This window comes from Cupressus sempervirens, chromosome 7 (assembly GCF_028749045.1).
Source record: "Cupressus sempervirens isolate cs-2001-9-10 chromosome 7, ASM2874904v1, whole genome shotgun sequence".
Lineage (NCBI taxonomy): Eukaryota > Viridiplantae > Streptophyta > Pinopsida > Cupressales > Cupressaceae > Cupressus > Cupressus sempervirens.
The window spans coordinates 94,649,122-94,721,210 of record NC_143124.1 but is presented as its reverse complement, the minus strand read 5'-3'; the positions used below and the strand labels follow the sequence as shown (position 1 = coordinate 94,721,210).

The following is a 72,089-nucleotide window of genomic DNA, read 5'->3' as shown; positions in this document are numbered from 1 at the left end:
CTGCGCACAACCCTTTGCTCTACCTCTGCCAGTGGTGTGGTTGCTGTGCTGTCGGGTTCTCCTCCCAGGCACCACCACTGCTAGCACTCTATTGACTGTCACTGCTCTAGTGGTGACATCACCATTTGTTAGGCTTATGTCAACATTCAGCAGTCACTAACATCATTTTTAGGTGCTACGTCACACTTTTTTGACTACTAATGTCATCACTGTTGGCCTCGTGCTGACATCATTTTTTGGCTAGGTGATGTCATCTTTTTGGTTGCTAACATCAGCAAACTGGAAACTAGAATTTTTTGCTAGTGACATCCAATTGATGGTGGTATGGTAGTCAAATTTTTTCCATTGACTGTATTTTTCTAGCAAGGTTGTCTTTTGGAGTAGCAGTTAGTTTTTTGGCCATAACTTGAGCATATAGAGGTATTTTTCTGATCCAAAAGAAGCCTCAGAAAGATGACTCAGAGATGGAGATAATGATGCTAGTTTCATTAGATTCTAAGTTCATTTGAGCTCCCATTTTTGGCATCAAAGTAGAGGCTTTTGTTTCCTCCTTCTTTGCATCCGTAATCTAGTTTCTTTTTTAGTTTTTCTTGCTTTCCATAGTTATTTTTTGTGGTATTTGAGGAATATCATTATCTATTGTGGGGGGCATTTTCTTTTCTATAAGTTAATTTAGAATAAGACCCTTCTACTTTTGTCTTCTTCTCTCTCAATGCCGGATCCATCTATGACTCGTCTCATGCCACACAACTCACACTTGGAAGGCACAAATGACTAGGCTTCTCATGTCAAGAGGCTTATGGTCATGTCTGGATGAGAATAAACCTATTCTTACATGCCCTTTTGAGGTTCTTCAGCATAAGAATAAAATGGATGAGGCCATGGGATTGATTGCACTAAACATTTCAGATAGTCTCCTATTTCACTTGGATGGTTTGACCACTCCACGAGCCTATTGGCTCAAATTTTAGACTTTGTTTGGCATAGTGAATGAGTTCTAGGCACTTCAGCTTGATGCAGAGTTGACTTCTTTGTAACCAACCAATTTTTCCACCATTGAAGATTTCTTGATGAAGTTCAAATCTCTATGTGCAATTTTACAAGGATGTGGGAAAACTAAAATAGATGACGAGTACATTTTTTTTGATACTCTCAAAGTTGCGAGGATAGTATCAAATTTTTTCTTATACTTTCTACTCCACCATGGATGCCCTTGATGACAGACATAAGATGCCTACATTTGAGACATTTTGTGATTGATTGACATGGGAACAGGCAAAGATCCAATAGGTGGATGCCTCTAGCCCTTCTAGCCAAGCATTGGTTGCTCAAAATTCTAAGGGGAAATCAAACACGAAAGGAAAATCGAAGAAAGATACATCAAAATCTAATCCTATGCCTCTAGCTGCTCCTCCAACAAATCCTTCAAAGGGTAATGATTCTTCAAAGTCTACAGAGTCTACCTCTAAGACCAGGAAGAAATCTAGTGACACCTACAATTTTTTTGGCAAGGATGCACATCCTGTTTCTAGGTGTTCGAAGTGTTTGGAGGCTTTAGAGGAAGCCATGAAGGAACATCATATTTCAGCCCCTCAATCTTCATCCCCCCTTCTAGGGAAAGGTCATGCTCTTTTGGCTCAAGCTATGACTTTAAGGCCTACATGGATTTTTGATTTTGGTGCCTCTCACCATATGAAAAACACTCCTAAGTTGCTTACTTCACCTGCTCCTTGTGCTACCGTACAAATTGCTATTGGGAACTCATCACAACTTTTGGTTTTGGGTTCTGGTTCTATTGCACTTGTTGGGGTCTCTTTTTAGGATGTTCTTTGTGTCCCTAACATTTCAATGAACCTATTGTCTATCTATCATATTTGCCACTCTAGCTCTAGTAAGATAGTTGAGTTCTTAGCACATGATGTGGTTATCTAGGACTTACATAATTATGAGATGTTTGTGGCTACTAGGAGTGTTGAATCTGCATCTCACCTCTACAGATTTGATGGATTTGAGTCTTCTGATGACACAAGTTAATGTCTTGTTGCAAATGTAGATTTAGTAAGTAGACTTTGGCATGAACATTTTGGGTATGTCAATTATAGATGTCTTTAGCAGATGAGCACATAGGCACTTGTTCTTGGGCTTCCCTAGATTTCCTATCCAAATGGTGTTTGTCAAGGTTGTGTACTTGGCAAGCAACATAGGGGTTCTTTTCCACATGGACGAGCCACTCTTGCTTTGGTGACTTTAGAGTTGATTCATAGTGACCTCCTATCATTTCCCACTCCTTCCAAATATGTTCTTACATTCATTGATGACTTCTCTAGATGCACATGGGTGTACTTTCTCAAGTACAAGTTTGATGTCTTTGATTCATTTTGAGTCTTTAAGACATTTGTAGAGAAGCAATCTGGTCTTTCTATTTGGTGGATATGCATGGACAATGGGGGGAGTATGTGAACCAAGCTTTCAGAGATTTTTGTTTTGATCATAGTCTTTAGCATCAGTTTTCAGTGCCCTACACTCCTCAGCAGAATTGTTTGGTTGAGAGAAAGAATAGAACTCTTCAGGAGATGGCTAATTATATGATTTAGTCTGGGTCCATGGATTCGTGTCTTTGGGAAGAGGCAATCAATTGTGCCAACTATATTTAGAATCGAATGCCTTACAAGGCAGTTTGACATATGACTCCTGAGGAGGCTTGGTCTCATGTCAAGCCTGATGTATCATCATTCCAAGTTTTTGGGAGTGCAGCATGGGCATTTGTACCTGATGCTCAGAGGAAAGCAATGGAATAGAAGAGTCGACCATGCATTTTTGTTGGCTACTGCAAAGATGTTAAGGCTTACAGGTTGTTTGATCCTGATTCTAGAGAGGTCCTATTTCGATGAGATGTCCAATTTGATGAGAGCCCTCCTATAGTTCATACCTCACCTCTAGCTCCCACTACTCCCTCCTCTTTTCTAGTTTGTTTCACGAATGATGATCATGGTGATTCCCATTTACCTCCACCATAGGATCCTCCCCAGATGCCTAAATGGGTTTGAGCTATAGTTGAGGCTACAAGATCTCTAGCTGGTGACACTTCCACTTCTCATTGCACCCATTCTCATACTGTGGGTTCCAATCTTCTCAATCAAGCTATTAGTGATGATCCTCATACATTTTTAGAAGTGACAGACATTCTAAATGGGGCAGTGCAATGGAGGAGGAATATTCTTCTTTGATGAAGAATCACACATGGGCTCTTTGTCCTCTTCCTAAGGGGAGAAAGCTAGTGCGATGCAAATGGATCTATCATACTAAGTATGCTACTAAAGGTTTGATTGATAAGCATAAGGCTCATCTTATTGTGAAGCATTTTTCACATGTTGATGGTATTGACTACACTAAGACATTTTCCCCTGTCACCAAGATGAATTCTATTCACCTTGTCTTATCCCTCACAACTTCACATGGATGGCCTATTTATCAGATGGATGTGAAGAGTGCCTTCCTGAATGATGATATCACTGAAGAGATTTATATGGAGTAGCCTCCAAGATTTGTGTAAGATTCCTCCTTGGTTTGTATACTTTGACACTCATTGTATGGTCTCAAGCAAGCCCTTAGGGCTTGGTATGAGAAGATGGACTCTTTTGTGCTTTCTATAGGCTTCACTCGCTACCATTCTAATCCCATAGTGTACATTCAACATCTTGGAGATTAGATTTTGATTCTTTTTCTATATGTTGATGATCTTATTCTCATGGAAAGCTCATAATCTATGCTTTAGGATGTTAAGCATGCATTGATGGACCAGTTTGAGATGACTGATCTTGGTTTGCTACACTATTTTCTTGGTCTCTAGATTGTTCAGTCCTCTACTAGGATTTTTGTGTATCAAAAAAAGTATGCGCTTGACATGCTTCGTCACTTTGACATGCTTGATTGCAAGCCTACTCCCACAACTTTTCAGTCCGGTGTCACTCTGTCTACCTCCTGCTCTTCACCTTCTATGGATGCTACTTTGTATTGGTAGTTGGTTGGGAGCTTATTGTACCTGAGACACACTCATCCTGATCTTTCCTTTGCAGTTGGCCTTGTCTCTCTATTTTCTTAGGACCCTCATGAGAGTTACTGGTAAGTTGCTAGGCATATTTTGAGACACATTCAGGGCACACTTATGTATGGTGTTCATTACACCATGGGGACTCCGCACATTATTGGCTACACTAGCTCAAATTGGGCTGGTGATGTCGATGATCATAAGTCTACTTCTAGCTTTGTGTTTTGTCTTGGCTCTGGTCCTATTACATGGTCATGCAAGAAGCAACATGCTCAAGCATTTTCATCTATAGAGGCTAACTATTGGGCCATAGTACTTGCTAGTTAAGAGGCTTTATGGCTTTGGCAGTTGATGATTGAGTTTGGTTTTCCTCTTGATCATCCCACTATTTTGTGGTGCAATAATCAAAGTGCCATCCACATTTCTCACAGCCTAGTGGAGCATTAGCATACCAAGCACATTGAGTTGCATATGAACTTCATCTGTTAGTTGATCCAAGATGGTGTTATTGCATTAAAGTACATTCCCATGAATGCATAGGTTGTTGACATCTTCACTAAACCTTTTTCATCACCACACTATCTTTAGGTGTGATCTATGCTTGGGGTTACGGAAGTTGTCCTTGGGGGGATAGGTTGAGGCCTTCCTTCCTTCACTTCATGTTTTTTTTTCAGCATGCTTTTTTCCTCTTTTTGGGGGAGGGTTTTTCCCATGAAATTTTCCTTCTTTTTCCATTTCCAGAGGTTGCATTTCTTTACATTGTACATGGGTACTTAACATGGCCTTGTTGCCAGGACCCATTTTGCATTTTCTCTTAGTTTTGTGAGCTTAAGGCATTTCCCTAAGGTGCACTTAAGGGGGGTGTCAAAGTAAATAATTATTTATTAATTATTTATTCTATTACTTAAGTTTACTTAGGTTAATGCATTAGTTAATAGTTGTAGTTGATGAGTTGTTGACAACACAGGACTTTGTTCCCTTCTAGTGTATTCCACTTTTTTTGTGGAAGTGTGCTTAGTTGTCAACCTTATCTTCTAGTGCTTTCCAGTTTGTTCTACAAGCTTCCTTGAGGCCTTTATATTCGATCTCTCTCTCTCTCTCTCATTGTAAATTCATCCATTCACATAGTAATTTCATTTTCCTATTTTGAAATATTTTCTCTTGCATTGTTCGCTTCAAGCTCTTGCTCCTTCAATTTCTCCTCATCAAGCTATTTGCATGTAGGTGATCTTGGTGCACTGTGGAGTTGGATTTCATCAAATCCTATAGATCATATATTTGAGAAAAATTGTTTTTTGGATAGAAATACTCAAATTCAGTCATTCTAATAAGTCAGCCATAAAGGTGACACAACTTTGTACTTTTACCCAATAATAGAAATGATATGGAGCTCCACAACTTGAACCCTCTATCTAAGATTTCATTGTGCCAATACCACACCAAATACCTTTTTAGATCTAAATACTAGATCTCAAAATTCATAACATGCTAATCCCTTTGATCACTTACACACATTTACCAACTTTGCATATCATTTGCACAATTTACACATTTACATCTCTTGCATTCAATACACACTTCACCATAAGACAAATAACCTTCCTTTATACCACATCTCAAAATAATTCTTTGAGTTGGCCTTGAGGCTTTACAAATTATAATAGGACCTCATTAATTTTATATTACAATTCATTACATCTTTTACAATCACAAAATACTGCCAGCTTACAGTAAATATAACCTCTCACACATGCGATCTTTGACCTTACACACTTGCTGACATCATCATCAAACTATCTACTATCATTGTCTAACCTCACTCATCATGATTATAGCCCTATTAAGAGACACAATCCAAATATTTGAACCACTTCTTAGGTACTCTATCTACACAATGTCCTCTGTAACTCTTGAATAACTCTCCCATGCCTTCAACTCTCTACACATGCACTTGTTTGCATCATCAGGATATAATGTAGAATATATCCTCAAGTATTCTTGATCTCATCCTCAATACGTAGTCTATACACCCTTATTTTCTATCTACTTCTATGCTAGTCTTTATAGAAATAGTACTATGTTAACATCAATGACAAACACAATCATAAATGCAACATGTCTATCATGCTAACAACCTCCCAATCTATTCTTGTAGTGCTTAGGATACTCTCCCAAAGGAGTACCATAAAAATTCATGCTAACATTGTGGGTGTTGGCTGGCTAGTCTCTCTCCACTCTATCTATCTCATATATAGTGAGGGATTCTCTATATGAGCTCATACTATCTAGGATCATAGAGGTATGGCCTCTATAGGGAATGATGGATCCTCATCTGATATCTCTCCTGGCAATGGAACCTTTCCTTGCCCTCTACATCTATGGCCTCTCCACCTAGTGCTAGGTCCTCTCCTTTCCCTCTCTCTCCTCCTCTTCCTCCTCTCCATGCTAATTTGTGGACTAGGGACTTGGATATCTTTTAGGATAATCATATGGGAACATGGGTCACAAATCTTGCGTGCTCACATATCACAAATAGCCCCTTGGCACTCCTACATTGTCTATTATAGGAGGGATCATGATACCATACAAGTTCTCTATATATGTTAGCTCAATATCATCAATCATAGGCCATGATATAGTCCCAAGCCTCTATATGTATTTCTCTCCATTACTATACTAGGGTATATGTGTGGGAGACCTTGATGTAGATCAAACTACCTCATCACTCTATTATAGTAGTAGGGAATTGCACTAGCCTTTTAGATTTGGATAATTAGTTATGTACTTATTCATCCACATTTTCTATAAAGTTTCAAATATGCCACATTCAACATGGATTATCGATAAATGTACTATGTATTTGATAATTGACTATTACTAAAATAGCGCAGAATTTAGCCTATGAAAGGATAGAACTACAAGATTTTGAATCCTAGCTTGATATAATTTCTCTAGTGAAAAGTTCACTTGAAAATTTTTCTTGAAAAGTTTCTCGATAATTAATCCTTTGCAAAAGAAAACAAAATATTTTTTGTGCTCACTCATGGTAATGGCTATCTAGCCGGTTATTTAGATAGCTTACCAAGGAGGAATTGCTAATACTTAATTTTATTTTTGAAAAGCTTCCCCTAAGTAAATTATTTGGCTACATAGAAGGAAAGTTGTGCTCAACTGAGATGCTTCCTTTTGCAAAGTTGTGCCCACAATCCTAAATCTTCCAACTCTTGGCTTTTGCACTCTCCATTAGATATGCATGTTTCTTTAATTTCCTATTAAAATTATATCACTTCTCTTTTTCTCATAACTCTTCATTTCTCTAAAATTAAGATGCTCTTCTTCCCATATTCTTGCTTTGTTCAGTTGGAAATGGCTTCCTCTTCTACACCCTAGAAAAAGTCATCTCAACCAAAGAATGCCTTACTTTCCATCTACCTCATCAGAGACATGGGATGTATATATAAATCATTATGGACCTAATGTGAAACAAACCTTAGCCACTACCATCTACCATACACTTCATTCAATGGGATTCAAAGTTTTTCTTGATGAGAAAGCCTTTGAACCTAGTGATTCTATTCCAGCAAAAATACAATGCACCATGTGAAGTGCTGCCCTGATAATTGCCATTTTTTCTCTTGGCTATGCTAAAGTAAAAGCTAAAAAAATACACAAAAATAAAACTTATTCCATTGCCTTACTAACTTGCTGAAATACATTACATAAGCCTCTATTTGTAGAGTTCTGAGAAGCGTATAGAATTCTACCACACTTATTACATAGCATATAAAATATTATAGTACATTCATTATGGATGTCTAAGTTATATAGCTAGAATGGTTGGGATAGCTCATTGTCTGCTACCAACAATGGTGGGAGGTGAGCAATTATTGCACATTGTGGGCTGTGGATGGTGGGTGGTTAGAAAAAATTAATACCACCAACATTACCCCTTAATTTCTACCATATACATTTTTTATATTAGTAATACCCAATTTTTCTCATAGATATTCAAAGTTACTCTTTGGAAATGCCTTAGTGAAAATATCTGCCAGTTGATCTTCAAATTTGTAGAATTCAAGATAGATTTCTCCATTGTTGTCCAATTCTCTGATGAAGTGGTACCTTGTATCAATATGTTTGCTCCTCTTATGAAATACATGATTCTAAGATAATGCTATTGCCGATTTGTTATCACAAAGGATTGGTGTTCGTTCCTCCTGATGGTGGTGAAGATCGAGCAAAATTTGACACATCCATACTGTTTAACATGCCGTGGAAGTGGTAGCTACATATTCTACTTCAGCTGATGAAATTATCAATATAGGTTGGTTCTTTGATGCCCATGACATGACTCTTGATCCAAGGAGAAAGATATATTTGAAAGTACTCTTCCTATCATCAATGCTACCTGCAAAATCACTATCAGTATAACCAATCAAACCAAAATTGTTAACTTTGAAATATAGGATTCCATATCCCATTATTCCTACAATATATCTCAATATCCTTTTTCCAACTTGCTAGTGAGAATTTTGTGGTGACTCCATGAACCTTGAGATCAAAATGACACCATACATGATGTCTGGCCTTGTATCTATCATATACATTAAACTTCCAACAAGTTTTTTACACATAGTTGGATCAACATTTGAGCACTTCTCTTCCCTGCTAAGTTTTGTTCCTGTTGCAACTGGAGTTGATGCTGGATTACAATTCATCATTTTAAATCTCTTCAAAACATCCTTTATATACTTGGATTGATAAATGAAGATACCTTTGTCACATTGAATAACTTCAATACCTAAGAAATATCTCATCAACTCCAAATCTATCATTTCAAATTCTTTCATCATTTCAATCTTGAACATGTTTATTGATAGATTTCTAGTGAATATCAAGTCATCAACATACAAACATACAATCAAAATCTGACCTTCTTTATTAGTCTTGACATACAACTTGGGCTCATTGTTACTTCTATTGAATTGATTAGTTATCATGTATGAATCAATCCTCTTATAACAAGCCCTAGGAGCTTGTTACAAACCATAAAGGAGCTTGTTTCAAACCATAAATAGCTTGTTTCTATTGAATTGATTTCTATTTAAGAGGATTGATTTCCCTTTTGTATTTGTTTAGCTTTGTCTTGTTTAAGAGGATTGGTAAAGCTAAGCTTTAATACCAAATTGAAGGCAAAGCTAAAAAAATACACAAAAATAAAACTTATTTCATTGCCTTACTGCCTTGTTTGATTTATATACCTTGTTTTCATGGCCACAAACCTCATAACCAAGTGGTTTTTTGACATACACCTCTTCATCAAGAAAACCATTCAAAAAAGCTGATTTTACATCCATTTGATACACTTTCCAATCATTTTGTGCAGCTATTGCTAAAATAGTTCAAACTATGTCAAGTCTAGCAATTGGAGCAAATTTTTCATTATAATCAACTTCATATTGTTGTGAAAAACCTTTCACAACTAGTCTTGCCTTATGCTTAGCAATTTCACCTTTTGCATCAAATTTAGTTTTGTAGACCCATTTGACTCCTATATATTATTTTCCTTTAGATGAATCCATTAATTCCCATGTTTTATTTCTTTTGATAGAATCAATTTCTTCATTCATTGCTTTGATACATTTATCTTCTTTAATTGCTTCATCAAAATACAATGGATCACAAGAAAATAAAGCAAAATTTGAGTGTATGTCTACATTCTCTTCTTCTTGATCATATATCTCTTTTAAGCTTCTTGTCTTCTTACCTTTATAACTTGGTCTTGAGAATGTAGAATCTGATTTATCACTTACATTTGAACCTAGAGGTGAGGCTCCTTACACAAAGTTCCTTGGTGGAGTATTGGGTGGTGATTGAGTCCCTTGTTCCTTCAATTCATCATCACTTTGTAATATTGGTGCTCCTCTTGTGATTTTTTTTTTATCATTTCCATGCCATGAATTTTCTTCTTCAAATTTAACATCCCCGCTAATGATCAATTTCTTTGAAACAGGGTTACACGATCTATAAGCCTTTGATTCTTCACTATAACCAATAAAGATGCATTTTTCACTTTTATCATCCAATTTCCTTCTCAATTCATATGGAACCAATGAATAAGAAACACATCCAAAATTTCTAAAATGGGATACATTATGTTTCTTACCATTCCATGCTTCTTGGGGAATTGTGTTCTTAACACTCTTTGTAGGACTCCTATTTAAGATGTATACAACACATGCTATTGCTTCTACCCAAAACTCATTGGATAGATTTTTGGCCTTCAACATACTCCTTTCCATTTCCATTATTATTCTATTGTTCCTCTCTGCTACACCATTTTTTTGTGGTGTGTACCTTGTGGTAAATTGCTTCTTAATTCCATGAAATCTGCAAAATTCTAGAAACTCATTAGAACTAAATTCACCACCTCTATCAGATCACAATACCTTAATGTAGAGACCACTTTGTTATTCAACCAAAGTTTTAAACTCCTTGAATTTTTCAAAAGCTTCACTCTTTTGTTTGAGAAAATATATCCAAGTCTTCCTACTAAAATCATCAATAAATGTTAGGAAATATATACTTCCTCCTAAAGATGGAGTTTGCATAGGTCCACATATATTAGTGGGAACTAATTCCAATGGTGTTCTTGCTTTATATGAACCTCCCACTGGGAAGCATTCTCTATGTTGTTTTGCCAAGATACAACTTTCACATGAGCTTGATGGTTGCATTATTTGAGGAAAACATTTCACAATAATTTTCTTTTGTAACAAGCTCAAAGAATCAAAATGAAGATGACCATACCTCAAATTCCATAGCCACGACTGATCTAAGAATACTATCTTGAAACTAACTTCTTTTCCTCGAATGCAATGAATCCAGAGGGGGAACATTCAATTTTGTGTCACATTGACCCTTGCAATTAACCTACCACCAAGATTTCTATGCAAGATTATGCAAACATCATTATCAAAAGAAACTTTGTAATATTTTTGTACTAGTTGACCAACACTCATGAGATTGTGTTTTAATCTAGGCATAAAATACACATTAGGAATATATGTGTTTTTCCTCCATTTTTTGTCAAGACATTTATAACACCTTTTCCCATTATAGAGACTTTACTGTCATTTCCTAGCTTTACTTTAGATTTTACATAATCATCTAAGCTAGCAAACAAATCTTTATTTCTAGTCATATGGTTACTACATCTATCATCTAGGAACCATATATCACTAGAACTTTCTTGAGCAACACTACAAGTTATGAATAAACTTCCTAAATTATTATTAGATACATCTGAGTAATTAGAACCATTCATTACAATCTCCTCTTGTTTCTTTCTACATTCACTTGTAATATGACCAAATCTCTTACAATAATGACACTGAATTCGAGATTTATCAAACCTTGATGATTGGAATTAGAATGAACTTTTGTCACATCCTTTGTTTGAACTCTGAAAGGATTGATTTGTTCTTTCTTCTTGATTTGGACTTCCACATCCATCTTTGCTTCTACCTCTTCCTCTTCCTCTATAGTTTGATCTTCCTCTTCCTCTACGAAAAGATACCTATGATCTAAAAGCATTCTCTAAAGAAGAATTGTTATTTCTGTCCATTCTTGATTCATGAGATAAAAGTGAACCCATTAACTCATCAATAGAGTGTAGTGCCTGCCCCTAGTTCACATTTTTGCTATCATTTTTGGACTCTTTTAGGGCTAGTTTTATGTTTATGATTATTAGTAACATTATTTTGAGATTATCAGATATTGTCTCAGATTTAGTTTATTATATGATGAGATTACTTGGTACTTTATATTTCATGTATGTATGATGATTATTATAGTGTTTGCAGTTATTAATGATGATTAGTAAGATGATTTATTATCATATGTTTTTTCTTATGGATACTTACCCCATACTTGCATGTGTATGGTGTGTGTGATTGTTTTCTTTCTGTATGGCATTTTTGATGTGGTTAAGGAAGGGAGTCGTAGCCACCTGCTAGTCAGGATCTACATGATGCACCACTTCCTGCCATTTCTTATTTAGCTTAGTATATATTGTGCTTGTACATGCGTGGATTTTATGCAAGTTGCAGGTATCGGGTATCGACTTCCTTGAATTGCCAGGATGAGCCTACCCTATCGCATTATCTCAATGGTAAGAGAGGGGAGATAAATTCTTGAGTCCAAATCCCAACCCTTTAATCCATTTGTCCTAATTGAAGACTAGGACAAGTATCTGAGTTGAGTATCCTCTGAATGCGTTGGATGACGTAATTCGTGATATTAACCCTTGGTCTGATTTTGTATGTGTTTTGCTATGATGGGTTTTTCGTATTTTATTTTATGAGTCTTTTGTGTATTTTCTATTAATTAAGTCTAATTAAAAGATTTAATTAATGATGAAATTAAATAGAAAATTAATATGATATTTTAATATTTATTTTTATTTAATTAATTGGGAAATTAATTAAATAAAAATAATTAAATTTGGAGATGAAATTTATAAGTTTAAATTTGGAATGTGATAATATTTATTTAATTAGAGTTCATTTTTAAATAAATGCTAAATAATATTATTATATATTTTATCAATTAAGTTTCAAAAATAAATTTATAAATGGAAAAGAAATTAATTTATTAAAATTTCATGACCACATGATAAGTGCATGAGATTTAGAATTAATAAATTAAATTAAAAATATTAAAGTGATTATTAAAATTAAGGTGTATTATTTTAATATTTATTCACATAGAAGTATGCAAGCTCTTGGGAGTTGTCATGTTGACAACACAAGAGTTTGCACTCTAATTATGCATGTGTTGTCTACATTTAGGAGTTAGCATATTATTTGAGCACATGGTGTCTACAACATTCTAGACACCTCATCATGTTTATCTTCTTATCGTGGAAGTTACGTGCTTAGTTGTCATGTTTATCTCCTAGTTCTTTCTAGACACATTCTAGATGCATCTTAGGGGCCTTTATATAGAGGCTCTCCTAGTGTGTTTGGACAAGCTTATATGGATTGGAATAGCTCATATGCTTCTACAAGCTCGTATGCTTTGACAAGCTCATAGGCTTCTACATCCTCATTTGCTTCTACAAGCACTCCTAGTCACTCAAGGTGGTTAGTTTAGATCTTGGAGGAATTGCGAAGGTTGGAGGAGGAAGATTCTCTCTATAGATTTTGGGAATAGCGAATCAGCATCAGTGTCCAGGTAGACACTCATAACTTTTGCATATTCCATTTTGTTGTTCCTTGTTCCCGTCTTCTTCGTGTCTATTATGTGTGTGTGTCTAAATATTCTCTGTGATCGAATCTTCAATCTTGTGATTAGAATCTTAGATAAGCATGCTAATTCTATGTACACATGAGAAAATCCATAGGGAATTCAATTAGAAAACCCTAGTTCCAATTAAGAAAGAAATTAGTTCTAACTCGAGTTTGGGTTTGAACTAGAGTAGAATTGAGAATTAAAAATATACTAGGGTTTGAAAGAAAAAGGAAAAACTCTGAATTGACAAATTGCATAGTTGCAAATTTATATATATATATATATATAGATATATATATATATATAGATATATATATATATTAGAGTTTTACTATTATTATTAGGGAATTTTGTTTTAATTAAACAAAAACCATAATTGAAATTATGGATTCAATGCAATGATGTAATTGTATTTATTGAGGAAGAAATTTGTTATATAAATTTTGATATAAAAATGTTTTTCTTATATCATATATATATATTAATAAAACAAATAAAAATAAAAATAAAATCAACTTACCTTACCCTACGTACCATCTACCTCACCTAGTGGTGGCATTAAATTTTGGCGGGTTTGCATCACAGGGTACCTATGAAGGAGTTTATTTTAAAAAATATATATATATATTTTAAAATATGGGAGGGTGGGGGCTTTACCCCACCCCACCCCCTTATATTCTCCCCTGTCGATATGCTGTACTCGCAGCAGACACTGCTGCTATGGTAGCAGGTACTGCTACTGACGCGACAATACTTTGCTACTGCTGCAACAGTGCTGCCGCGATGCCGCATGAAGCGGACAGGCCGGTGAGCCTATATAAACGCTTTTGTATGAAGCATTTGGTTTGTTTTAAAATTTTAAAATTGTTTTTTAAAATTTTATTAAAGTTTATAATATGTTATGTGACATATATATATATATATATATATATATATATATATATATATTCATATAGTTGTAAATTAATATTATTTGATATAAAGTTTTATTGTTAATAATTAATAAGTTGTATTTTATAATATACATATTTATTAATTAAAATCAATGATTGTTAGTTTATATATATATATATATATATATATATATATATATATATATATATAAAATCGATGTTAGTATGGTTTCAAAGTAAGATTTAAATTACTATTAAAGTAAATCTTATTAATATGTTTTGTATGGTTAACTATTTGTTAATGTTAACATTTCTAAGTGTAGTTGACCTTTAATTGGTTTCATATGACCTATTCATTAATCTAATTAAATTAGATTTAATTATGATTGGTTAATGGTTGAAGGAGAATAATTAATCAAATTATTAGTCAGTGTTCATAGGTGGAATATTTAAAGTAATGATGTATCTGTTATAGCTGATTTATTAATAAGATTTTTAATATAACTCATTATTATTATTAACAAGTTATTATTAAATTTTAAGTTAAATATTTTTGGATTTGGAGTACAGTTGATTTTTAATTTACGAAAATTATTAATCAACTGATATTCATTGAGTTGTTAATATAGCTATGATATTAATAATTAAGTTGTGTGATAGGGTCTTAAACAGAAATAATTGTCGATAATACAGATTTGTTAAGGAAATATTAGTATTCATTGAAAAGAATGACGAATGTGGTCATTACAGATTCATTAGTAAGTTTCCCAAATATAACCTGTTATTAAATATTAACAAGTCATTATTGAACAATTAATATGAATATTAGAGTATTGGATTATAGTTGACTTTTAACTTACAAAATTATTGTTAGTTTTTAATCAATTGATATTCATTGGGTCGTTGATATGGATATGTAATCATTAATTAAATTAATTAATTAGAGTTAATTAAATTTAATAAATAAATAAATTATGTAATAGAGTTTTAGTTGATATGCTAATACCAGTTCTTTTAACAAAGTTGTGAAGTATTTACATCGAAGTTGATAAGTCTTACTTTGATGACTTGTATAATGACCTTAAATATTTTAATGGTTGTTAGTGATGATTTAATTATATAACGATTAAAATGAAGAGACTTAAATTTCAATAATATTTAATTGAGCTTTAATTAAGTATTATTAGAATTGAAAAGAATCATGGTTTGTGTACCTATGTAATTAAGATTAATCAATAGAGTATGGCATTCAAAGTAAGTTTTAAATAATTTCATTTTGTTGAGTTTTAATCTTCTTATTCAAAGATTGATCATTGTCTTTCCTATAATATAAACGAATTAATGATCCTTTGATTTTGATTGGAGAAGTTGAATTAAGAAAGAGTTATTCTATTAGTAACATTGACTTTAGCAAAGTAAGGCAAATGATTTTATTAAAAGTCTATGAAGATTAGTTTAATGATTTAATAAGTAAATATTCATCCTTCAGTTATTCTTAGCATATTATTTTAAATGATAGAGGGATAATTCTATGTTTTAATCGAGGGGATAAACGGGTGGACTTGTAGTTTAAATGAAGGATCTTTTATATTTGAAATACACCTGGAACGAAAACTAAAACCTAATATCTAGCTTAACCATGTGATTGCAAAAGCAAACTAAAATATATGTTTGTATCTTGTTCTTTATGCTATCCATGTTTGGGGTTTGGGTGGTCCTAGAGTGTTGACCAATTAGGATGTCTACCAGAGGCTGGGGAGTTATGCGAATGTGATGGCATGTTGATCTTATTTGGTCTCAATCTTTTTATCCCAACCATGGTAATGTGATGGTATGCTCTATGAGATGTTTGTTTCACTAAGGTGTATGAATTTGAGATACTAGCCTAACTATTTTTGAGTCAACGATCAGTTATACTTGGATTACTTTCCAGTCACCTTGATGGGATTGAAGTGTTTATTTTGATCTTGATGATGTCATGTTGTGACATGTTTTGATATGACCATTTTGGAGTCTTTGATCAGTATTAATTTAAGATATTTTTCAGTTGCTCGATGAGAATCGATGGCTATTATGATTATCATTGGATGCTTTTTAGTTTCTCATGGAGATTTGATGCTTTTATTGTGGATTATCTTTTGGTATTTTTCTAGTCACTTATATAGGACTGTGGTGATTTTGAGATTTATGATTCCATGAGCTTAGGGTAGGTTATCTACTTGTAGTGTTGAGAAGTGGCTTGCAATGGGGGTCGAGGCCCTAAGTGGCTGCCAAGGTAACTCATTGTAAGTTGTTTTAATAAGTGAAAACATTTACACTAAATGGGGATTAAATGAACCTAATAAGATAATTGTTTGTTCTTGCCCATGCCTCGAGTGCTAGTACTGACTAGGATGGGAGTAGAGAGAATGCTTGGTTGCGACCTTGCATTTCGTAGTATGCCTCATTAGTATGAGAGGATACTAGTGGCCACATAGGGATCACTAAGGGGTCGAGGTCTATTGAGAGACTACCAGGGTAACTCTAGCATGATCCGTGCGATGACACTTTCCTGCTTACATAGTAGGTTTCCTACATGTCTTTGTGTGCCTCTGGGATTAGATGTCGATTTGTGTTGGATCTTTTGAGTTAGTATACTTTTAGGATTCCTAGAATTAGAGAGTATTTGCATTATGTGATTTGATATCCTATTTGGAACTTGAGATTATCTCCTCAGCACGGTGGGAGTGGACCATTTAGGTTCCACGTGGTTGGGTGGTAGTGCCTTTTCACTCTTATCATATGAGATCCGTCCAAGACACCATGGTTGATGCATTATTTGATTTTGATGGTGGAAACGCATCCTTATATTGATGATTTGCATATGTTAGATGATGTTATCTTATGCTTTACTTTGCATGATTAGTTTTCTTGTGCATATGTTGTAGCATGTTAGATTTCTTTTCTGCATATGATGTAGTATGATTTAGGAGTGACATTCCTACTATATTAATACCAATGATCTCTTCGGTGATTTGGAATGTTACACACAGGGGGATGGCTAGGGCCCATGATGGTCTAATGATGCTATTTACGGTTGGGAGGAACCATGTACTTAGATATTTATGTTTGATAGATGGTTATCTTTTATGATGATGTTCATGTATGGTCTACGGTTTCATTTACTTTTTTGCATCATGGGTTAGTATAGGATGATGTTGTACTTTATCTTCACACATGTATATTCTTTTAAGCCTTTCATACCCTGTGGCATGTGCAGTGGATGATTGAGCATTCAAAAATGTAATTTATGAACATTGGACTTTCATTATTATTTTATGTGGATGTAGCATTAGATGGAAACATAATTAGTTATGTTAGATGTGATTCAAAATTAAGGGATCCTTAATAATGTAACTTGTTACAAATGTTTTTAGTTGTATGTGTGTTATTGCTTCCGCTACTATGTGATTGATATGAATGGTTTATCTTTCTTGTTTAAAAAAAAAATGTTACCAAACTTAGTGAAACTTTAGGTTAATTCTTTGGATCCCTTGGCGGGGCATTACATGGAGAGTATTGTCAAATACTTAGATTCTTCAATGACAACAACAATGGCATCAAATTTTCTAGGCAAACTATGAAGTATCTCTTCAACAACTTTTTGATCTGTCAAATCATCACCATATGATCTAATTTGATTAAACACATTCATTACTTGATTTAGAAATTGATCAACTTAGTTTAAATCCTTCATACACAAATTTTCAAAATCACCTTTTAAAGTTTTCAATATAGCAATTTTAACTTTTGATGTCCCTTGATATGTTGTTTCTAAAATATCCCATGCAATTTTAGACTTTTTAGCTACAAAAACCTTAGAGAAAATTGATTCATCTAAAGATTGTTGAATTAGAAACAATGCTCTAACACCCTTTTTCTTGTTACCATGTAATTTATCTTTTTCATCTTGTGATAATGTAGACTCATCTTGAGGTTCATTAAAACCCTTTTCTATAAGATCCCATATGCCTTGAGAGAAAAATAATGTTTTCATTTTTATAGCCCAAAATTCATAATTTTTACCAGAAAATATTGAAATTTGTGGTTTAGCTATACTACTTCATGAACCTATATTAATACTCACAATTACAACTATACTTGACAATTTTAAACTTTTCTTTACAAAGAAAATCCCCCAAAAAAATCTAAGCCAATGACATATAGCTTAAACAAACAATAATACAATACTTATTTCCCCTTTTAACAATTTTTTTGCTCACTAGACTTCATTCCATGAAATCAGCTCATACCTTCTCTCAAACATGAAACTGGAATCTTTTCTTCTCTAGATCTTCGTAGCCACTAATCTCCAACTTTAGAAGCTTATGATCTGCAATAATGGAAAAATTATAAGCTTCATTCACTACTACAATAGTTATACATATCAACAAATATTTATTTTCTTCCTAGGCCCAACTCTTCATGCTCTGATACCAAATTGAAGGCAAAGCTAAACAAATACATGGAAATAAAACTTATTTCATTGTGTTAATGCCTTGCTGAAATACATTACATAAGCATCTATTTATAGAAGTTTGAGAAGTGTCTATAATTCTACCACACTTATTACATAGCATATAAAATATTATAGTGCATTCATTACGGATGACTAAGTCATATAGCTGGAATGGTTGGGACAACTCATTGTCTACTACTAACGATGGTGGGAGGTGAGCAATTATTGCAGACTGTGAGATGTGGATGATGATGTTCAGCAAAAATTAATACCACCAACATATGCCAAATCCCCATGGATTTTGGCTGAACTATCCTTCATGCTCAAAACTATAAAAATAAAATTCCAATTTTTTATCATGTTGATCCATTTGGTCTAAGATTGATTCCTAAAGGAAAAGGAAAATATGCCGATGCATTGTTAGAGCATGAAATGAAAGGTAGATACACACAAGAATAGATTGAGGAGTGGAAAAGGGCACTCCACACTATTTCATTTGTTTTCGAGTGCATAGTTATGGACCAAGAGTATGTATTATTGTGACTAGTTCTTTCCTAGTCAAGTCTTATATCATGTCCATTGGTTCCACTTCTATTCTATCAACATAAGAATTTACACAGTATATTTATTTTATTTTCTATTAAAAGTGTTTAGGGATGAGGCTTTAGGGATGAGGCCATGGTTTTGATGCAAATTTTGAATATTACATTGAAATACTTAAAAATAACATCTATATTTGTATGTGAACATCCAGTAGGAATAAATGAGCTTGTTGATGACTTTGAGATTCCTAAATGTAATGTAAAAGAGAGAGACAAATATGATCCATCTAAGTATATGAATGAAAAGGTGAGACTAATATGTGCACCTAAAAGTGAAAGAGGATGGAAGTACTTTCAAGACCGATTTTTTGAATATTGAAACCATCAAATGATATAATTTTTGAAGTAGGCAACCTACAAACTATGAAACTAGAATATGCACTTTTCTATTCTATTCCAGGAACATATCAACTCTTTGAAACCTATGTGAATTTAGGTCAAAATGTTGACCTACACCTGAGACTAATATTAATTGAAACTGAGAAATACATCTAGGAAAGTTCACAAACTATATTTCTGGTTTTGGAACTAGTTCTACAAATCTAAATTGCTAGGTATATGTCAAAATTGACATCTATACCAAATATTATTGGAATTAAAAATAGAAAAGTGGATATAGGAAAAACTTTTAAATGGGTACATTTGGATTTGTATATGAACTTGAGCTTTGAAATTTGGAAAACTAGAAATGTGTTTGTGTGTGTGGGTAGCTATAAAGGGGTTTATCTTACTCAACCTCCCATCTTGGTGATTTCCACCTCTTTAGATAGCTATTAGAAAAGTGTGAAAGTGTGATAGTACTCATGCATCTCAATTGGATGTCTATCTAGATTGAAAAAGAGCTAGTAATGTAAATATAAAATGTGACCCTAAAGAGTAAAACCCTAGCATGTAAATGTAATCAACATGTGCATGAAAAATTTAATCAACATGTACATTAAAACATGAAATTTTGTAAATGTGAAGTAACAAGGCATATATATAAAAGTAATGAATAAATCATGTTAGAATCAAGCAATGCTAAGAGGTAGGGTGAATCAATGTTGCAACACTTTCACACTAATTAATTACTTTGTAGCCAAACCATATGCATCCAAAAATAAAAATATAGGGAAGTAAAGCATATAACAATAAAGAAATCATAACATTGTAATTTATTTTTTAGGAAACCTTGGCCAAGGGGAAATCCTAGTGGGGATGGTACCCACAACTATGCACTAATCTAAAAGTTCTTTGTAAATTGGTTTGGCCCTATTAGCATTTATTACATAGAATTTGGTACATGAGTCCTTATTAGAGAACTAAACCATGTGAAAGGTTTCCAACCCTATTAGGAGTTGGTAGCAAAAGAAAATAATGCTTGATAATGAAGGTTAAAGACACCTTCTAGACTCACTATCTAGTGACAATGAAAGTATTATAACAACAAAAGATTTTGTTTGACATCAGAATATCTGATTCATCTTCAATAAGTCATCCATCTGATCTGATCCAACATCAAGGCTCACAAAGATCAAAAATACAATAATCATTGCATCAATATTCTCTCTCGCATGTCAAACAAAACTTTCCTTTATACCCTTCAATAATATGTATTCAGTCAACTTGCAAAACCTTTCTAGAAAACTTCTAGCACAAACTACAATAAGAAGAAGAATATCATGCTATCCATGGACTTAAACATCTAGGATTTCATCCCTATATTGATAATCAATTGAATTGTCTGAATAATTCAATTTTCTAGTCCAATTTGTTTGATCACTCAAAATAATTCTGAAAAGCTATTATATTGTGTCAATTTCACTTTGTTCAACTAAAACACATACTAGTCATCATATAAACATCAACCAAAACACATATTAGTCATTATATAAATATAGGAAACCATACCTAAAGTAAATATACATTGTATATTCAACATTTCCAAAATAGTATCCATGTTTGATAAGTTGTTAGAAATATTTAGAATAATTGAGAGGGGGGGATGAATTAGTTACTCATGGTCTATATGTACCACTTGAACAATTAAACAATAAACACTCACTATTCTATTTATCCTATTCTTGTTAGGTCTCTACTATAAAATTTTCATAAACATAACTTGCATTTCATAATGAAAACATTATCAAATGTAAAAATACATAAAGCATTCATCATAGTTTTAACACTAGGATTTTACGTGGGCACCCAATTTGGGAAAAACCACCAGCAACATGTCACTCTTTTTTCACTCTTCCAAAGTGGGCTCTATTAGGATCCAAGCCTAATAAGAGTTATAAAAGATATTGTTAAATGTGGCCTTGTTAAAGGATTTAATCACCCTATTAGAGGTGGCCTTGTCAAAGGACTTTGATCATTCCATAAGAATGTCAGCTTGTTAAAGGATTTATATCTAGACTATTAAGTCTTCATTTGACTATTAGGTCAACCTTCATTAAAAGTATTTAAATACAAATTTTTTACAATGATACGGAATAAAATCATAGGTTTTGATCTATGATTACAAGTCACTTTTTAAGGTTCATATCTTTGTTTGGTCCTTACATTGTCTTATTGATAAGCCTTCCATAGACATCTCTAATCTTTATTCACTTAGAAACCCTTCAAGCAATTATTCCACTCTTCTCAACAACACTTAAGCCTTCTGCTCATTTTCACTTATTAATAACAACATCATCTCTAAAATATTTCTCCTTTAGCTTCACATTCACTCACACACTTGTGTGTTTCTGATGCACCTCTATATGTATGTGCCTTATACACTTGCACTTCTTTGATCCCCTGATAATTTTTTGGCTCTATAACTCTTTATAGAGGCAATTCTTTTTTTACCATTTTCCATCACCACTGTAGGCCTCAATTCATTGTCTCTATCCATCTTCTTGATCATCCTCTAGAAACTTCTATAGGATATGTCTATTAGGTCTTTACCTAATCCTCTCCTTGAATTTAATGATCCAAATCATGAATCTTATTTTCAACATGGTTTACATATCCCAAGAAATCAATTGTGTCGGCTTGATCCCATGATTCCCTTAAATATATCCTCATATTGTCACTTAACAATCTCTAAATTCTAACACTTGGTCATCACTAAATTACTCAGCCATTGTAAAGCTTTTTGGGCTCGGCATCAACTTACTTGCTTGGTTGATTTTAATGCTTAGTAATCATTAGATTTGTTTGATACTAATTGTAGCTCAGTTGACACTAGCATTACTAGGCATTCCTTAGCATTTTACTCTTTTTCTTGGCTTGGCTTAGCTTTCTTGACATAAACAAATACTTTGCTTCCACTACATTGTGCACTTCTTTACTTTACATACTCATGATAGATACTTGATCACTCAACTTCCTTTATTATATTTTATCTCTTACTATCTCACCTTCTTGAGTCACTTGCTCTCTACTTCCCTTTTTCTCATTGATTATTATCTTTCACCAGTGTGTTAGAGAACATGTCTCTTTATAACCTTTCTTCTTTATCTCATTCTTTACAATTCATTTGAGATTTTTATTTCCCTCTCTATAGTAGCATGCATCTCACATATCTCAATGAATTAATTTTAAATATTGTCATTTATCTTGATATACATGTCGTGCACTTAGACTAGGAAAAATGTACATATACATTAATACTATTATTATTAATATATTTATTATATCTCCTTTCTTTTTAATGCTTTTATTTTTCTTCTTTTTTACTTGCTTTTGCCTCTAGATTGCTTTGTTTTTTACTATTTATTTTCTCTAATTCATTGCTCGGGAGACTCCTTCACTTGCTCTCAGTTAAGTTCTTTTAATTTTGTCTCTTTTTTATTTCCTTTGGGTTTTGTCATTTTTTGTACTCCTTGTTTTTAATGTTTCTTCTTCATTTTCTCTCCCGTGGGTCCTACCTTCAAGCTTTTATTTTTATTTCAATTTTTATTCTGTCCACCTCACTTTCTACCTACCTTCTCCCTTTATTAACCCCTACACTAGTTGGATCAGCTCACATTTTTTCATTCTTGCATTCCCTTATCCTGATGATGGATCACAAAGTGTGATCCGAAATGTTGATGCTAAAAAAAACAAACACAATAAAATCCAGAAAAAAAAGTCAAAAAATAGGAAAAATGTGTTACCTTTCCCAATTTAACCTCGTACATTTTCTCTTTTTGTTCACTTTTCGAATTTTACATTATCTAATGTGATCACCTTTTAATATATAACTTATTCCTTAACCTATTAGAAATCCTTTGTATTATGATCATTGATCATCATCTAGTGATTACTGATCATTATAGGTTTCCCTATGTCCTTCCCTTAGCGATTTACTTGTGCCTTTACCAATAACCTATTATTATAAACTTATCTAGTTCTCATTGATAAATTTTATGGATAGCCATATGAATTTCTATGGATACTAAGGATTTCCATTAATCAAAACCATCATAATAACCATATAATTATCTACTGTTTCTCCACAAGGTAATCCTAATTATCTCCTGATGATCTCCCGATGCCAATAATTTCAATAATATACTTCTCTTGCATTCATGGAAATACCATTGAGATCAATGAGCTTGAAATTTCCATTAGTTTATAATTACCATTTTGTTTTTTGACCTCTTTACTTATCTTTTGATTTCATCTTCTCCAAAATCCAACCTTGATGCTAAACTCAGAATCTCTTCTAAACTTCTCCCCTTAGACCATTTCTCCTTATTGTTCACATCTTTCAATATTTGAATTTCTTCTAAACTTCTGCTCCTTTGAAAATAATGCCAAAGGTATAATCTTAACCAGTATGTAACCGTGAATTTATAATCTATCAAAGTTAACCTTGTAAGTAGCTTTATCTAAATCTAGTGATATCTCTTACATATTCTTCAACTTCCTTAATGCAATAACATGTTCTTGCATCTTCCTTCCTATCTCATCTAATCTTTCAATTGAATCTATACTTGGTAATGTCAATGCTTCCTCTATTATCCTTAAATTTATCTGCATAGCCTCCATGATACATGAAAAATGTGGATGGAGTTAAAGTAAGTGTATTATCATGCTATCTTTCTCTTCTTTTAGGTATCTCATTTGATTTAAAATATTCTCCACTTATTCATTGAATATAGTTATTGAGATTGATATTGGATTGAGTTGACTTCTTAGATTTTGCAATTTCTTTTGTACCTTATCTTTCTATTGATTTAGATCCACCACATACTCTAATTAGTTTGATAACTTTGTAAACGTGTTTCCAAAATCAATCATTGTTTCTTTAACCTCCTTCGACAAGTCTGTTAACTTACCTACGACTTCACTAACTTTTTCTTCCAATTTACTAGTCATTTTCTTTTCCATGTTTTCTTCAACCATGATCATTTTTGCAAACTATAATTTTGTTTCTTGATTATAGATAAAAATGATTAAGAAATCCCATTGATTAATTACTAGGTCATCCCTATTGCATTCTACTTCAAGTACTAAATCACCTAAGATATTGTTTCTTTGTCTCAATATCTATTTCCTTTTCCTCTTGTCTCTGATGAATTTTCTCTTCACCTTTTCTAAATAGTCAATTAATTCTTTAGGCTTCAACTTTTTAACATAGATATGACTATAAGAATGATTTCCTCTTCACCTATTTGTATAAGAAACTTGTTGGGAGTCTCACGTATCTAACAATAACAAGAATAATTCTCCAAAAGCTTGTCATTAAAAAGAAGGAATTTTTTAATGATATATTAGTGGAACAAGAAATTGTGGAATATTTTATTCAAGATCAAATGATTTCAAGTTGTTTAGATACACGAATAGAGATTGTGTAGGATGCACTAATGATAGGAAGAGTAATTCAAGTTATGTCTTTCATTTTCAATTAGGTTTAGTATAATACACTTCAAACCACCTAAAGTAGAGTACATGTAACAACCACAAGTGCATCATGTCAAGTGATTTGGATGAGAAGGGTGCTCAAAGAGTTCAACCAAGGACAAGAAAATGTAAAAAAGATATATTGTGATAACAATTCAGCTATACCATTATCAAAGAATCCAAATTTTTAGAAAAGAAGAAAACACATTGACATGAGCTATCATTTCATTAGGGATCTTATGACAAATTGCAAAATTATTTTGGATCATTATAGTTCAAAGGATCAATGTGATAACATCTTCATGAAAACATTAGGGTGAGAAATTTTTTATTTATCTGCAACTACACTAATTTAGCTCTTCTTGTTGTAATTTCATCCTCATGAACCCTATCCACCATTTTTCTAGTTTTTATTGCAATTATCCTTAATATATCATATTATCAATGCTATTAAATTATTTTTAATCTATCCTCTTTTCCTTGGTTTTTACAATGGACTCCAAATATTTATTTCATATGTTTTAATATATATTTTTAATGGTGATTATCTTTGTTTAATAATGGGGCTATGTGAGTTTTCTAGAATAAAGAAAAGTCTAAAAACAAAGGTTTTGATGTAGCAAGGAAAAATAATTTGAAAAATAAGAAGAGGAAGTTATGTGTTTTTGCAATAATAGAAAAATATTCAAATAATATAGAGTTTTACATTTGATGTATAGAGAAAAAAATCTATTTTGTGGAGAAAGATTTGATAGTATCATTGTGGCTTTGACAAAGCAGTGACAAAATACCTAGTCATTATCTAGCAGAGCAAGTCGAGTGAACAGTGCAAGTTCAATGAATAAAGCATGTCAGGTAGAAGCATTCAGACAATAAATGCCAAGTGATATGACAAGTTAGTATGTCTTGAGTCACTTAGGTGTTGAGCAAACAGTATATGTTGAGTAGTCAATATGTGGCAAGTGATTCAAGAGATGAGAAAATAGTATGTGCCAAGCTATTTAGAGGCTGAGTAACAACAAAAAGCATAGTGAAGGTCAAGCATATAAGTTGATAGACGTCGAGTAACCAATCATTGGCATGGAAGTTTATAATGGCACAAAATCCTATGTAAACCATTTTTGGTTAACATAATCTTGAATTTTCAATTTTAAGAGATAAGGAAAAAGTCATATCACACATCCGAAGGTAACCCATGCAACCAATGAGAAAAAAGGGAAGTATTTGGTAGAAATAATAATCAACCAGAGCTATTGATTATGACCTAAGATCATCTCCATGTGCCTATTTAAAGGATTAAACCCTAAGGGGAGAGTACCATGTGAGAAGAAGAGGAATGCTAGGAGGATAGTGGGTACTCATCATGGAGAAGATGCTTAATTGAAGGATCAACATTGCAGTTCACTAGTTGATGAGAACAAAACCAATTGAGAGGACAAAAAGTGAAAGCTCAGAGAAGGGTAATTAGATCAAAATGATTAGGATATTTTTAGGAAAGAGGAGATCTAACATCTAGTAGTAAGGTGCTAATTGAAGGATCATGTATTGAATTATTTTGATAGGTGATACAAGGTAAATCTCTTAATAGAGTATTCCTAATAGACTTTTGTAAATCTCCTAAAAGAGTGCTTACCTAGTTGTGCATTTAAATCCTTTAGTCAAGGTGAGACCTAATATTCTTAGAAGCCTTTAATAGGGAAACCTCTTGTAGGTTAGATCATACTTTAAGATCAAAACTTTATAGCCACAATCAGCCACACTTTATTGCTACAGTAGTGAAGATTTGTGGGTGTCATTCCCACCCTAGTTTTACCTTCTCTTTGGAGGGTTTATGGGTAACCACAATCTTTTGTGTTATGTGTTGATTTACATTATGTTATGGATGTGATGAATGGTTACATATTTTAGTTTATATGTGAAGTTATGAGATTGATGAATGGTGAAATATTTTAATGGTAAAAATTTTAAGTACTGATTCATCCCCCCCCCCCTCTAGAACTTACTTTCCTATTTAGATTGCCAACAATTCATATTAGAGATAAGTTCTCTAGAAAGAAAAATTTGACATCTTGAGAGGTAAGATCTTGAAGATGGAAGTCTATAAATTGGAAAAGACTATTGAGAACCAAAAGATTGAAATACAACTTGTCCTACATAAATTGAAGGAAGCAAGAGATGAACTACAACAATCATCAAAGATAAGAAAGGATATGGCCATTCAATAAAATGACACTCAATATCAAGAAGAAGACACTTTTGGATTGTTTGAAGATGGAACTCCAGAGAATTTGATCCACCAATTGTAGATTTCATGGAAAAGAACAATGCCCTAAATGAAGAAGTCGAGAATATGAAAAGGGAACAAGAAACTAAATTAGTAATGTTGTGTGAGATATTTGAACTAAAAAAAAAAGATGAAGAAGATAAAATCATGACCGATGAAGATAAAAGATTACTAGAAAACAAACTTGAGGAGAAGTCATCAAATGTGTAAAACCTACAAACACTCAATTAAATTTAATGAATCAACTGATGGTTTCTAATCAAGAATTGAATAGGAAAGACATTGAGATTGTAACTTTGAAATCACAGAATGACCTACTATAGAATGAATTGAAAATAGAGAAGGAAAATTTTAATAAGCCTAGTGAAACCATAAAGCACTTTGAAAAACTAATGGAAAAAACAAGATCAAATGATGATATTATTGGATTGGGATATTCTACTACTAAGGAAGGAGAATCATCTAAAAGTGGTGAACAAAGGAGTAATAAGGGAAAGTTCAACAAACCCACTTTTCATCATTGTGGAAAATTAGGTCACATAGAAAATGTTTGCAGAAGCAAAATTGGTAATTGAAACCCTAAGTAGAAATATAGAGGATACTACTATAACTACAACAAGCAAGGATAATAGGCACATGAATGCATGACCAATACCATTAACACATAGAAATTTGAAGGAAAATGTTACAACTATCAGAAGTATGGACACAAATCATATGAATGTAGATCTAAACCTAAGTGGTCATCAAACAAGAAAACAAAGGTACATCATCATGGGAATGCTTATAATTGGGATTACAATACAAGGTATAGATGTCACTATTATGAAGAATATGGTCATGTTTTTGAAATATGCATAAGGAATCATTTTAGAGGTAATTACAAAAGGTGGTTGAATGAGATTGTATGTTTTAGTTTTCTTATGGTTATTCATGTAAGTAGAAACTGCCCAACTTGATCACTTGCACTAAGCAATGAATTCAACAAAGGCAAAGGAAAGGTAGATACTGAAAAGATAAAGGTCCAGATGAACAAAACATGGAGAAAGAAAGAATATTGCAGCACACCAAGCCAATATGAGGTCACTTTATCCAATGGATTAGGTGATCACATAACCCCAACTAAGCAATCAAAGATATGTATGGAACTGACATTTGAAATGATATATTTTGCATCAATTCCAAGAATTGAAGGAATGAAAAGAATTTATCAACATAAATTAAGATGCAATGAAGTGATTAGAAGAATGAATTATCCTATCTCTATAAGAACTTTTATGTTATTATCGAATAATGGAAGAAATTGTTATGATAGCTGAGCTTACTGTACTAACTGAGCATATTGTAAAGACCTATAGTGACTGAGCTAACAGCTGTGTAGGTATGAAGCATTAAATGCGAGGTTTTTCAATGCCATATAATCAATTTTCAGATCATTTTCACTTACCAAGTGATCAAAGAGAAACAAGGTGACTAGTGAAAGAGATTCAGGTAAGTGCATAGGCAATTCAACTTATACTCGACACTTTTTATCAAATCATGAGGTATTTTACTTGTGTTGAGTAATGAAGGGCGCTCCATTTAATACCATAAACACATAAAAAAACAAAGAAAGAAAAACAATTGTGAGAACAAAATAGGGGCTTCTTATTACCACCTTGCAATAATTTGCAAGACAAAGTTGTGAACTATCACTCAGAGCTGTCTTAGACAATGTTCAAACATTTCTTAAATAGGCAATTTTATGCTACCCAGGAAGGTTCTAGACACTCAAACTTAACACCTAGCACCAAGAGACCCTAAAATACATATAGAATTGGCTAAATACATCTTTGACATTTATTTTAGATATTTTGGGTAGCTCAAGTTTGGAAAGCCATAACTCTCAAACTCTTGCTCCAATTGCCTATTATAGCCACTTTTCAGAAACCCCAACTTATGATCTATAGGCTAGGATTGGCGCAAACGCCCATCTGTTGAGTTTTCACACCTCATTTGAGGTTCTCAGGCCTTCAAAATTGAGTTAGGCTAGGATTGGCGCAAACGCCCATCTGTTGAGTTTTCACACCTCATTTGAGGTTCTCAGGCCTTCAAAATTGAGTTCAAATATTTTTCTCCAAAATTTTCCACCAAAAAATTGTGATAACTTTTCTATCACTAAAGCTAGAGCACTGAGATTTTTATGGCAGGCTTATATTTTCTGAAATGAACCTTTATGTAGAAAATCATAACATTCTAAGCTCATATGAAAAACTTAATAAAAATAGTAAGCTCCCAAAAATAATAACCCCCTATCTACTAGTCTAGATTAAAATAGAAAAGGCTGAAAATAAAAATATTTTTGGGTGATGCAGGATTGCCCTCACACTTAGGATGTTCCTACATCATCAAGTTACATTTTTTTCATGATTTCAAACCCTAGTAAGTCAAATGGTAGAGATTTATTCATTAGGAGAGAGGAAGGAAAGGAAATAGGTTACTAATGTCCAATTAATAAGTAATGATGCATGTGAACCTCTTACTTTTTGGGCCATACCTAAGATAGCTTATAAAGGAGATCCAACAGTTGCATCATCAACAATACCAACAAAAGTTATAATGATACATGATGTGAGATTTTGCTACATGTGTAAGGTTGGAGAGGTTGGAGACTTTGAGATCAGGGAGACATATTAGAAGCTATGTGAAAATGGAGTCTTGAAGGAGGGAAAAAAAAATGTTAAATGAAACTTGCTAACTTGTGCCCTAGATTTTCCACAATTTTTCAAAATGAAGTGGATTAAAATTGCGTTGAGCCAAATTCATGATAACTAGATATTGTTAGAGAATAGACCTATTAAGATTACAAAATGAATCATTCATAGGGTAACACAGTATTCTACCCTAGACAAATCCAAGAGCATGAGATGTGACACAAAAGAAGTAATTGAAAAGGCTATAGGAGCTATATGGAAAAATAGGGGAATGTCAATTGACAAAATCACAAACCCTATTACTACATTTTTAGTTTGTGTGATTGCACACATAGTCTACCAATCAAGTTGACTCAACAATGTGCCATGTATCATCAAAGACCTTAGTTATAAGATTGTTAAAAAGGATCACAACTATGACCTAGCCGAGCTACTACTTCAACAACTATCAAAAAACCTTGAAGCAATCAAGAAAGCCACAAATTCTTCATGTAAGTTTGGATCATTTATTTTTTGTGTATTATTCTATGTAAAAAACACATTTCCTACATTTGGTAAAGTGGTATTGAAGACTAGTTAGTCTATTACTCAACATATAAGGGAATACATTGATCAACTAGGAAGAAATTTTGATTCAGTAATGACTAGTTACTTTAAAGATTTCAAGAAATTTATGAAGCAAAGAACAAGAATACCTATATCTCTAGTGGAAAAACATTATAATGATGTTTTTTCCTAGTAGATTCCAACTACACCTATGTACAAGAATTTATTCCAAGGGTGAGATGAATGAAACACCTATCTTATGAGGGGAATGTTGATGAAGAATTTGCAACCATCACTACATTGCTAGTAGAAGACATAGACAAGAATGCTAAGAAATTTAGCAATCATAAAGAAGCTAAGGAAAGGATCAATATCAACTTGCAAACTACTAGTATTGATAGGAAGAAGAACAAATTTATGAAGAAGCTTAAAAAGAAATTTTGTGAAGACGAAGAGGAAGAAAGTCAAGGACCTCTACAGTTGACACAAGGACTAGGTGAAGATCAAGATGTTGATGATGAAGATGCCAAGGAAGAGACAAAGGAAATAGGAAAGAAAAGAAAGACATAGATGAAAGTTCAAAATATGAAGAAGACATCAAACAAGAATTAACAGAAGCATGTTGTACCTTTAACAAGGTGAAGCACATGAACAACCATTGCATTAGCTAAAGAAACACAATAAAAAGGTAAGAGGAAGGATGATACTGTAGAGCCGAGCCAACCTCAAAAATACCAAAGAGGAATTTTAACTCCCATATGAATCAGATGAAGAGAAGATAAAATTAGATGACATGAGTCAATTCAAAGTGGTAAGTCACAATCCCTCATCTGATATAGATAATCTATGCGACAATGTAAAGAACAATATATATTTGTCAGGATTTATGCATATTGATTTTGATAAGTTAGATAAAGGAGACAAGAACAATATTGAAGAAGCTATATATGATATTGTGGCTACATTTAAAACTACTCCACTATAAATTACTAATTCAATACCTAAAAGCTTATATGAGAGAATAGAGAAAAAATGGAAATTCAATATGATATCTGAAAGGAAGATAAGAGAGGCTACTTTAGCTCAAGTTATGCCTTTTCTAGACAATATGATGATTGAAAAGTCTATAGAAAAGTATAAAAGGAGATTTGCTCCAAAATATAGATCTTTTCACATTTTAAGGAATCAAGTTGAAGAGGTGGTAACCCAAAGTATATTACTTTGGAAATCAATCTATGGGTTTACCAAAAAAGTTGTAGAAGAGAAGGGAGAAATAGAAAAGGAAGACACAAAATTTGTGGAAGGGAAGGAAGAAACATCAAAGGTAGACACACAAGAGGAAAAAAATGTTAACATGTCAAATGCCAGTCCTCCATAGGGAGAGAAAGAGAGTCAACATGACTGTATTATTATTGAGGACATCATTGATAACAATACACAGAATGTCAATTCACTCAATGATGATGACATCAAGAAATTGCAAGAAGAATTTAATGATTTAGCTATTCCATGTACAAATCCTATATTGGTAAGGGTGAACGAATCTCCTAGATTTGAGATTTCATCCACTAAGAAATTATAGCAAGATACATCTATTGTCCCTCATATGTTGCAGAAGTCGAACAGAAAGAATCTTATGATCAAACAATATGTCAAGATGAGATTTTGGAGAAGAAAGACGAGCTTATCAAAGAACCATCTTCAATGCCTATAGTTGTCATTGAGATGAAAGAGAAAGAGGCAAATACACCAGCCATATTACTATCTACTCTACAAAGTTTAGGTTTACCAACAATAATGGCTACTGACAAAGAGGAAAGCACAAAGAATAATGGTAAGGAAGATAGTCCTACACCCACCTCACTAAAATCTATTGTAAATAAGAAAGAGGATGAACAATGAGAAGGATATAAGAAGACTGCTAGTACAGAGGAGAAAGTAGCAATACAAACACTGGTTACTTTTATTGATATAGAGAAGAAAGTAGCAATATAGACACTGGTTACTTTTCTATCTTCTACATCACCTCCCAATAGCCAGACTTTACAAAACCCAAGAACTCAAGAAACTCCACTACAAATATCAAGATCGAGTACCAGCACACTCAAGAGTGCTGAAACTAAATCACTAGAGGATGTTAGTTTGGATGAAGTGATATTTTTGACCTAGTTTGATCCTATAGCAATCGTACTTGAAGAAATTAGAATACTCTAGGATGCTCTACAATGCAAGACAAGGCAAGAAATAATCAAGAGAGAGCATAGGCAAAAATATGTTTTAAATGAGATTAAAGATATTTTTGAAGCACAATTTACAGAACCAAAATGTAGAATTTATTCAAGAGGAGTAACAAGGTAATGAGACAGCTATTTTTTAAAATTTTGAAGTTTTTGAAGTTTTGTATAAAGACCAAGCAGAGATTATAGATTGTTTGACTTATGTGTAATACAATATAATATATGCCTTCAAAAAAAGAAATTGCAACTCATGTCAAAGAGGGAGATTGTTAATCTCATTGTGGTTTTGACAAAGTAGTGACAAAACACTTAGTCATTATCTAACAGAGCAAGTTGAGTGAACAATGTAAGTCGAGTGAATAGAGCATGTTGAGCATAAAAATTTAGACAATACATGACAAGTGAGATGACAAGTTAGTATGTTTCAAGTCACTTAGGTACCTAGAAAATAGTATATGTTGAGCAATCAGTATGTGTTGAGTGATTTAGGAGTCGAGAAAATAGTATGTACCAAGCTATTGAGAGGCTGAGTAACAACATAAATCATAGAGAAGGCCAACCATCATAAGTCTATAGATGTTGAGTAACCAATCATTAGCATAGAAGTTTTTAATAGCACAAAATCCTATTTAAAACCATTTTTAGTTGACATAATCTAGAATTTTTATTTTAAAGATAAGGACAAAGTCATATCATACATACCAAGGTAACCCATTCAACCAATGAGAAAAAGGGAAGCATTAGGCAGCAATAATAATTAACCAAAGTTGTTGATTATGACCTAAGATCATCACTATATGCCTATTTAAAGGGGTAAACCCTAAGGGGAGAGTACCATGTGTAAAGAAGAGGAATGCTAAGAGGATAGAGGGCATTCATCATGGAGAAGATGCTTGATTGAAGGATCAACATTGCACAACCAATTGATGAGAATAAAACTACTTGAGAGGAAAAATAGTTAAAGGTTAGAGAAGAGTAATTAGATCAGAATGATCAAGATACAATGAGGAAAGAGGATATCTGACATCTAGCAATAAGGGACTAACTAAAGGATCAAGTACTAAATCATTTTGATAGGTGATATAGGGTAAATCTCTTAGCAGAGTAGTCCTAATAGACTTTTGTAAATCTCCTAATAAAGTGCTTACTTAGTTGTGAGTTTAAATCCTTTAGTCGACGTGAGACCTTATAGTCTTGTAAGCTTTTAATAGGGCATACATCTCATAGGGTAGATCATAGTTTATGATCAAAACTTTGTAGCCATATTTGGCCACACTTTATTGCTGATCTAGTGAAGATTTTTGGGTGTCATCCCCACCCTAGTTTTACCTTCTCTTTAGAGGGTTTATGGGTAACCAAAATATTTTGTGTTATGTGTTGATTTACATATGTTATGGATGTGATGCATGGTTACATATTTCAGTTTATATATGTTAAGTTATGAGATGGATGTGTTAGAAATGCTTTAGGATAAGTGAGAGGGAGGGCGAATTAGTTATTCAAGGTCCAAATGTGCAATTAAATCTTTTTCATCAAGTAAAGTAATCCCATTAAACTATTCATGCATCCAAGCTTTAAACTTTCCTACTTAGCAAGTTATTGTAAAATCAATGTCCAAACATAACACATGAAAGATCAACACATAACATGATGATTTAAATGGAAACCCAATTTGGGAAAAACCACTAGTAACATGCTACTCTATTCTCACTCTTCTAAAGTGATGCCTTGTGAAAGGCCTGCCTTGTTAAAGGCTACAACACACTATTTAATGTGACCTAGTTAAAGGATTTAACCACCCTGTTAGAAGTGGGCCCAATTAGAGGACTTTAGAACATTCACTTGGAATCCCACCTTGTTAAAGGATTTACAAATGGCTATTAAACCAACCTAAGTCCATAGGATTTTACCCTAGCTTGCACAATTGTTACAGAGTAACAACAAGGGCTTTTGACCTCATACAACTGACAACTTTTCTTGCAGATTTCAGATCTTTGTTTAGCTCTTCGCAATTTTCCTAGTTTTCAGTCTCTGCAACTCTAATAGTTTGTCCTCCTTTCAAGCTTTGTCTCCTTGAGTCCTCATGCTTGACATACCAGTGCAATCTCCTATATGACCACTTTATCAAATTAGAGTCTCTGTGCTCTGTTCTTCCTTCGTAATAATTTCTCCTTGACATCCTTTAGCAACTTCACATTTTGGCAACCCAGCTACTCTAACTTCTTGGCCTGTGACTCCTTAAATAGAAGTCTAGAAAATGATTTTCCTACTCAATTCTTCCCTCCTTTAATTTCAGTTTGAATGGATTAGGTAAGATTCATTGAATCTAACCCATATCTTATTTCTTCTAGAAACATCATGAAGAATCCTCTTGAATTTTCCTAAAAATGGTTTATCGAAAATTCTGTACCTCCAACTCATCATCCTTATCCTCTATCTGGTTCAAAAAATTCAAGGTAACAAACTTGTTAGCTCAGATTTGGTGAATCTTTGACTTTTCAAATAATGCAACAACTCGACATTATTGAAATTTTAGTGCTCGACACATATTGTGTTACTCGGCACCAACTATATTTTACTGATGCTTGACACCTACTGTAGATTCACTCGGCATCCACTAAGTTATGAGATGGATGTGTTAGAAATGCTTTAAGATAAGTGAGAGGGAGGGCGAATTAGTTATTCAAGGTCCAAATGTGCAATTAAATCTTTTTCATCAAGTAAAGTAATCCCATTAAACTATTCATGCATCCAAGCTTTAAACTTTCCTACTTAGCAAGTTACTATAAAATCAATGTCCAAACATAACACATGAAAGATCAATACATAACACGATGATTTAAATGGAAACCCAATTTGGGAGAAACCACTAGTAACATGCTACTCTATTCTCACTCTTCTAAAGTGATGCCTTGTGAAAGGCTTGCCTTGTTAAAGGCTACAACACACTATTAAATGTGACCTAGTTAAAGGATTTAACCACCTTGTTAGAAGTGGGCCCAATTAGAGGACTTTAGAACATTCACTTGGAATGCCACCTTGTTAAAGGATTTACAAATGGCTATTAAACCAACCTAAGTCCATAGGATTTTACCCTAGCTCGCACAATTGTTACAGAGTAACAACAAGGGCTTTTGACCTCATACAACTGACAACTTTTCTTGCAGATTTCAGATCTTTGTTTAGCTCTTCGCAATTTTCCTAGTTTTCAGTCTCTGCAACTCTAATAGTTTTTCCTCCTTTCAAGCTTTGTCTCCTTGAGTCCTCATGCTTGACATACCAGTGCAATCTCCTATATGACCACTTTATCGAATTAGAGTCTCTGTGCTCTGTTCTTCCTTCGTAATAATTTCTCCTTTACATCCTTTAGCAACTTCACATTTTGGCACCCCAGCTACTCTAACTTCTTGGCCTGTGACTCCTTAAATAGAAGTCTAGAAAATGATTTTCCTACTCAATTCTTCCCTCCTTTAATTTCAGTTTGAATGGATTAGGTAAGATTCATTGAATCTAACCCATATCTTATTTCTTCTAGAAACATCATGAAGAATCCTCTTGAATTTTCCTAAAAATGGTTTATCTAAAATTTTGTACCTCCAACTCATCATCCTTATCCTCTATCTGGTTCACAAAATTCAAGGTAACAAACTTGTTAGCTCAGATTTGGTGAATCTTTGACTTTTCAAATAATGCAACAACTCGACATTATTGAAATTCTAGTGCTCGACACATATTGTGTTACTCGGCACCAACTATATTTTACTGATGCTTGACACCTACTGCAGATTCACTCAGCATCCACTAAGTTATGAGATGGATGTGTTAGAAATGCTTTAGGATAAGTGAGAGGGAGGGCAAATTACTTATTCAAGGTCCAAATGTGCAATTAAATCTTTTTCATCAAGTAAAGTAATCCCATTAAACTATTCATGCATCCAAGCTTTAAACTTTCCTACTTAGCAAGTTACTGTAAAATCAATGTCCAAACATAACACATGAAAGATCAACACATAACACGATGATTTAAATGGAAACCCAATTTGGGAAAAACCACCAGTAACATGCTACTCTATTCTCACTCTTCTAAAGTGATGCCTTGTGAAAGGCCTGCCTTGTTAAAGGCTACAACACACTATTTAATGTGACCTAGTTAAAGGATTTAACCACCCTGTTAGAACTGGGCCCAATTAGAGGACTTTAGAACATTCACTTGGAATCCCACCTTGTTAAAGGATTTACAAATGGCTATTAAACCAACCTAAGTCCATATGATTTTACCCTAGCTTGCACAATTGTTACAGAGTAACAACAAGGGCTTTTGACCTCATACAACTGACAACTTTTCTTGCAGATTTCAAATCTTTGTTTAGCTCTTCGCAATTTTCCTAGTTTTCAGTCTTTGCAACTCTAATAGTTTGTCCTCCTTTCAAGCTTTGTCTCCTTGAGTCCTCATGCTTGACATACCAGTGCAATCTCCTATATGACCACTTTATCGAATTAGAGTCTCTGTGCTCTGTTCTTCCTTCGTAATAATTTCTCCTTGACATCCTTTAGCAACTTCACATTTTGGCACCCTAGCTACTCTAACTTCTTGGCCTGTGACTCCTTAAATAGAAGTCTAGAAAATGATTTTCCTACTCAATTCTTCCCTCCTTTAATTTCAGTTTGAATGGATTAGGTAAGATTCATTGAATCTAACCCATATCTTATTTCTTCTAGAAACATCATGAAGAATCCTCTTGAATTTTCCTAAAAATGGTTTATCTAAAATTCTGTACCTCCAACTCATCATCCTTATCCTCTATCTGGTTCACAAAATTCAAGGTAACAAACTTGTTAGCTCAGATTTGGTGAATCTTTGACTTTTCAAATAATGCAACAACTCGACATTATTGAAATTCTAGTGCTCGACACATATTGTGTTACTCGGCACCAACTATATTTTACTGATGCTTGACACCTACTGCAGATTCACTCGGAATCCACTAAGTTATGAGATGGATGTGTTAGAAATGCTTTAAGATAAGTGAGAGGGAGGGCGAATTAGTTATTCAAGGTCCAAATGTGCAATTAAATCTTTTTCATCAAGTAAAGTAGTCCCATTAAACTATTCATGCATCCAAGCTTTAAACTTTCCTACTTAGCAAGTTACTATAAAATCAATGTCCAAACATAACACATGAAAGATCAATACATAACACGATGATTTAAATGGAAACCCAATTTGGGAGAAACCACTAGTAACATGCTACTCTATTCTCACTCTTCTAAAGTGATGCCTTGTGAAAGGCCTGCCTTGTTAAAGGCTACAACACACTATTAAATGTGACCTAGTTAAAGGATTTAACCACCTTGTTAGAAGTGGGCCCAATTAGAGGACTTTAGAACATTCACTTGGAATGCCACCTTGTTAAAGGATTTACAAATGGCTATTAAACCAACCTAAGTCCATAGGATTTTACCCTAGCTTGCACAATTGTTACAGAGTAACAAAAAGGGCTTTTGACCTCATACAACTGACAACTTTTCTTGCAGATTTCAGATCTTTGTTTAGCTCTTCGCAATTTTCCTAGTTTTCAGTCTCTGCAACTCTAATAGTTTTTCCTCCTTTCAAGCTTTATCTCCTTGAGTCCTCATGCTTGACACCAGTGCAATCTCCTATATGACCACTTTATCGAATTAGAGTCTCTGTGCTCTGTTCTTCCTTCATAATAATTTCTCCTTGACATCCTTTAGCAACTTCACATTTTGGCACCCCAGCTACTCTAACTTCTTGGCCTGTGACTCCTTAAATAGAAGTCTAGAAAATGATTTTCCTACTCAATTCTTCCCTCCTTTAATTTCAGTTTGAATGGATTAGGTAAGATTCATTGAATCTAACCCATATCTTATTTATTCTAGAAACATCATGAAGAATCCTCTTGAATTTTCCTAAAAATGGTTTATCTAAAATTCTGTACCTCCAACTCATCATCCTTATCCTCTATCTGGTTCACAAAATTCAAGGTAACAAACTTGTTAGCTCAGATTTGGTGAATCTTTGACTTTTCAAATAATGCAACAACTCGACATTATTGAAATTCTAGTGCTCGACACATATTGTGTTACTCGGTACCAACTATATTTTACTGATGCTTGACACCTACTGCAAATTCACTCAGCATCCACTAAGTTATGAGATGGATGTGTTAGAAATGCTTTAGGATAAGTGAGAGGGAGGGAAAATTACTTATTCAAGGTCCAAATGTGCAATTAAATCTTTTTCATCAAGTAAAGTAATCCCATTAAACTATTCATGCATCCAAGCTTTAAACTTTCCTACTTAGCAAGTTACTGTAAAATCAATGTCCAAACATAACACATGAAAGATCAACACATAACACGATGATTTAAATGGAAACCCAATTTGGGAAAAACCACTACTAACATGCTACTCTATTCTCACTCTTCTAAAGTGATGCCTTGTGAAAGGCCTGCCTTGTTAAAGGCTACAACACACTATTAAATGTGACCTAGTTAAAGGATTTAACCACCCTGTTAGAAGTGGGCCCAATTAGAGGACTTTAGAACATTCACTTGGAATCCCACCTTGTTAAAGGATTTACAAATGGCTATTAAACCAACTTAAGTCCATAGGATTTTACCCTAGCTTGCACAATTGTTACAGAGTAACAACAAGGGCTTTTGACCTCATACAACTGACAACTTTTCTTGCAGATTTCAGATCTTTGTTTAGCTCTTCGCAATTTTCCTAGTTTTCAGTCTCTGCAACTCTAATAGTTTGTCCTCCTTTCAAGCTTTGTCTCCTTGAGTCCTCATGCTTGACATACCAGTGCAATCTCCTATATGACCACTTTATCGAATTAGAGTCTCTGTGCTCTGTTCTTCCTTCGTAATAATTTCTCCTTGACATCCTTTAGCAACTTCACATTTTGGCACCCCAGCTACTCTAACTTCTTGGCCTGTGACTCCTTAAATAGAAGTCTAGAAAATGATTTTCCTACTCAATTCTTCCCTCCTTTAATTTCAGTTTGAATGGATTAGGTAAGATTCATTGAATCTAACCCATATCTTATTTCTTCTAGAAACATCATGAAGAATCCTCTTGAATTTTCCTAAAAATGGTTTATCTAAAATTCTGTACCTCCAACTCATCATCCTTATCCTCTATCTGGTTCACAAAATTCAAGGTAACAAACTTGTTAGCTCAGATTTGGTGAATCTTTGACTTTTCAAATAATGCAACAACTCGACATTATTGAAATTCTAGTGCTCGACACATATTGTGTTACTCGGCACCAACTATATTTTACTGATGCTTGACACCTATTGCAGATTCACTCGGCATCCACTAAGTTTTTTTGATGCTTGGCACCTATTACTTTGCTCGACACTTGAATATGCTCAAATCCTTCTGTATCACTTGACACACGCTAGATTTTGCATTTACTCGACACTAATTAAAAATATGCTCGACATGAACTAGCTTGCTCGACACTCACTAATGAACTTAGTTAAGCTTTGCAGACAACCTTGTTACAATTTATTCCTCTAGTCTTTCTAAGTGTGACCAACCTCTATATCTTCAAGTATATTATCAATACATTATTTTACCATTTTCTTAACTGATCCTTTCACTTCATTACAAAACCATAACTCAACCTTTCCCTTAGGTGCTTTTGTTACATCTTGTTGATTAACTCCTCTTCATCAATCAACTAAGTGATAGTACTTGGATCTTATAAGCAATTTTTGTTCCAACAAATAGTAGGTTTGACATCAGTGACAAAAAAATGATTGAAAAAATTCTTCATCAACAATCTCCCTCTTTGATAGTACTCTCTCTTTTTAATCAGATATCCAACAGGATGAATGGCAAAATGTTTTTATGGTAAAAGTTTTAAGTATTTATTCACCCTCTGCCCCCCGTCCCCCCTCCCCTTAGAACTTACTTTCCCATTTAGATTTCCAACAAAATTTGTATCTACTAAAATATGATATATATATATATATATATATATATATATATATATATAAAATTGTCCTTCATCTTTGTTATTTTATCAATATAAATTTTCCTGTGTATCTTTCCATAATGTGACACATAGATCTATGCTCCTAGGAGAAACTAAGGGTTTTACCTACTTCATTTAATCAACTAAAATAGTTGGAATATCTTTATGTATCACATTGTTGCAAGCTTAAGCTAAGGTTGAACATGCTACAATACATCACAACTCTCAAGAATTTATTTTTATCACGGGTTCCTAAAATTGAAAGTGTTGACACTAAATATCACAAATTAGGTGTTCCTAAAACCAATCTATGTGGAATACACTAGGATAAGGGAGCTTCCTGATCTTATCTTAGGTGTTTTTTTCTTTGATAAAGGAAGATATGATCTTATGACATCTTTCATTAATGGGCACTAGTAATCTTTTATTATTAGTGTATAGATGTCTGATTGTATTATGGGTCAACACCAATTAATTTCTACTTTTCTTACTAATGAAAAATACATGTAGAAGACACCATGCTAAGGGATCTTCTTGATGCATTATGAAAACTCAACAAATTGGAAGTCCTTAAAATAGGCATAGAATTACTAACATGCTTTCTAACCTCTCTTGAGAAAATTATCATCTTGACTAGGCTTGAAATTATAGATTATCTTGAAATGAAAGTTTTACCTAAATCTTTAAAAAGTTTTAATATGTTAGAAAATTCATGTCTATAATTTTAAGGAGTCAAGTCTTTACCAAATTCAATTGGAAAACTTGCTAATCTTCAAACAATGGAGATTCCCAGCTACCCAATTAGTGAATTGCATTTTGGGTCAGAATATGTGTGTTAATTGGGGAATCTCAAGGTCATAAATCTAAGCAAGACTAGTGTAACCATGATATAAATTTATTAAGATATTTTTCGTAGACCTAAAAATATTGAAATCAAGAAAAAAAAACTTTTTGAGGAAAATTGTAGATTTTTTGTGTAAAGTCAATATGATAGAATTGTAATATAGTCAAGTGCTGAAGAACATAAGGGGTATTTATGATCTATCAAACCTACAAAGTCTAGAAACATTTGGTTGTCCAAAGTTACCACTAGATGTTCCTAAAATTCAATGCACTATTCATCAAGAGTAGGTTGTGGCTTTCTTCACAAATTTAGTGCAAAATTAGTGGCTCTGAAAGTGGCCATGCTTGTAAAGTCTTAATTTAGTCAATGGTCTCTCCTATGATCAAGAAAATAATTGTGACAAATAATTACCTTCGATCAAAATTATTTATTTTTTAATTATGGGGGTTAAATTTTATTTAAGTTACAAATTTATTATTTAATTATTGTGGATTTCGATAAGCTCTTTTATCTACTATTTTCTGAACATCAAAGTTCCTATCTACAATCTAATGTTTTTAGATATGATGAAATGACAAATTGAGTAAGAGAGAATGAACAAAGTATGTCATATCCGACTTGTGCAAGGAATATAGCTCTATTAAATAGGGCATATTGATTTGAAATTTGAAATTCTATCTAAGGCATAACAAGGGAAACATATGTGTATACTACCACTATAAAATTACTAAACTATTGGACTAATCACCAACATTCCTCTTTGAGATTCATAACATGGCTTAATTTCCTCCTATGTTCTATAAATATAGTGGTTGTATTGGGCATTGAAAGGTCAATCTTTTGGTGCAATGGAAATATTAGCTTGTAACAAGTGGTATTAGAGATTGGTCACAAGTTCAAATATCTTCGAGTAATGATGATGAGGGGATTATTGGACTAACCGCCAATGTTCCCCTTCCGGATTCTTGACATGGCTTAATGACCTCCCATGTTCTATAATACTAGTGGTTGTATTAGGCATTGAAACATCAATCTTCTAGTACAATGACCCCCCTATCTTGTAACATGAATATAATGTGAAACATAATCATTTTGAAGAAATGACTTAATAAATAATTATACTTTTTATAAAAAGTGAAACATGTTTATTACACACATAATTTCCATTGTAAAAGTCTTGTAAGTCTCAAATTTTAATATCTCCACCTTTCCATAACTAGCTATATGTTTTTTTGTGTAAGATTTTCTCAATCTGAGCATCACATGTCAATAAAACCCTTGATAAAATATTTCACGTAGCATAATCCATGTTTGATTTCTCTTGGTCACAAACTTATGTGCATGGTGTGATCACAGTAAATGGATGCAAGTGAAAAATTAATTAGTTGAAAAAATGTATAAAATTAAACACATCATTTTTCTGTAATAAATATGAAAATTAATTTTTTTATGAAAAATAAGATTTTAAAACTTGAGGATGGTTCACACAACATAATTTTAAATGTTAATGGTGATAAATTTATATAAAGCTTAAACAAAAAATTATTCACGATATATTCAAGCATTAGAGGAGCCTTACTTAGCTAGGCAAGAGCTATATTACAAAAAGATAATTCACATGAAATAATTGAGTTGAAAGAGATAATATTATGACATACTAGGTTTACTAAAGTTATAATTGTGAAAAAGTGGTGTCTAGACCTAGAAAACCAAGTTTTATGGGGTATTGTTGGTTGTAGTGTGGTAAGAAACATATTTTAGTAGTGGCAAGCGTGTTTCAATGTAAAAAATTAGTTGGACTTGAAAATTTTGATATTTCATCTTAAGTTCATTATTTGATCTTTCTTTTGTAAAATATTCTTCAAACTGGAAACCACTCTTATCATTTTACTTGCATACCTTGTTTCTAACGGAGTTATTTCAACACACTAAACCATAGAAGATGGTTTGTAGCTCCATCTTAATAATGCCAAAATAATTCAGACTTAGATTTTGTAGACTCTAAACATAACTTCATAGGAATCAATATTGATGCCAATTGTAAGAATTTTTCACTGAGAATAAACATGGTGATGTACTATAGGAATTTATATTTGTATTGTAGATAAAATAATTTAAATCCCAAACATAGTATACTAGATAAGAGAAGCATTCTTTTTAAAAGGATCAAAGGGTGTTGCCTCATTCATTTAATCAGCTAAAAAAGTTGGCATATGTTGATTTATCTCATTACCACAAGCTTAGATTGAAGTTGAAGATACTACAATACATTACAACTCTCAAAATTTGTTCACATATTTTGTACTATAATATCCTACAATTACTAATTCATTATTCATCATTCTTAACCTTAATAAATAGAAATAAGAATTCAAACTACATCACTACGTATAGATTTAGTTTTATTAATATGGACTCTATAGTCTTTCTTCCTTCCTTTCTATAATTATAGTTTTTTTCTAAGCATTCCTACTTACTTTGTATGTATTTGAACTTGATAACTATCTTTGGTTTAATATTATAGAAAATAGTTGGATATCTTTATCTTTAAAAAGATTTGACTTTAGGATAATTGTTCTAAATGCTTGGCTTTTTCATGGATGATAATATATTAATCATGGTTTTGAATAGATAGATAGTAATTTAAATACTCCATCTACTTGTGGATCAAATGTTACAAGATTGAGGATTAGATCAACCATTATGTTAACCTTTAATAATTACTTTGTTGTCGTTGTAGTTTATTTTTCTATTGAATCATTTGAATTTCTCTAATAAGCTAGAGAGCGAAGTTCTTTGCGAGGTCAAGTACTCAAAAATATAAGAAAAAACATGTGCAAAACCTCTTGTTAGATTTACACGAATATAATTTTAAGTAATTAACATATAAAAATTCATTATGCACATGAATTTCAAAATTTGAATGAAGGACTCAAAGCCTATGAAAATCTTTAAATTGTGTCAAGCATACTTCTAACTCTTACATTAAAATATTCTTTATTTTTGTTCAACATTATTTTTTAATTTACTAAATCAAATAATACAACAATGATTTAATTTGAACTTAAATAACATTATATTTTTCTGATGAAGCTAATTCTTTTGTTTCATCATTCATAATGTGAGTGTAATCATTCCTTTTGTTTGAGCTCTAAAGAAGTTTGAAAATGTTTGACCTTCTATTTATTCAACTTTTTATTTTATGTTTGATCAGCATAAACCATTGAATGTTTTGTTCATCCTTTGCACAATCTTATCATTTTCTATGTCTAATAGTTCATAATCGACCCTCAATTTCAAATTCATAGGGTCATAGAAATATCTATAAATACTTGAAGGTGTCACTAAATGGTGATAAATTAATATGTGATGAGAGAAGCAATTGGCATGTTTTAATTTTCCATATGCTTTATTTTTTGCAATAGGCTATGAGAGTATATAAGGGTTGAGTGACATGCACATCCTATTGTTACAAGCATATAAGGGTGGCATATTATTGTGACAACCTTAGAATGATTCTAGACTACAAGAAACATTAAAGACTGATGGAAATAGATCCATATTAAAAAAATAGACTTTTGGAGCTTACATACATTTGCATATTGCATGGATATTTTGAATACAATGATGTTTAATGGTTTTATTGGAAACATAAGAATGTAAAATTCTTTGTTTACTGTATAAAATTATTTTTCATAAGTATTAACCATTACTTTAGAATCACTCATGACAAAAATAGAAAATTAGATTTCAAATCTAGTTGTTAAGTCCAATTGGAAAAGACATCTTTGTCTAGTGTTGAATATGATGATTTTGGTGTATGAACATGTGCCATCTATAGGTCTATTATAGCAAGGCACTTATATAGAAAATCCCATCTTGGATCTTTCATATTAGTTTTAATTATTTGTATCAAGTTATTCATATTTTCTTATTCTTTCTATGTCCAAATGTTTTTCCACATTCACTGAATTTGAATTTCTAGAAGATTCTTGGTGATTTATTCTTTGTTTTTCCTAATCAGTCTATATTTTGGTTCTTAGTTTTTTTAATGTCAATTTTTTTTAGCAAGATCTATTAACTATGAGTTTATTATTCATTAACAATTTTATTTTAGAGCAAAGAAATTCATTGATGTTTCTTTCTTCTTCTATAGTTTTCTATTTAATCAAAAATTTGAAAACATAAAGATGTTTATTTCATTTAATCAGAATTTTATAGACATCTTTCCATATGAATTTTTTTATGCAATATTCTAAAACTAATCTATTGACTACCCCAAATTTACATGTGGATACTTTGCAACACCCTTAGACTTTAAAAAATTGTCTGAACAAGTAGTGAGAACAACATTGTGTAGCAAGTACAAATAATTCTTTGTTCTTTCCCTCAAGTACTAAATTTAACTAAATAGATTTTCATTGCTACTCTAATATAATTTTTTAGAAGCACAGTTTCCAATATCAAGCATTTATTGCATTTGTGGAGCATGTCAATTGATTTCCCCAAATTTACATTTGTTGACTTTGCAAAATTGTGTCAACAACTAGTCAAAGCAACATTGTGTCATAGGTACAAAGAGCACTAATAATTTCTTCAAATTTCTATATCTATGGTCTTAATCAATTTACCAATATACCATAATATACAATAATACTTAAATTTTACATCTATGTTGATTAGATAATATTTCTCCAAAAGTAAATGATTTTTTAAAAGTGTTATGTTGCTATTCTATTATATAATTTTTATATTGAAAATTTGACATTCTTTTTGGGTCAATGTCTAGATATTCAAAACTCTTATGAGTTTGATACCCCCAAATTTACATTTATAGACTTTGCAACACTCTCAGACTTTGCAAAATTGTGTCAACAAGTAGTCAGAACAACATTGTGTCAAAGATACAAAGGTTCTTTCCCTACCATTGTCTGATAACTACAAAGAATTCTCTATTTTTTCCCTCAAATATATTCATGTACTACATTTAACAAAATTGATTTTTACTGGTCCTCTAATAGAATTTTTTTAGAAGCATTGTTTCCAATATCAAGCATTTATTGCATTTATGATGAACCTCAAAATTTCCAAATATCTTCAAAACTATGCCCCAATAGTTCAACCTATAGACAACAAAGCAAAAACTGTAGAAAGATCAATACAAGTACAACAATTTGAAGTCAAAGATGTAGAGTTTTATACAATTCAAAATAACTAGATCAACATAATACTAACATCATACTGAAGAAAGAAGGGCTATATAGATTAGACACATTTAGATACAACATTGGAGATTTCTTGTTCGACTTAATGGAATACTTACTTAACAACAAGCATACATCTAGTCAATTATACAAAGGCACTATTGAATATTTCATGATCTATTTGTAAAGACATTAAATAGAATCTATTGACTTATAAACCCTTGAATTGGAATCCCAAACATTATATGAGTTGTACAGAGTTACAAGTGTTCAAGCATATTTGTGAAGAATACAACTATGTACAAACCCAACAACAAGCATTATTGAAATAGGAATTTGGGGAGATGTATTTTGCATTCACTAGTTATCAAATTGGTTGAATATACAAATATGTGTTTGGTCATTAACAAGAGGCAAGAAATACTTACACTTCAACAAAACATCAAATACAAAATCATACACACTACTAAATTCCATGATACTAATTCACTTTGTGGATACTTTGAGCCACTTGTGTGTTTCAAATTGAATCATGCTAAAATTCAAGAAGAAGCTTTGAAAGACCTTTGCATGAAATTGAGACAGAAATATGTTATGGAATCTACACAAATTCAAATATCTATGAATCCAAAAGATAGTATCAATGAAAGAATGTCACTCTGTTGTCTCAAAAATATGATTACAGATAATAATCAAAATGACTTAGTAAACCTCTTGAATTCAAGTACAAATTTAAAGAAATCCACTAGTAGCTACAAAAAGAGGAAATACTCACTACAATCAAGAAAAAAAACACTATCACCAATACAGGTGTTTGAATTACTATGAGTATAAATAGTTGATGCTAAAGATACAAAAAACAAATAATTTATCTTACTAGTATTATCTCAATAGTTGATCACTACTTTCTCCATAGGTTTGGTGACTTAGTTGTAGATTTTGACACAAACGAACGATTACAAAAGCCAAAGACTTATGTGACTCTACAGAACAATTTTTTAGTTTTTTTGGATTTTTTAAATGCATTTCATATAGTTATAATAGCATAATCCTTTTCTCTTCTCTTCTATAGGTAAGTGACCAAATATACTGCAATGTCCATATTTTTGTGGTTGACATGTTTTGACAAACTCATCTTAATTGGAACATAATCGATTCTATCTCTATTTTATATGCTCAAACTATAAAATTGTATTCCTTCACAACACTATCATTATGATTTTGACAACATGTATGACGTTTCAATGATTTTTGAATAGTAGCATATTCACAACTATCATGTCTCTTTATTCCTTAGACAAGTTTTGGTCTTATTAGTTTAGTACTTTATATCACTCACCCTATTCTCAAACTATTTCAAACCTCCAAATATATTGCTACCAACATGTTCAAATTTTACTAGTTTTCTTAGAAATATAAAAAAGGCAAGAACTTTGGCACTTGCGCCCCTTCTTTTCCCTATGAATTTTGTTGGTTTATAAGGCTTGAATTTTATTTAAATTTAACTTAATCTTTACATTGTTCTTATTGAAATTTTCTATGAAATTAAGGGCCTAGTATTTCATTTTTCTATTAGCAAATATTATGGCTTGTGGCTTTAAATAATTTTTCTTTAATTATTCGATCACATCATCCCAACCTATTTCTTGAATATTTCATTGTGCTTTAAATAGTACATCTTGTAAATGATGAACATTGTACAATAACCCTACCAACAATAGGAATATCATCAACATTAGCGCTAGGATACTCCCCCATAGGAATATCATCATCATTCATGCTAACAATTAGATTGTCACATTATATGTAGGCATGTGATATTTTTACAACCAAAGATTTCATTTAGATCTATATTATAGTATAAATATTATGAATGTGAGGTAGCTTATAGATTGCTACCATCCATTCTTCAATTTGAGAGATTAATAATTTTATAATCTTTAATAAAGACAATAATTATTCATCATGAAGATAACTACTATTATTGATTGTATTTATTTTCTAAATCTAACATTTATTGTTTTAAAAATGTATTATCCCTTAGATCTAACAATCATTTTAATTTATTTAATTTCATCATTGTCTTTATACATATTGGATTTATTGAATTTCAAATTTTATTTTATAAATTAATTAGTAATTCAAATTAAATATAACTCATAAAATTTTTCTTTGCCAACAATAATGTACGTAATATAATAATTTTAAATTATACATTCAAAATTTATATAGGATTGATCAATAAAGTTAATTTATTGTCCTTTATAAATTAGCATCTTTAAACAACATTAGAAAATCCAATAGCCTTTAATCATTTTTTACTAGCATATTTTAGTCAAGTTACATATACAAGGCAATTGAAATATTAAAATGGGAAAATTATATGAAGCAATTTGAGTTCTAACTAAGAAAAATAAATAATTACATTTAACTTATTATCCTCTTGATATTCTCTCATTAATACACCCTAATAAGTGAAATTTTGAAAAGAACATATTGTACACAAAATATGCAAGTTACGAAAAGATAAATTCACTTTATATGCAAATGAAATGTCAAAACTACACCTATTATCAATTTCACATTGTATTCTACACTCATTTTTGTATGAGGGCTTAGATTAGCTAGATGCCAATATGTCAACACCCTTTTATTATAAATTTTTAATCCTTCAAATTTCCTATCTTTTTGATGATTTGTTTCATCCTAATTGATCAAATTCAAGCATAATATACTAATGTCAAGAATGATAATTCATGATTTTGATGACCATTTTGTAGCACTTTTTCCCTCTTATGAAGGCCCACATAATGTAACCATCTAAGTACATATTATAAATGGTTATCAATCTCCTAGTTCATTTTTTTCTTCTTCTATTTTAATGATTTTCTCAATATTCACATAATCATGAAGAAAGATTAAATCTAGGTAAAAAAACTAGATAAACTAAACATGACAAGTGCACCAGATTTATCATGGTTCAACATAACTTGTGGTATGTCCACACTAAGAGCATAAAAAATACTTTATTTAGTCATTGTATCTTATATACATAGGGCTTTGCACTTATATTTATACAATAGTCTTCAATAGAAGACAAAGAGTCAAACAAAAAACAAACAACCAGGGAGTATGAAATGAAGAGTTGGACTCCATATCCAACAATCTCCCACTAGAAGTTCAACTCATGTTGCAACCTCATATAAAAAGTTTTAATTTAGGAAAGTTGTTATTATAATAATACCTCACTAAATGTAGGAGAAAACCATGACAAACAATTTCTTTTATATAAACTTGGCCTCTTATAATGATTTGTAGGCTCAAACCTACTAGAGGTTTAAACACCTATATTTATGAGCATCGACTCAATGGAAGCTCTAACTCCTAGACTTCACAAGTGCCAACCTACTGGAAGCACCATCCCCTAGTGTTGTCCTCATGAGCATTGACTCACTACACACAAACCTCTTTTCCACCTTGTTAATGTTTCTTATTCAACTGATGATGGACAATTGAATACACTCCCTTCTTTTCTTCTTCTTCTTTTTCTTCTTATCTATACACTTCTTTACTAGTATATATTTTATATATATTTCATTTATTTAAGAATAAAATTTCATACTATATGTTGTATATATTCTTTAATATGAGCCACATGCATTCTTCATACTTTTTCTATATTTCTTCTTTACATATCCACTTTGATATTTTTCATTGCATATTTATTTTCATTTTAATCACTCCACATTACTCGTCACCCTTTTCTTCTTACTTCATATCCAATATACCCTTATTTTGACAAACAAGAATTTCCATATTTATAATTGATAGTTTAATAAAATGTAACTTTTTTAGATAAAGACATATGTCTTTTTATCAAATAACATTTCATCCTTAATATGTTGATTATAGAGTATACGATTCTTTTCTTAAACATAATGCATTGATTGAAAATTTTTCTCAAACATATTACTTTCTATTGTTTCTCATTTAATTTTAAAAATTGCTTGATATCAATATTTTAATCACTTCATATTCACAAAAAATATCACTAGTCCACTTTCTCATTTTTTTCATATTTTTAGACTCCATTATTTAATTTTCTTGACGTTTACCACCCCTCCTAATTCATTCTTTCTTTTCTTTCAAAATTTCAATGAATTTGAAATCCCTTGATAGTTATTTATATGCCCCATATTATATGTTTTTCTCTTCACATTGTAAGGTGTATTATCTATTTTTTCTGTAAAATAAATAAATTATTCAACAGTCCCCTCGTCATTCGTGAAAATGGTTTAACCACCTCTTATCTACTATAAGTTGAATGGTTGTATTAGGCATTGATAGATTGGTCTTTTGGTGCAATGGCAAACCCAGTCTAACAAGTGGTATTAGAGCTTGGTCATAAGTTCAAATCCTCAGACCCTTAAGTAACGTTGAGGGGGAGATTGGTACGCTCCCCTCAGGATTTGTGACAAGGGTTTAACCGCCTCCTGTGTACTATAATATTGAGCATTGACATATCAGTTTTTTGGTGTAAAGACAACCTGACTCTAACAATCTGACCTAGAAAAGAAACATGCCACAAAATATTTACAAGTTAGATATAGGACATTCTAACCTATCCTACTTCTTAATTTCAAAAATCCCCACTTCAAAGTGTCCCAAAATATGATGATGATTAAGTAACTATGAGAAAACTTAAACATGATATATACATAGCCCATAATAAAAGAGAGACTAAAGAGGCACCATGAATAGAGCCTATAATTAAAGAGTGCCATAATAAACAACATAACAAAAACTAAGACTATAAATAGAAGGAGAGCTAACTCTCCTTATTATTATATTTCCCTTCTAGTTTGGCCAACAATAGCTACAACCAATCATCTGCTAGGAACCTATAAAGGGAGCTAGTGGTGTCCACCCTGACTGTAGTAGTAAGGCCTTCCTTCTCAACATGCAAGGAGGTGAAGTGTCGACACTATCGAGTGCAAAACCATGACCACAAACCTAGTGATATCTTCAAATCTCTTCTCAAGAATCTCTTTCCTCTACTCCAACTTCTTGAAACTCCAAATAATGATTGCCAGAACGGTGGTAACTTTATTTCATAAATTATTTGACCCCACAAGATTATTTTATGTCATTTTTAATTAAGACATGGATATGATCTCGCAACCTATCAAAGTTATCCCAACTACACATATTAGTCATCGTATGTCTGATCCCTCCCAATGCATCTACCATCTGATATCTTCATGGTAAATGTGTTTAATAGCCACTTCCTAAAAACTTGAGAGGAGAGTATGGGCATCCTTAATGAGTTGGGTAACATTCTAGCTAAATTTATTTTTCCCTTTAATTGCCTTGATAATAAGTTGTGAATCTCCCTCCTCCACCAAGTTTTGAATTCAATTAAGCTAGTGTGTTTGACCCCCTAAAATAACCCCATAGCTTCATCAAAGTTTCTAGTATTCTCAGCATAGTTTCCAACATAGGTCATCCCCACATTACCTTTGCCATTCCTTATAACACCACCCACTTTCTTATGAACCTTTTTTGTGGATTCATAAAACTTAAGTTTGAATCAGAGGGAGGGGGTAGCTAAAAGTTTGGAATTATCAAATCTAGATATCAAATCCATTATTCCCATGTTATCTACAATAACATAGTCTTGTGATGTTGGGAGATGGGGGGGTGGCTTCACTAAGGAATGCATTCATGTAGTAAGTTAATAATCATCTAAAGGGTTACCAAGGGGAGGAGATGATCTATCCCTAAAAGTGTAATTATTTCTTTCCTTCCATATCCACCAGCACACATATAGGGGTAAAACCTTCCATGACACTCTAATAAGGGAGTAGAATAGGCTCTTAGCCTAGAATGAATTGCTGAAGATCACCATTGAAAACTAATTGAAACTTGAATCTATAAAAAAAATCCATTCAAACCTCCTTGGCATAGGTGTAATGGATGAAAAGGTTCATGATAATATCTTCCTTGTTATGATGCAATACACACTTACTGACAAATCAAAATCCTCTTCTCTTAAGGTTATCAATTGTAAGTATGCTTCCATGTAGTCAAGTCCACTAGAAGAAATTCACCTTTGGTATTATTCCTATGTTTGAGACATATTTATAGTCCCTACATTCCTCATGCCTAATAATGATATTATAAGCATATTTAACACTGAAATCCCTAGAGGCATTTGGATTCCAAACCACCTCATCTTTTGAAGTGAAAGTTGGGACCCTATCTCTTTCTATTATTCTCTAAAGTCCCTAAGATAAATTTTGGTTTGGGATCAACTGATAAATATTTATTCGCTTCTAATTGTCATCTATATAGTTTCTCACCCATATCTCAAGATCGTTTCCATAAGAATTCCTCAGTAGACTAAATTGAGATTGTCCTAGGGTGTTTCCAATCTAGCTATCCACCCAAAATCTAATATTATTCCCTTTCCCATTCACCCATCTTATACCATTCCTTAGGATTTTTTGACTATTAAAAATATTGATCCAAATTCTTGACTCCAATGGGAGGTCATTATTCTTCAAGTATTTAGCCTTCATGATTCTGCACTAGCTTATCTTATTCCAGATCAATTGCCATCATATATATTCAATAAGCACCAATATTAAGTTAAACTATTCTCCTCATTTTTAGTCCTCCCTATGATTTGGGGTTGAAAACTTTCTCCTAGGTCATAAGACTCATCCTAGACTTCTCCTCTCTCTTTGACCATAGATAATTGTGCTGGATTTTCTCTATAATGTTTCTAATTTTTCAAGACATTTTAATTAGGGATGAGAAATTAACAAGGGTACCTTGTAAGGAGGCTATGAGAAGTTTTAACTTACCAGCACTTCTTAGCACTTTCTCCTTCCATATAGTAGGATTAATTTGCATATGTTCCACAATTGAGATCTAGAACTAAGCAGTGACCTCCTTGATAGTAAGGGGTAATCCAAAATAAGTTTCAAGGAGGTTTTCCCTTCCACACTATAATTCTCTTGTGATCCAATCTTGTAGACAACTCTCAGTGTTGAAGAATTAAATCTCTCTTATGATAGTTTATATGTTGACCTAAAACTGAAACACACTCATCCAGGAGCTTCTTCTAGTATCTAGCTTCTCTTATAGAAGTAGTCCCAAAGAGAAAGGTACCTTCCTCAAACTTTTGGATCACCTCCAGGGGGAGAGTTGTGGCCAACTTGATACCTTTTATTTAACCGTTCTCCATCACGAACATAAAATTTCTTCCAAGAACCTTTGCCATAATGATGAACAACTAGGGGGAAAGGGAATCACCTTGTCTCAACCCCCTAGTAGAGTTAAATAATTCCCCTTAGTAATTTATTGTTTCTCTCACTTTATTTAGAATTTTATATTTGTAACTTTGTAACATAGCCTTCAATTTTGTATGTTTGAATAACTCATATTCATTTATTTAAATGGATAAGAAGCAACTAGAAACTTCTTGGCATCATGTTGCTATGATTGGAGGCTATAAACAGGGCTTTTCAACATATACAATGACAACCATTTAGACAAAATAAAAAATTTGGATATAAATAATTCATAAATGATGTATATATAGTAATATTAAATTACTTTCTATAATGTAGTTAAGATACAAATATATTGTGAAATTGGAGAGCACTATAAGGAATTTGATAACATTTAGCATTGTGACTACATTTGATTACAATAATATGTGCTTGCATAGATAAAGATGAAGGGAATGGTATTTGAGGTGATAGTATTGATGGTATCCAATGGTGAGCATCTCATTACATGACATGTGTAAAGATGAAGAAAAATGTATGACTAAAAATGCATCATTAAATTATTTTCAATTTTTTTGACCTATTAAAGCTTTATAGTTGATGATGGGAAGTACCAAGAAGGTTACATATGTGAGCTCTATGACACTTCTCTAATAGAAATAATGGATATTAAATAATAGATGTGACCTTTGCATGTGATTTTTGCAAATGCTGGTGTTATTTTCTATTTGTGCACCTTTAATTTGTATGCTTTCATGCAAACAATTCATCATGCTATAGATGAAGATATGTGTTATTTAGCAATAACTAGTAGATTTGTCAAAAAAATATCACCATAACCCTAACTATATAGAGTAAAATGAAAACAATTAATTTTTTTTATTTGGAAATATTTATTTATCCAATGCAAGCTTGCACCCTTTATATAACCTTTTTTTATTAAAATGAGAGGGAGGGAGCTTTAAACATAGAAATAAAAGATTGCACTTTGCCCAAGCTTTTTTATTTTAGCTCTCTAAATGCATTTTCATTACACATGGCCAAGAAGAAAAATATATAATCTTGTTGTGGTTACATCATAAATTGATGGGTTAAGATTTTCATTTTCCTTTCTCCCTGCAGTAGTGTGTCTATTATAGACATCACATGTCAATAGAATATATAGACCTACATTTCTTGCTCTGCACAAGATCGCAAGATGGATTCAACATTTAATTATTTTCACACGATGGTATAAGCTACTAATGTGTGACATTGATGAAGTAGTTCATCCTTTAAAATATTCTTTTCCTTATGAATTTCATTGATTTATGAGGCCCACCTTTTATTTAAATTTTACTTTTTTCCAATTATTCTTATTAAACATTTCTAGCAAAATAAGGGCCTAGTATTTCATTTTTCCTTTAGAAAATATTACGGCTTGTGGCTTAAAATATTTTTTTCCTTTCAAATTGTTTGATCACACCATCCCAACCTGTTTCTTGAATATTTCATTGTGCTTGAAATAGTGCATCATGTCAATGAGGCAGATTGTAAAATAACCCTAACAATAATATGTTTACTAAATCCTACTTCTAATCATTACCCAAACTCCTAATTCTAATATAAACTGTAACCTTAACCATAATAATCATCATGATGTAAACTATTACCTAGCCAAAATCATAACCCAATCATAATTCCAAGCCTAATCCTAAGTCTTACCATAATTGTAATTGTGATATAAACTCTAATCCTAAATCAAACTCTAATCATAATCTAAAGTCCAAATCCTAACCTATAATCCTAATCCTAATTCTAAACCTTTGACACTAATAATAATATAAATCATCATCCTGATGATAATCTTAAACTTAAATCATAATGTTACATCATCCCTAATCAAAATTGTAACCTTAGTCATAATCCTAATACAATAGAATTATTATTATTATTGTAATTTGAAGTCTGTCATTTTATGTAGTGACAACTACTGACATCCTGAAAAAATGAAAAATAAGCGCCTCAATAAAGAAATCTCTAAAAAATATTACATTAAATATAAGGACGCAGAAATTTATATTTTTAAAATCGATAATACTTAGAATGAAAGGCCTTCTGATTGTTACCAGGACCGACCACTCCACTCGTTTAAGCTGGTCTCCGCTCAGTTATTATTTCTATAATACCTGTTGTTACTCTCAACCGTTTCGCCTCCTTGATCAGTATCATTCAAGCTCCATTTCTTTGCTTTTTCATTTGACTCCATGGCAACTGCTTCCTCTTCAATGGGAAGGCAAGAGAATATTTTCCATGAAATTGGCACAGGAGTTGCTTCATCAACAACAACACTGAAGAAGGGTGACTACGACGTTTTCATTAATCACCGTGGACCTGATGTGAAATTGAAATTGGCAAGCTCCATCTACCATTTCCTTGATCGCCTTGGAGTCAGAGTCTTTCTGGACCGAGAAGAGCTCGATTTGGGCGACTTCTTTCCAAAAGCAATAGAAGATGTAATTCGTAGCGCTGTAATTCACATCGCCATATTTTCCATAAATTATGCGCGATCGCCCTATTGTTTAGAAGAGCTGTCGCTTATGCAAGAAACTGGGAGCACGATTATTCCTATTTTCTATCATGTCGAGCCTGCTGATCTCAGATGGTTAGCGACCAGGGGATCCTATGCTGACGCCTTTTCCAATTATGAAGCCAACGGTAGATACAAGTTAGAAACGCTTCAAAAGTGGAAATAGGCTCTCCGCACGGTTTCCTCTTTTACCGGCTATGAATACACGAATAACAGGTAATCTAAAGTCTAAACATTATTTTTTATTATTGTAACAGTTGCCGTCTACTGATATTTGTCCCCAATTGGCAGCGACGAAGGGATTCTTTTGAAAAGAATTGTGAATCGCGTAGTGCAGGAGATAAAGAATGTGAAGGTACCATTGGATGGAGCTCCATATTCAGTTGGACTGGATGATGCCGTACAAGACTTTCAATCAGTCAGATGTCTTGGAGATAATCGAAGTGTAGCGATTGCGGGAATTGTCGGCATGGGCGGCTGTGGTAAAACCACACTGGCAAAAGAGATATATAACAGAAAATACTCTGCCTTTGACAACTGCAGCTTTGTATTCAGAGTAAGAGAGAATCCATTGCATGAACTGCAAAAACAACTGTTGGAGGACGTTGTACATATGAGCATACCATTCAAGGATGCAAGCGAAGGCAAGTCAATTTTGGCAGCGTGTTTAAGATCTCTTCGTGTGCTCATTGTTCTGGATGACGTTGACGATTTCAATCAGTTGAACGCTCTGTTGCCAGAAATGGGTAGACCACTTGGATCCGGTAGTTTTATCGTCATCACTACAAGGGATTCGAGTGTCCTTAGCTCGTACCCTACATACACGATGAGAGCACTGAATCCGTGTCAAGCGAAGGAGCTTTTTTGCTGGCATGCTTTCGTACGATCCTCTCCACCGGCTGCCTAGGAAGATCTCGTTCAACAGTTCGTAGGTCTTTGTGATGGATTGCCCTTGACCATTCAGGTCACGGCAGGAATGCTTTACGGGAAGCCTGAGAAGCAGTGGAAATCCGTGTTAGAGAAGGTCTCTAGATCATTGCCCATAAAGATAAAAAAGAGTCTGAGGCTTAGTTATGATGCACTAGATGACGAGGAGAAAAATATATTTTTGGATGTAGCTTGTTTCTTCGTTGGGGAAAAGAAAAGTCTGGCCATGGCAGTGTGGGATGAAGCGGGGTGGAGTGATCTGGAAAACCTTGTGAAGGCAACATTTTCCACACTTTTCCAAGCATAATTTCTAGTCTGGAGCGTTTGACAAAGATAGCCTTGATTTCTTACCATGGGAGAGAATTTTGCTTTTCAAGACTGCCCGATGAGTTCTGTAATCTCCAATCCCTTGAGCACCTGGAGCTACGACAATGTAAATTGCTGTCGTCACTCCCCGCCCGATTTGGGGATTTGAGAAACCTAGAGCATCTGGATTTGTACTCTTGCACGGAGTTGAGGATGCTACCAGTTTCTTTTCAGCAATTGAGACGCCTCAAGTATCTAGACTTGTCTGGTTGCAAAAGGCTCGTCTTAGAGGAAAACATTCTTAAGAACATCACACAGCTAGAGAATGTGAACCTTTCAGGATGCCTAGCCATTAAGAAATTACCTCATCAAATTACAGATCAGGCATGTTTGAGAGAGCTCCAACTTAAAGATACTAGTTTGGAGGAGTTACCGAGTAACATCGTGCGCCTGAGTAAATTGGAAGTGTTGACATTAGGGAGTCCGTTATTGAATAGCTTGCCAGATTCTCTTGGAAATTTATCCAGCTTGAAAAGCCTTTCAATTATTGACTGTATGGCTTTGGAATCTTTACCCAACACACTTTGGCATCTACGACTTCTAGAAGATCTTTGTATAGAGTCCACAGAAGTGAGGGCTTTACCTGAAGGATTTACACAGCTGGCTAACCTTCGAACCTTGAAGATTTCTGATTGCCCACTTGAAGAAGTGTATTTTGGGTCAGTAACTTCCTTTGCATTGGAGAAGCTCACAGTGCTAGATTTAAACGAGACACACATGAGCAGAATTTCAATTTCTGAAAACTGTTGTCCAAGACTTGAAACATTCCGTCTTAGCAATAATGAGCATTTGGAGGAAATTGAAATGCCGCCAGGAACAGTTAAGAATATAGAATTGTCAGAATGTGAAAAACACAAGAATATAAAGGGTATTGCTGCTCTCTCAATCATTCCGAATTCGGCAAACTAGACTGACTGCTTACAAACAGATAGCAGCAAATGTCATCATGAAATAGCAATTATTTGCCACTCGAAGTAACTACAGTTTGTAGGTCTGGCAGTTTTCTTTTGGAAGAGCAAGGATTATGTGTTCTAGCCGTCGGTTTATTCTTCTTAACTTAAATGTCGTTATTATTAATGTCTTCTTTGGATTTCAACAAGGAATTGTATATTTCTTTGTCTGGGGAAGAAAGTCTGCCTAAAATTAACGTAGATGTCTGCTGAAGCATATTATATCAACAATTTATCAGTGCACTAATTAGAGTCCACATTAATTTGGGAGAAACGATATGAGATTAAGCTGGTCTGAATTATTGAGATAACATGAGGATTTATTCAGAATTCAGTATGGTGATGATGTTGACTTCAATTAATTTAGAGATGTAGAAATCAAAGCTTAGGATCAGATTTTAACCTTAGTGTTGGGATTCTGTGAGAATAAAGATTTTAAGAAAAAGATGAGTTTAATATTATAAGGTATAATGTCTATCATATATAAAGGACATTCTTGATGATAATCAAGCTTCAAGATTGATATAATAATTTATTAAAATAGAGAAATGTTAAGGATTATAGAAGTTGATCATTCTTTAGATTGTAATCAAGGTATTTAAGTTTCTATTGTGACAAAGATTTACCTCACTGAAATTTTATCTTTGTGATATGTGAATGACGTGTTCTACTTATATTGGAATTTGCTTCTTACAAGAAATAATTTGAACCAAATATAATAATTTATTCCTTAGGGTGGTTTCCTTGGCGAAGTAGAATTTGAAGAACAATGTATTAAGGGTGGATGATATATTATGGAAATGTATTGTTGTCCTTTTATGTATTTGTCATGTTGATTTCTTAGCAATCAATGGAACAAAATATTTTTACTTCACGCACAAATACTCCTTGACATAGAACTCTAATATATAATTGCAACTTCCTTGTATATGGTCTCAATAAATACAAAACAAACTAAAGTAAATACTTCAATTATTAAATTTTATTATGACTATTTAAAGTATAGAAACATTCATGGATACATTCAGATGATAAAAGATTGATATTTATCTTCATCTCTAGTAATTAAAAAAGAAACATTACACAATAAAACATAGAAAAGAAAACCCTTACTTTTACTTATCATTTTCTTTTGAAAAAAAAATGGCTATCAACCAATAATTGATTGATTAAATATTTAATTTAATAAATAAATTTTTTCCCTCTCAAACTTAGTAATATATGGTAAACATAATTAATTGTTTGGAGATTTATTTTTTGATCTCATCTCACCTACGAATTCAATATAAACAACCACCTACAAAGAAATCAACTAGGACATAAAATATTAGAATGAGAAATCAACTAGGACATAAAACATTAGAATGCAAATGAAATAAAAATTTGACATACAAATGGTAACCACCATGAATCTAATGAATTGAAATTAACCATTGACTTTACAATAGAAACTCTATTGGGCTTATCACCTATTTAAATGACCAAATGAATTACCAAGCTAGAAGAAAAATATTTTAAAATAATTAGATCTATTAGGACATGTACAAGTTTCAAGATAAATAGTAAATTTATACCATAAATGAACATATAAGCTTTAAGGAAGACGAGGGAGAAACAAGTGAAGATGAATATGTCATGTATAATCAAGCAAGTCATCCTAAGGTATTTTCAATAAAAAGATACCTCCAAGCTTGAAGCATCAATCACAATAGATGGCCATGAATATATAATACTGAGAAATATATCAACTACTCTAAGATGATATAAAAAAATATTATATGAACAAAGTGTCAATGCATGATGAAACCATGAATACCATGTTATTGTATTAATGCTACCAACTACCATAAACAAACAATATAATTTGATAATAGATATAATAAGATCATAAAAATAGTATAAGCAATGCAGCCATATCTACAAGATCACTGTTGATAAAAAAGACCATAATATACAAGAATAATTTTACTATAGACCAGAAATGCTGCCAAAACACTAAAACAATACTGCAATTTAAAATGACCACCAGTCCATAAAAATGTGCTTGAAATATCATGAAAACTTTATGATAATGAAAGATAAAATATAAAGGATTGCCAACCAACCACTGAATAATGAATGAAAGATACGAAACCACGAATAATTATAAAACGACACCACAATTGAGAGTTAAATAAACTGGTGACAAGTACAACGTAGCAAAAGAAGGCTAGATACATGCATCTAAGTTAACATAAAATATAACAACACGGAATTATACCAAAAGTTTTTAAGATCAATAATACACAAACGAAAGACTACAGCGATGCATACTACAAACGAAGCCTGTCTAAAGTCCACGATACAAAACACAGATAAACAACATTGACGCACGTCAATATCTCTGTTTTTTAAGGAAATCACCTCAGAAAAATAAGAACTCCGGTTTTTCACTAAGAAAAACGGTCTGATTGCTCACAGTTGAAAGAGTTTAGAGGCAATTGAACGGCTTAATTGAACCTCTCTGTTGAGTGAGTCGAAACCGCCGCCATTGAAGCTGATCTGATATTATCTGCACCCAATTCCGGACATCCTGTTATCTCAAGCTTTACTACACCTGAAAGGCCATTTATGATGCGCAGCATTGGACATTCATACACCTTTACCGTCCTTACTGACTTTGAGAAGATATCTATCTCGATTAAATGGCGATTTAGCTCAAGCTGCAGAGTTTCAAGGTTCGGGCAACAACTTTGAGTAATAGATAGTCTCATCACATCAGTTGCTTTCAGATGTATCACCTTGAGTTTCCGCAATGAAGAAGATGACGGTGACCCGACATCCAACAGGGAGATTGGACAATCAAAAATCTTCAAAACTTGGAGATTAGTCAGTTGCCTAAATCCTTGTGGTAAAGACCTCACTCCAGATGAGTTAATGCATAAATATCTTAAAAGATTGAGATGCTCTATAGACTCGGGGAGAGATTTCAGTTTGATGCATCCTGTAATTTTGAGATTTATCAAGCTTGACAAAAAGCCAAAAGAGTGTGGAAAACCTGTCAAATGCGGACTTCCAATCATCAGCGTTTCCAATTTGCTTAGTTGGCCAATGTTATTTGGTACATCCTTTAGCATTGATTTTTTCAGGTGGAGCTCCCTTAGATATTTCTGCTCTGCAATTTGCAAGGGCAAGTCTTGAACTTTAGAACATCCTGTGAAATACAACTTCTTCAGCTTTCTCATGTTTTCAAGCATGTCTGGCATAGATGGAAGCTTCTTACAACCTGATAAATCAAGATATTCCAGGTTTACCAGCTGCTTGAAAGAACCTGGCAACCTCCTTAGCATCTGGCAAGAGTACAAATCCAGATGCCGCAGTTTTCTTAGTTTCCCAAAATGAGTCGGCAGTGTTGACAGAAATTTGCAATGCCGTAGCTCCAGGTGTTCCAGCGATTGGAGATGACAAAACTCTTCTGGCAGCTCTTTAATGCTGAACTCTTTACAAACACAACCTAACAGAGCTATTTTTCTCAGATGTTTCAGATTTGATATTGAACTTGGGAGCCTTTCAAAACTAGCACTCCAGGTGCCAGCAATAATCAGCTCTCTTAAATACAAAGGTGCCTGCTTGCAAGATTCGATTTTGGTTAACTCAGAAAACATAATTGGAATAAAGATTTGAAAATATCTGTAAAACAGGTTACTTACATGCTTAGTATCGGTCCAAAGTTCTTGCAAGTTTAAAGCGCCATTAAGCTCTAATACTCTCAAATTTTTCAATGAAAGCCATTCAGGAAGATTTGTATGACTGGAATTATTCCAGCGAAGCCAGAGCAGTTCTCTTGATAACTTGCCAACATCTTGATTTAGAAATTCTCCGGTACAGACCAAAAGTTTTAATCCAAGCGAGATCTTCTCTTTCCAGAGGTTACAAACATTGGAAACGGTGTCTGTCATCCCTCTAATTTGGAAGGGTTTCTAAATAAAAAATCAAAAGAAAAAGTTAGAACAATAATAGAGTACCCTGTTTGAATGACAAAAGTAAAAGCCTTAACTTCACCTGAGGAGGAATCGAGGGAATCGAAGTGAATTGTCCTGGAGACCAGAGGCGATAGGGTGAGTGTCGATGTGCAATTCGCCTTCCTAGATCCCTCAAATGATCATGCATTTGTATGATATCATAATCGTCTACCTCAACTAGGCACTTATTCAGAAGTCTGTCCAAACCGATCTGAGCATTCCAACCTGATCCTTCCCTTACTTCGATGGCCAAACTTACCTCCTCTCCAATGAAGAAACAAGCTATATCCAAGAACGTTTCCTTATCTTCTTTATCTAACGCATCAAAACAGACTTCCAGCTGTCCTCTGATGCCCCTTTCTGATACTTTGGATAACTGTTTTAATGTATATTGCCAATGTTCCCTGCGAGACTCGCCATAGAGCTTTCCTCCGAGGACCTTTAGTGACAAAGGGAGACCGTTGCAAACTCTTAAGAACTTCTCAACGAGATCCTCAAATCCCAAAAGTGGAAAGGGTTGTAAAAATGCATGCCAACAGAAGAGTTGTTTGGCATAAGTGGCTTTGAGAAGCTTCATGTGATAAATGATAGATATGCCTCTTTCTTTAAGAACGTCTACCTTTCGCGTGGTGACAACAATCAAACTCCCCTCACCAAGACTCTTCTTTGCTGGCAAAAGAGCATCCAACTGGTCTGTATCATCCACATCGTCTAAAATGACAAGCACGGAAACAAATCTCAAATGGCTGTTAAGAATACATTTGCCCGCTTCTACTTCGTCAAAGGATACACTTTTGACATCGAGGTCATCCAGGAGCTTTTTCTGTTTTCCAACCAGTAGTCCTTTCTCTGTGGCATCTCGAACATTGATGATCTCTTCTTATATATTTCCTTTGCAAGAGTGGTTTTGCCAGAGCCACCCATTCCGCTAATTCCCACAATCTGTATTTTGCCAGTACACTCCCCTGCAATCTCGTCAAAGTAACTCACGGCTTCATATAGACCTACCAAATGGTTGGCAACCTCTGTCGGCACCTTGTTTGTCTCTTTCACTACACGTTTCACCAGATTCTTCATTACCCTCTTCTCGTCTCTGGAAACGTGAACCGAACTCGAAGTGAGTAGGAATAAAATGAGATGAAACACATGCTATGCTACAGTTTAAAAGTTATTTTACTGACACTTATTTCTTCCTTTTCTTTTAAAAATTATTTTACCGACAGCCATTCGTAGAATTGCATGGTTTCAATTACATTTAAAGAGACTCAGAAACAGTAATAATCTCTCTCGCTATTGAAAGCTAAAATTTTCCCAGGCTTCCTAGCACGGAAGGTAATGCCTTGCCAATGAATAGAAATAAAAGAAAGAACTCCAAGCTCCTACTAGAAGCCACAAATTTCCCATACCACCGAATTCAAGCAATGATGTCCATTGTTTAACGCTTCGACAAAGTCGTTGAGGAGCCTTGAAGGGCGTTGGACAACGAATAGACAATAATTGATCTTGTTATTAGAGGTCTGACAACAAGAAAAAGTGTTGCAGGGATTTGTATACTGCATTCTCTAGGATTATTCGTTCTGATCGATTTGGATATCCATTATTTGTAAGATACTTAGAAAGGTCAATGTCAAAATAGCCACGATGTTTTGGTTGAGCTGCAATTTTTGCTTTTGAGTTCTACAAAAATGACATAACCTGGTGAATTAGTTAAAATTTCAAGAAGGTAGTCAATCGAAATTAAAAGAACAAGAGACATTAATTCTGCGCCTGAAAATTCACTAGTCAAATCGATATTAGAGCAAGGAGGAACAAATAAGCCATGGGCCTCTGGAAAGAACAAGCTAAGACGATGGCTTTAGCAAAATAGAAACCGGTATTTATCTGTTTGTAAAGTTCTGCATACCAGCAGGTCAAATTCCGTGCGAAAATTCAACATTTGTTAACCATGTCAGAAATAACGCTTTCAGAGAACCTTTTCCCAGGTGTCCAGTAAATGTTGATTCTCCCAAGTTATTTACATGTTATAACAATTTAGATTTGGAAGAATAGAATTAGGAATTTGGTTTTCGAATTTTTTGTCATGAATTATTTTGAAAACAAATTTGAGCCCACCAAACATTCAAACTCCAAATCAATTTATAGAGGCCACAAATAAGGTCATCACGCCTTATTTGCTGAAAGATCCGACATAAACTTGCCCTATTGAATCCACACAACGATGACTAGAAAACCTAACACACCCAATTGCTTTCTAACGAGATTTTTTTGCGGATTCTTAATATTAGAAAACATGTGACAGTTAAGGAATAAAAGTCTGTTTTACGCATATTTAGAGTACTTGACAGTTAATACTCTAAGCCTAAAATTGAAAGGATACACAGCAAGTGAAAAATGGCAAGTATTTTACAATCAAAACCGCTCTAAAGAGGCGTCACTATTAAACTTGGAGGGGAAGGGGAGGAGTAAGGTACTTACTCGACATTTCTAATAATAATGCCATCAGTAGAATACGAAACTTTTTGGAGTGCCCCTGTCCACTGCTGAAGGTTTTCTGTGCTGTAAGCATCTGCCTTTTCGTGGCCGGAGAAGACTTGTGCATATATTCCTTTCCCTACAACAACCCATCTTAAATCAAAAGGCTCAATATGATAGAAGATGGGGATAATTGTGGTATGGGTTTTGATCATAAATGTCAGTTCTGCCAAACACCGAGGAGATTGCGCATAACAGTGAGAGAAAATGGCTATATGGATTGAAGCACTAGCCATGGCTTCCTCTAACTCTCTAGGCGTCAAATCCCATAAGTTGAGCCTATGGTTGTCCAAAAACACTTGCAAACCCAAGCCATCTAGGTAATTGCAGATATTATCCGCCAGCGTCTGTTCGACATCTTGACTAGAATGACTTATAAATACATCGTAGGGCATGTGATTCGTTCCAGGAGGCGAGGGGATTCTGAGCCGATCAAAAGCATTTCGTAACCCATATTTGGGCTGCCCGTCACTGGTAGAAGGGACACCCATAGATGCAAATTGAGATATACAAGAATTCTTAACTACAAAGGCAGCTTCGTGTCTTGAGAACTTCCTAGATTAGAGTTGACATTAAATTAAATATGACTGGAACAGTAAGGAAGACAGATAGCCGGCTTGGTACAGAAATATTCTGAGAAGATGAAATTAAATTTCATACGAGCAAAGAAGAAAGGAAGTAGCGAACTTGGACACGGAGGATATTTTTTAGGGTGGAGGGCAGGTGAGAAGCATGATTTGGTCTCTTTTGCCGAGTTTTGAAGTCAAACACAAGTTTATTGCGTTGTCTCCAAATTAATATTATTATTAGTTCTTGTCTACGCCAAGTAATTATAATTATTGCATTGTTTGATCGTTACGGGCAGTTAATCTAATCAATAATTGTTTGATGGTTACTTTGTTTTGCAATTCTTGTTCTCTTATCGGGACGATGAATCACATAGTTTGATTTGAAACGTTGATGATAAAAAATTCAACACAATCTAATCCAGAAACAAGTGCCAACAATAATTAAGAGTATTGAAAAAAATTTCAAACATATAATTTTAAATCTAAATTATAGTTCATATTTTTATATTTTTTTTTATAGAAAAGAAAGATTATTTATCTTATTATTGGATGTTAGAAATTTTTTAAAAGAAAAATCAAATTTATTAGTGAAAATACATAGAATCATCCTAAAGCTTCCTTTCATATCACATTTTCATGGTTATGATAGTCCCCATTATTTTTGCTGTCATAACCTCCTACACAATATCCTACATCTTCATGATTGCTATTGCCATACTTTTAGCCTCTACCATATCCACTGCTCTTGATCACCATTAGTACTTACCTAATCAAGGGTTAAATTACAGTTACGATTTCCATACAAAAATTGACAACCATTAGCCATCTTCCCCTTTGATTTCTCAAGGCACCAAGATGTTAGACCAAAATTTCAAACCAAGAGAAGATTAATAAGATCACTTTACAAGAACACAAAGTAGAGTTCAACAATTGCAATTCTTAAAACAAATATAAAGTAGAATTTAAATAGTATATAATAGAAGACCTATTTTTAATTGCAATTGCTTGAAAGTCTCTAAAGCCCTTTCACTACATTAATTTTACACATACCTTGTTTGATGACTCCCATTTACACCCAAGTAGAAATGGTTGTGGCAACGAATGTGAAATTCATTTACCTATGCAAACATCTTCAACACTATCAGGACCACATTTCATTGAGGCATTTTATTGAAAAAATTCGCACACCTTGTTTGTGCTTTTTAAAGGTGTCTATGCTATATTTTAAAGTTCCATATCTGCACAAGAAGGAAGAATGTGGGAAATGGTGTACAATTTTTTGGGAATAAAAGCTAGTAAAGAATTTAAAATATATTTTAAATTTTCCATATCCAAGCAAGTGGGATAAATATTTTTATTTAAAAAAGTAGCAATTAACGGGTGTTGACCCAAAGTGCAAACAAACACTAGACACCAAGAGCAGAACATTACTAGTGCCTAGTAAAGAAAGATCTAGACAAGCCAGATCTCCCTTTGTCAAAGACAAAGGTCCACAAGTGATTGAGCAGACAACAATGGTCAATGCTAAAAATGAAAGAGTTGTGACAAGCCCCCATAATAACTATAGACTTAAACCAAAAACAAAAACAAAGTACTTGACTGTGCCCTTTAAAACTTGGATAAATGTTGGCAATGAGCTTGTAGATTTTTTGGAATAAAAGGCAGTCAATGAATTAAAATATCTAAAGTAAATCACATACAAAACATGTTTAAAAAAATTGAGTGTTATGCCACCATGATTATCCACATGCTCCACTAGGCATGAAGCTAAAAAATTTGATGGAAGAAGTCAGTTTCAGATTGAACCCACTTTGGTTATAATATTCACAGACCCTACCTCAATGAATGGAAAGGTCGACAAATTATAACTGTCATGTCCCCTTTTCAAATAATTAAAAATAATAATCTTTGCTAAGGCAGGCAAGCCCAAAAAGGTGAAGTTTTGGAAAACGGAGATAATCTTTGGAAGCCAATGGACTAATAAACGAAAATTATTATTAAAATATATTTTATTAACCCCTCTTAGAGGTGAGTTATGGTTATGCCCTCTTTTAAGGGGTTTGGAGGCATTTTGGGCTCATTCCAGAACTTGATTTTTGCGCATTGCTTTGTTGTTCTTCAGAGGCTGCCAAACCTGTGAAGAAGGAGACCCAAGAACGAGAGTTTGCAGGTTTCCAAGAAGGCTAAGGATGGGAGTTTGAAGCCTTTCCATGTGCATGTTCATGCAGAGTTTTCCTTTGTGCTTAACAGTGCAGATCTGTGAGTTTTCGGGTGTATTTTTTGTAAGAGTTTGGTGTTTCCAGTTGAGTATTTCATATCAGTTTGGGTTGCTGCTGTATATCAGACTTTTAAATGTTAAAATAGAGCTTAATATATGTATTTTAATATGATTATACTTCTGTGATAGATTACTAAGTTTTTGTGGTGATTCCAAGCTATTTTGTGCTATTTTTGAGAGCCTGATGAGCATTGTTTTTGTCCTCCGTTTGGGAGCTATTGTGTGCATGTTATACAGATCTGCAAATGTCATTTTATAGGCTGTTATGCTGCTCAAATTTCTGTAAAAAGGTCCACTTTCAAATTTATTAATAATAGGTGAAGCTGTGAAGCTTTTGGCACTATTTCTGGCATACCCGATTTGGGGTTTATTGAGAAATTGGTGGATCTTTGAAATATTGGTTGTTTGATTTTAAAGATCTGATTAGAGGCTTGAAATATCATATAAAATCAGTAAAGGGACATTTCAGTGGTATCAGAGCCATGATCTTGCCAGCCTGAGGGTTTGTAGAAGTTTGCATGTCAGTTTTGACAACTATCCAGATCTTGCATGTCAGTTTTGACAACTACCCAGATCTTGCATGTCAATTTTGATAACTACCTAGATCTTGCATGTCATAATTTATGATTGCATGTTGCTTCTAATCAGTTGCATGTCAAAATTTATGGTTGCATGCTACTTCTAATCATTTGCATGTTAGTTCTTGGTGAATTTGGTGGTTGCATGTTGCTTCTAATCAGTTGCATGTCAAAATCTATGGTTGCATGCTACTTCTAATCATTTGCATGTTAGTTCTTGGTGTTTGAAGAAGTTATATCCTATTGGGTTTACACTCTACTTTATCCAGAATAGACAAGTATAGTACAGGGTCTCAGAGGACACGATCTTGGACAATTGATATCGAGAGTCAAAACAGTAGAAAGGATGGTTATTTAGACATTCGAGATAAAATTATGAAAATAAGCCATGACATGTCTGAATAGTTGGTTGAGCACCACCGTATGATGAATGACATGTTGTCCGACCCAGCTAAGGTGGATAAGTTGACTAGATTTCTATTTGGCAGATTTTCTCACAGGGCAGATGACACAATTACCAAGAACTTGCATGAGGAGTTTGAGAAACTAGCTTATAGCCAGGCAAAGGTCTCAGATTCTACTCTGCCACAAGAGGTAGTGGGTTTAGATGATGATTATGAGGATGTTGTTGTGCATGATGGTGAGATACCTGGTAGAGATGAGCAGACATTGAGCATTCATGACTTTGCTGAGAAAGAGTACCAGGCACAGTTAGATGCTTCATCACATGAGGTTGAGGCAGGTAGTACTTCACATGATTTGTCCAGTTAAAGGTGAACAAAGATAGTATTGTGACTTCATTATCTCATCATGACAGAATGTGGCATATGATAGAGGATCACATTCAGATGATTCAGTTACAGGGTAGACATAAGGGAGTTCAGGAAAGGTCTCCTTGTGTTGACTTACAAGCGATTAGGTAAGGAATGGGAATGATGAAGTTGAGTTATTGACATCTTCTATCAGATCGTGACCATCTTCTTAGCCTTGTCGGAGACTATTTAGATGCCTTGAGGAGGAAGGAGGAGGAAGTTGATAGGTTTTCTCATGAGCTTGAGGACTCTCGAGCTTCTTTGGTGAATACTCCATTGGCATTACAAGACTGGGAGAGACATGGGGATAAGCATGGCATGGAATTGAGTTTAGTTTCATCTTGCACTCCTAATACTCAGCTTTCTGCGAATGCTAGATCATATGTGGACATTGATAATGTTGCGAGTTCATCTTGCATTCACATCCAGGATATAGGGATAATGTCAGACAGGTATGTGAAATTAGTTGGTATTGGTCATATTACTCAGGTGAAGATTTTGCTTGAGTTACCAGCTGATTATAGTTTACAGATATGGACTCGAGATTGTTATATTGGCATTTGGGATTCAGTTGACTGGAAATTTTTAACACTTTTTGATAGCAGCGATTGTTTGGGTGCTATCATGGATTTGATTAGCAGATTGCACGGTGTTGTCTTTTCTTGTGCCAGGAGCTTATCCGATGTTGGTATTAGTTTTTATACACCAGTGTTGGGCTTTGTTCATATATCCAGTCGACCATACTTGCTGGAATGTGTTGATGATATCTCATATTTGGCAGTGTGTACAGATGAGTCCTAGGATCATATTGGCATGGATGACATCTAGGAGGATGTAGTGGGCAGTTTTGAAGACTTAGTTTCCTTGGGTACAGAGGAGTTGGACAGTAGTGCTAATTTTTTTGATACTTCGTATGTTGATATGAGCTTTAGATTTGATTCACAGGATATGGATGGTAATACACTAGAGACTAGTAACTTTGAGGATACTCCTTTAGACAGTGCATTAGAGGAGGTTTGTAGGAGACAGTCAAGCCAGTGCCATCATGTGTCTAATCAGTTGAGAGTTAGTGACTGAGACATTGCTATCACTTCCTAGTATTTCGATGCTGCTCGTCAGTTGTTAGCAGTTTATGGATGGGGTTCTCCTACTAGTGATGAGTAGGAAGGCAGTTATCTTTCCTTGACAGAGATCTACTCTTTATGGGAGGCTATTCAGATTTTGAGACAGAATTATATGCAGTTGGTAGCCGACAGAGATTATCTTACAGAGTGGGGGAGTACAACATATGACGCATTATTGGCCAAGGAAGATGAGGTGAGTGAGCTTACTCAGCAACTCGAGGTGACTTCTGAGATTCTTGAGAGTACACAGTTGGCTTTCAAGGAGTCACAGTTTCATTTGGCTAAGGTGACCATGGAGCTAGAGCAACTACATTCTTTACCAGATTCTGTACAGTCACAAGCTGTGGTGTCTGGTGATCTGAGGATGTCCATGGTCAAGATTTTCAAAGACAGTGGAGATGGGGATGCATCCATCCTTGATACTAACATTGGCATATTAGGTTCATCCCCACTAGAGTCAGGATCAGTTGAGTTGGGCGCTGCAGCAGATTGTTGTGGTATGCCTGACATGGTGGTGACCTCTAGTACTAATGGCACGAAGACTAGAGATGTTGTATCAAAGACCATGTGTGATGTTGGTGAGCCGACAATTGGCATGGTTCCTGCTAGTAATACTACTCCCTTGGCAATGTCTTTAGAGGTAGTAGTCAGTTCCAACTTGATTAGTGATTGATTGCAGTTAGTTACATCTGGATTGCAGTTTGAGCCACTAACTAAGATTGGCACATTCTATCGACATTACATTGTGAGGTATGCTCATCAATTTACCTTTGATGACCATGTTGGTGAGATGATGATACAAAGATGTACTTTGGTTCCTACTGCTTATCATCAGTTATGGGATAGTTTGACACCTTAGGATGAGAGTTGTGATGGGCATGACATGGTGATAGGTTCTGCAGTTGATAGCTTGATAATACATGACTTAGAGCAGGAGTTTTGGAGTGATGCTTCAGCGAGTGTTGTTATTGATTCTACTCCTTTGGCTATGACATCTCCTGACTTAGCTGGTGATCAGTCACAGTGGGTTGTATCACTTGTTCATGGTGAGCTGTTGACTGAGGTTAGTTT

At 33.5% G+C, this 72,089-nt stretch overlaps 2 pseudogenes across 2 annotated transcripts; one reads left to right on the top strand and one right to left on the bottom strand.

Moving 5' to 3' along the window:
* The first annotated feature begins 13,978 nt into the window (after nucleotides 1-13,978).
* LOC149545653 (disease resistance protein RPV1-like) lies at nucleotides 13,979-59,180 on the top strand (annotated as a pseudogene). The gene is made up of 3 exons (XR_016354238.1): nucleotides 13,979-14,171; nucleotides 56,518-57,097; nucleotides 57,173-59,180. The product of XR_016354238.1 is annotated as a disease resistance protein RPV1-like (transcript).
* A 2,084-nt stretch (nucleotides 59,181-61,264) lies between these two features.
* On the bottom strand, nucleotides 61,265-66,343 carry LOC149545652 (disease resistance protein Roq1-like; annotated as a pseudogene). The gene is made up of 4 exons (XR_016353609.1): nucleotides 65,601-66,343; nucleotides 63,166-64,218; nucleotides 62,814-63,083; nucleotides 61,265-62,729 (listed from the first exon to the last, which is right to left on the bottom strand). The product of XR_016353609.1 is annotated as a disease resistance protein Roq1-like (transcript).
* Between the last annotated feature and the right edge of the window lie 5,746 nt (nucleotides 66,344-72,089).